Source organism: Metopolophium dirhodum, chromosome 3 (assembly GCF_019925205.1).
Source record: "Metopolophium dirhodum isolate CAU chromosome 3, ASM1992520v1, whole genome shotgun sequence".
Classification (NCBI taxonomy): Eukaryota; Metazoa; Arthropoda; class Insecta; order Hemiptera; family Aphididae; genus Metopolophium; species Metopolophium dirhodum.
Window position 1 is genome coordinate 24,225,437 of NC_083562.1, and position 72,089 is coordinate 24,297,525.

Consider the following 72,089-nt stretch of genomic DNA (forward strand, 5'->3'; position numbering starts at 1 on the left):
ATAGGTATATTTATCATGATTTCCTATAGTGTTATAAATAACATACTATTTAATAAAGTTTTAAAATTTACTTTTTTCGAGGTAGATTTGTGGAATAATTTGCGTATGAATAAAATACGTAAAATTGTGAACTTCATAAGGATTTAAAACTTCCCAAAAGTCGTTTTGGACCTAAACTGCATTTATGCCTTACATAAAACTGCTGTTATTAAAGTCTAAATCATTATTAACAAATACATTAAAATTATGAATATTATAATAGCCTTTAACTTTTGTTTTGGTGTGCATGTGTGTCTGCGTCTTAGCTTTTTTTACCAAGATATATGTTATAACCTTCAGCTTTGAAGTTTGTTTCATTGTAAAACATGAAATATAAGACTTGAAATGTTCTAATTTCTTTAGTTTTTCTTTAGTTGTAGGTACCTACTAACCTACTATGATAACATTAATTTAGTTTGTGGAAAAAAGCTTGAAAATGAAATAATAAAAATTCGTTATTTTGTTGTTGCGGTATTCAAAAAAATACTATTCGTAGGGGACTTGAATCTCTTCAAGATTTCCTATAGTATTATGTACATTGTACAATGTACTATAGGTACACAACGAAATTTTAAAAATATATAAATTAATATTAAATACTCGTGTATAATTACAATAGTATACGGTAACTTAAAATTAATAATAATAAATATTATTTAAGTACCTATATTAGGAAGGTACTACCACAAAATACAATAATGTATTACATTATAGTTTCTATAGTACTATAGCTATATACTTAAGATTTACACACATTTATATTATTATTCAATATTACTGCAAAAATTAAAATTATTGTATGCAGCAAGTCTTAGATGTTATTTTACTGCGATCGACTTTGGGACTTTGGGACTTTATATAAATCATGATAAAATGGAAAACCTTGACACGGCAGTGACAAACAAGCAAATGCCAATTTTATTAATTGGACACTCAGTCAAAATTAAAATTCTGGAAGTCGATCGAAGTAAATTCGATGCCCGCACATTACTGGCAGCTGTGGTGTATATAAGTTTTAGGTGGAGATTTTTATCGCCTGGGTACAAATGCAGGAACACTCCCTCAACTTTTCAATCGGAATCACTTCACCTTATGCGAAGAACATTTTTAGAATCGGCAATAGTTCCAAATAATGAAATTGGTATTCGTCAAGCAGTATTGCAACTGGTGGACAATAAACAAGGGTTAATGTGGTATGACTGTTTGAAAAAATGTATTACAAATCGATGTACCTAAGTATGTCGATCCAAAAATGTATCGTGCAACTCGAGATGTCACAGTTATCAAGCCTGCATATATAAATAATTTTTAAAATAAAAATGTACTTAATTGACTACCTATATTTTTGCAGTCATATTTAATAATAATATACATTTGTAGTCACAATATATTATTATAATAATAATATAAATGTATCTAATATACTATAGTAGGTACCTAATATGCTTAAACAATAATAATTATTGTAATTGTATACGATAGTAGGTAATAGGAATACAAAGCTACTAGCAAGGGAAAATATATCACACGATTGGTAAAAAATGTTTGACTTTCGTCAAAACTGGTTTTTATCCAAATCTCGTTTGTAAAAGTCCAAACAATGGATTCAAAAATCATTCATATAGCATATTCTTTTACCGTAGCATATATAACTACTTCTATTTTAAAATCAATGACATTTTTAACTTGCAAAAATAATGTTTCATAGAAGTTGTAAGTATAATTTAAAAAATAAGTCAGATGGTTAAAGTTTGTTTGCTTTATCATATTCATCGTAAAAATTAATTTCTCATCTAAAAAAAAAAACCAATTCAAAATAATTGTTTTTTTTAAATCAATTTTTATAACTTCCAATGTGAAAACTCAGTGAAGCCACTCTGATGTATATTATAATATAGCTAAGTGTCACCATTGAGTAGGTCACTGTAATATGGATGTGTTAAATTTATTATAATCTAATAAAAATATCTTTGCATAGGTACGAATAACGATTGATCGAATACGATAGACTTAATTAAAATAATAATTATTACAATATATTATGCCATATATTATTGTTAATGTTAATAACTTTTTATAAACCAATATAGGAAGGTACCTATAATTATACTCATACCTACGTACAGACGTACAGTGAGTGGTGGGAATATATAGGTTAGTAATATATATACATATAAATACATAAGCCCCTTTGATGGATAAATTTAACAATTATAATGCCGAACGGCACAAACAACCACTAAACATTTTAAAAAACCAATATCGAGCTAAATAATGGTTAATATTATTAAACATGATTTGTAGCGATCCATGGTTGGTTCATTTAATTTAAGTGAGACAATAAATTAATTCATTTCTGTGAAACTCGTCATAGCCCTATTATTGTTATTATTAACAAAATTCTAAATTTGGGAAGTATAGATCTAGGTATTTCTCTACATTACTGGTCGTACTGACCATAAACTTATTACTATATATACTACATATACTTATTACTACATATACTCGTTAACCAGTTATGCTTACGTAAGAATTAAATAATTTTCACATTATAATTATTGTATATAGCCATATAGGAGGTACATTTATAATAATATATTCTATAATAATAGTTGTTGAATTTTATGGACAAGAAGATATTCTTGGTAGATAACTGCCAATTTTTTGATTTTTAACTATATTATAATAAGTTAAAAATATGAAAAATGAATTAAGGTAACCAAATTTTAATACTTTTGCATTATAAATGTAAAAAACACATAGCTAGTAAATAGTAGGTATTGCATGTATTTATAGACTTTTTAGTATAAGAAAATATATAGTTAAAGTGGAAAATATAGTTATCAAAAAAAGTAAATTTATTAGGTATTCTAAAATAAATTCTACATCTATTTTAAGAGTCTGAATTTAAAATTATTTAGCGGTAAGGGGATATAGTCTCATTAATCTCCCTTGGTTAGTTATACCGTGTGTCCCAAAAAACAGGGGCCACTTTACCACTCATTACCATGTAAAAATTTTTCAATTCTGTTTGCGGGACATTAAACTAGACTAATGGATCGTAAATTTCTATGACTTACAATATTTTTAACTCGTGTATCTTGCACATGCGCAATAAAACTTACATTTTTTTAAATGGCAACCTGTAATTTAAATACCATATTCGGGTTTATCGATTTTTTTCAAGCCATTTTGATGTATCAACTTGTGTCCTAAACCCAAAATTGACTAAACTAGAGCTAAGTAGAATTAAAAAAATTTAAAAATTAAATTTAATTAATTTTTTTTTCTAACTGTATGTACTTATTTTTTTATTCTAAACACCATGAAACAAACAATCAAAATTATTATTATTAAACTAATTAACTATTTACTATTTATCTTATTTTATTATTACACATTATGAAAATGCATATGGTCTTAATTGGCTGAAACCAAAAGAGAAGAAGTGTATTTTTGTTTCCATCAGAATTATAATTAAGTACCCATCTATTCAAATAATAGTGAGCATTGATGTTTCCAGTTTAGTTATCTACCTATAACTATTAAAATGTCATTAGCTATTTTTATATTAGGTATTATGGAACTCATTATCAGAGTCATGTGTCAATAGTAAATAGTTAATTAGTTTAATAATAATAATTTTGATTGTTTGTTTCATGGTGTTTAGAATAAAAAAAAAAAAATAAGTACATACAGTTAGAAAAAAAAAATTAATTTAATTTAATTTTTTTCAAGAGTCACTAATGGGTGGCTGCTTAAATCACGCCTGTCACGTATCATGTACTTATATCATATAAGCTTATTGTGCAAATTGTACAGATTGTTTATTTCAAATAAAAAAGAAAAAAAAATTTAATTTTTAAATTTTTTTAATTCTACTTAGCTCTAGTTTAGTCAATTTTGGGTTTAGGACACAAGTTGATACATCAAAATGGCTTGAAAAAAATCGATAAACCCGAATATGGTATTTAAATTACAGGTTGCCATTTAAAAAAATGTAAGTTTTATTGCGCATGTGCAAGATACACGAGTTAAAAATATTGTAAGTCATAGAAATTTACGATTCATTAGTCTAGTTTAATGTCCCGCAAACAGAATTGAAAAATATTAACATGGTAATGAGTGGTAAAGTGGCCCCTGTTTTTTGGGACACACGGTATATTAACATTTTTGGCCCCTCATCTCCTCATATATATTTGAGCGTATGTTATCGACCCTATGATCTACATGGATATATCTGTTAAATTCTAAATACATTATATTTATTATTTATAAACTATATAATACATTAACTACTTAGTAAATATTGACCTTACAATTATTAATTTATCAACACTTGATAGTTGATTCACGCTAACCATCAGCAATTATGATTTTCTCGTTCAAATGTTAAGTACCTACTACCTACCTAAGCCTAGATAAAAAGTTGTTACAAAAACTAATGCAATAAAAATATAACTTTTATTTGCTGAAATACGTGTTTATGTACGGCAGAACAATAGTTAATAAGTCTATTTTTATTTTGTTTATATATATTGCATTTTAAATTCAAACTATGTTGCTATTTTTATGACCAGTATATTGTACCTATATATAACAGCGGACTTTAATATGTTTAAGTAGGTAGGTACATTTTTAAATTTCTACTGCAGTTTAATTTTAGCAACCTTTATTAGTTATATTACTATTCTTACAAGCTTACCATGGCAATACACTTAACTCCGTACTTGCAATATACTATGACAGTGGGGCACTGGAAGCAAGTGTGATTAAAAGTATTCTAAATTCTAGTTCTACAAAAATTAGAGAAAATAATTAATGAAGTGTTCCCCCAAAAAAGTGTTCTGGATACAACACTGCATTTACATGTCATACTTATATTATGATTTATAAGTTATTATAGTTTAACTTATAGTTGTAGTTATTACTTGGTGAATCATGCCATATAATATGTGAATATATGTGTGACGTGTGTATAATAGGTACCTATTTGTGTCGTATTTAAATCAGTGATTTTGCGTATGACAAAAAACATTTCAAATCTATTAAAAATGCTATGAATTTATTTGAGGTTCTTAACTTGTTAACAAAAAGTAATTTATTCAAAATGAGCTTACCTACTTACATATAACTATAAAAGTAACTTCGGTAATCTTAGCGTGATTAAGAGGAAGCTATATCCAGCATGCATTTGTTGTCTTCATTTTAAACACGTACGACCTTGCAAATTCGCATTCATGAGTTTCAATAGTGTGCTGTTAGTTATCAGAGTGATTTGACTTATTATCAAACTTTTAAGTAAGAACATTATGTGTGGCAAAGCGTCGACGATTGTTCAATATTTTAATTTTCAAGCAAGATATGGGTGAAATATTATAAATTTAAAATGCTCATATATCGTTTGAAAATTAAAATATTGAAAAATCACCGACGTTTAAGCACAGATAAATGATAATATGTTCTTACCTACCTTCAAGTTTTATAATAGGTAAATTTACTCTAATATCAAAACTAACGGTACACTATTAAAACTATATAGTGAATGGACATTTGCCATGTTGTAGGTACGAGTGTAAGACAGAGACAACAAATGCATAGCGTCCTCTTAATAATTAATACAGTGGTTTTCAAAATTTGGCACATTGTGTTCTTTGCCATGGCCCATGAATTTAACCCCCCCCCCCACCCCAAAAAAAAAAAAAAATTGAAATATTGCCATCACTGATTATTGGTAGGCTTGTGTAAAAATTCTCAAGTATAAAACTTAAAATGTAAATATTATTTTTTTGAGGTTTTCCATTAACTAATAAGCAACAAGTGTCGCAATAACCTGCAATGCATTGACAGGCGGCAGTCAGCACTGTCATAGCAGAATATAACTCTATGGCAGACGGCTGTTACACGATACACGATACATTAATAAAAACCTAGAATTAAGATATAGTTACAACCATTAATAAATAATAATATCGGGCTGTTTTCATTTGGGCGAATACGAAATAACTCAAAATTTCATGGGCGAATTTATACATATCATTTGGGCAAGCTTGTATACATGCAGAGTGTAACAGAATGATCTGAAAACAAAATTGACGCTAGTTACATAAACGTAAGACAAAAATAAAAAAAATATGAAAATTGTATGGATAGTAATTAATCTAAAAAAAGGTGGGTAAGTGGATGTAGCTCTGCTGTACAGTAGGTTACAAGTGGGTCACTGTAATGGATGGTGTTAAATTTGAATTCAATGATATAATATCATTGTATAAGAAAAACGATTCTGAGCGAAAACGGTCAGTCAGCCTATGATATTATTGTGAATAAAGTAATTTATAAATAACCTATTTACGTGGAGTCTTATTTTCAATTTTCAATCTTTAACTATAAAAGTTAAACATTTTATACATTTTTAACTACAAAATAATTATTAAATTATAAATTTGATAAATTTTGTCAAAATTTGAACTTTAAATGCTTATAAAAAAAAATTGTGCCTCTGTATTATTTTTATTTTTCAACTACTATTAGAACGATATATCAGGAGCCTTATATTAAATTTTTACGCTTTTTTACCCAACAAATAAAATTTTATTGATATTTATAGAAAAAAAATTGAAAACTGACAATGCCCGTAAACAACTCGAAAAGAGTCAAATTATTTTCAAAATTTTATCGTGTATAGAAATTGCTAATATAAACATTCAGTGAAATTGTCAAGTATCTACAGTCATACGTTTTTTAATTACAACAAAATAAGAAAATCGTTACAAGAGAAATCGAGTGAATATCAAATGTTGTAAAAATATGAATTTCAAATGATCATAAAAATTTAATTTGACTTTCTTTTAGACATTTTTTTTTTTGATGACGGTAGACAATCTTATGGATAATCTTGTATTACATTTTCAAATCTTAGATTTATAAAGAAAAATTTTTATGAATTCTCAACTCAAAATAATTTGCTATTTTTCGTGATTTTTCCGTATTTTGTCAAAATTTGAACTTTAAATGCTTATAAATATAAACTGTGACTAAGGATTTTTAATTTTTTTCATCTGCCTTTGAAACATTAACCTAGGAGCCTTCTATTAAATTTTCAAGCTTTTTTAACCAACAAATAAAATTTTATTGATATTTATAAAAAAAAAAACTAAAAAAAATGGAAACTGAAAATGTCCGTAAACAGCTCAAAATAAGTCAAAATATTCGGAAAATATTATGGTGTATAGAAAATGCTTATATAAACATTCAGTCAAGATTTCATGTACCTACGATCATTTGTTTTAAAGTTGCACCAAAAACCAAAATCGATTTTCTCGAAAACAGATTTTGCGTGAAAATTCCCGGTTTTCCTTAATTTTTCTTTTGTTTTTCACGTCACTTTTTAAAACAACTGAGAAATTTTTACTTTTGACCCCCTTAAGTACCAACTAGATTCACTTACCTATCAGAAAAAAAATTAATATTTTTCAACTGATATTAGAACGATATATCAGGAGCCTTATGTTAAATTTTCACGCTTTTTTACCCAACAAATAAATTTTTATTGATATTTATAGAAAAAAAAAACTAAAAAAATTGAAAACTGACAATGTCCGTAAACAGCTCAAAAAAAGTCAAATTATTTTCAACATTTTATCGTGTATAGAAAATGCTAATATAAACATTCAGTGAAATTTTCAAATATCTACAGTCATACGTTTTTTAATTACAACAAAATAAAAAAATCGTTACATGAGATGTCGAGTGAATATCAAATGTTATAAAAATAACCCCCCCTCCCCCTTAAGTACCAACTAGATTCACTTACCTATCAGAAAAATTACTGTTGAAGAAAATCCAAGCACTTTTACTGTCCTAAAAGGTGATGACAAACACAAAAAAAAAACAAAAAAAAAAACACACATCATTGTAAAATCGATACATTCATCGCTTCGCTCAGAATCTATAATATAATCATGCCCAGTTAGTTAAAAAAAAATAATATTTTGAATAAAGTTATTACGTTTTAAATTAATTTACTCCAAAAAAATAAAGATATTTAAAAAAATAAACTACTTGACTTAGATAAATATTTTAACCGTAATAATTTATCTTATAATCAGATTTAGAAATTGGATATTCTGAAATTTTCCAAAAAAATTTGAATTAAATTTATTTTATTATTTGCAGTTTAAAGAAATAAAAATGAATTTTTTTTTAAATATTAATTATAACAAAAGTTATTGCATTAGTCAGTTCTTTCTGTTACATCCTGTACATAATTTAGGAACAATTTATAAGGAGCCCTAATAATATGTCCAATAGATTTTAATTTCCGTTTTTAAAGATTTGCTTATTGGCACTTTAAAATGATTACCTCCTATCTTCCTAAACGATCTATGTAGTCTATATTATAAAGTTGTTATTACTATATAAGTGTACAATGCGAGTATATACTTAGGAGTTAGGTACATATTATAATTTATAATACGTATATAGTACGCTATTACGTATCTTATATATATTTGTATACTTAATTACTAAGATCAATAGACATACCTATCTACTATATCACTCTCCCAAACGAATGACGTCCACTATCGATTTTATCGCATGTGTAGGACAATCGGAAGGTGATTGAGAGTCCGTGATTATAGATTCTGAGCGGAACGATGTATGTACCTACTTATTGGTTTCACAGTTCCTATGTGTTTTTTGTATGTGTCTGCTATGACATTTGGGTGTCAGGCGCAGTAAAAATGATCCAATTTTCAACATCGAGGGCAGTTTCTGGTAGAAAATTGAAACTATAGATGGTATTCTGCGGATCAAAAGTTAAATTTCAAAATAATAAGGGAAAACAAAAAAAATTAAAGAATTTTTAGGCAAAGCAAACATAGATAATCTTATCTATAAATGTGATCATTATTCAGATCAGTGAACAGTAATAATACTGAATACTGATTAGCAGTGGCGTAGCCAGGGGGATTGTGGGTGTTTCACCTCCTCGCCCATTTCATAATTCTGGCTACGCCACTGCTGATTACTGATTGGTGATTTACCTAATGGTATTTATTTTTTAAGCATTTCACCTGTGAATTCTTCGACATGTATAAACATGCAAATTATAAGAATTGTTGTTATCTAAAAATACACTATAAATAATAATTTGCATAGGTATTGTGTTAATATACCACTCTATAGTTAATGTCTATTTATAAATATAATATCCAATATTCCAATAGGTATGCAATATGCTATGCATAATATATAATAAATTGTATTAATCATGCAAATGTATTAATCATTAATCCTACATTTCTACATTACAATATTATACATCTGTATTCTACTATAGTGATATTTAAAGTTAGTTTATACTTTTTATAATGAATTACACAATAATACACAAACACACAATGTACAGCAGTAAAGACTAATGAGTGAAGTGTATATGATGTTAAGAATAATTTATAAAATGCCTTAAAAAGTATTGAATTTTATAATAATGATTTGTTTTGCTTATATAACTATTGTCTATTACCATAAGTCATAACATTATTATAAAGTATCTTCTCACGTAAACTGTAGATTCATGTTTCTATACTGTACGGAATAGGTATTAATATACACATTAAAAAATAAAACTTAAAATAATCTTTAAGAATAAAATATGACATAAAGTATTATTGTACTTTCATAATTTGGCACGAAATTATGTGATAAAATAAAAACATATTTTTATTTAAAAATAATTTAGTTACCTACTATTTTTTAATGTAAGTTGTAACTAATGTACGTATAGGTTCCTATACTTGTATTTTAATATTTTCTATAGCTTTTGATCAATACTAGGGCGCTAGGTCTATAATTTTTAATACCTATTTAGTATTTCCTAATACGGTTAGAATTTTTAGTTGATAGGTATAGAGTATAGATGTATAGTAAAGTAGTAAAGTATTAGTACCTATAGGACATAGGTACACTTGTATTGTTGTAAAAGTGCTGTATACTCAATAATATTCACTTTTAAACCTTGTACAACTGGTATACCTATAATAACATTATATGTAATTCAAATAATCAGCATAATAATCGTAGTAGTAAAAAAAATAATTTTAGATTATAAATAATGATTGTTTTATAATAATATATAGTAATATCGTATTATATTATATATATTATATATTTTTTTTTTATTAAACATAAAGACCGCGGCAGCTCTGGCCATCGGTCATATACCATTGGTATATTATATGATTACCTATTGATTAGTACAATAGTACCTACTTAGTAATTAAAATGAATATTTTGTTTTGGTGCTGTTGTATAAGTAAAGATTAAACATACACGTACGTACAGGTAAGTCCATTGTACAAAATTACAAATCAATGTATCTTTTTTTGTAGTAAGTTTATCAGCATATCACACACAGATAACCGCTTAGCAGCCAACTGAGCCAACAGGTGAATGTCAAAAAAAGGTTGTGATTAGGCATCTGAAACATTGACATTTTTAATTAACATTATAGAAATATATAACATATAATTAGATATACATTTTACATATAAACGTATTATGTCGTAGTACTATATATTATTATAGTATAGGTAAGTACTACTACACGTCTGTATAAGGTATTAAGCATATTATAAAATTATTAAATATTACAAATATTATAGTATCTATGTATAGGTACTTACCTAAACACACTATTTATATATTATTATAATAAATAATAATACAGGATTAATCAAAATGAATCATTCGATACCTACTTTAAACCTGGCTTCCTGTAGTAGTGTAGCCTATAGGTCACCTGATCTTACGCCATGTGACTACTTGTTTTGGGGATATGTTAAAGATACTTCAGTGTATACGTACCATAAGTACCATTGTTATCATCAGGTATCAACCACAGAGGAGCTAAAAAAATAGCGGAGTCAATTACAATGGATATGCAATATGCATGTGTATAGAATGAATTTGAGTTCCGACTAGATATTGTTTGTATGACTAATGAATACAATATAATAGTACACATTTTATAGGTACGCCTGTACCATTAAATAAATTTGAAATATAATTTTTTTTAATGTATCATATAAGGTACCTATTACTATAGTCTAAACCTTAAAACTAAAAATATATAATGTATGTTTGATAATATTCGTATACTTCTATAAGAACAACTTATGTGGAATCTTGTGTCATATATTTATAATATTTTCAAGTTTTTTGTCCGAGCATAAATATTTTTATCAACACTTGAAAAAAAACTGAAAAAAATTCCGAAATGTAAAATGGTTAAATGCCTATTAATATCTTAAAATTAATCTAAATATTTTCAACATTTAATCGAGTATACAAAATGATAATTTAAGTAACAAAAGAATTTTTCAATTTTCTGCGATTAATATTTTTTGAATTACAATAAAATTACAGAACTTGGTTCTTTTGACCCCCCATAGTACCAATACTAGATGCGATTATCTACCAGAAAATTTTACTACATAAGGTGATCCAAATTCTTTAAATGACCTTGCATACTCTTGCCATAAATAAATGAAATGTTTTGAAATAAGTTTGTTCTTTCTTTGTTTATATTAAAGGACTGGGTATTCAACTTTGAAAGCTCGTTTTAACCGAAGAATCAACTAGCAAATATTTGAATAAAGTTGAAGGGTCAATTTCATGAATATGTATAATCGATGTGTTGAGTTTGAATTCAATGATAAATCGTAACATACGAAAAATAATTCTGAGCGGATACCTATATACGGGCTATACGGCCACCTATTATAATATACCATCCTCTATATTATATTCTTAAGTTTTCCTTGCTCGTGTGTTGTTCTGCTGTGAATAACCATACTAAATAGAACATACAACTATAAACATTTACTTTATATATGTTTCAATTTTGTTTTTTTGGTGTAAACAGGCAGTTTACAATTTCAAATTTGATGCTGTCGCATTAACTATGATAGGCATGTTTTGTGTCTTCTGCAGCTTATCACGTATGGTATCAATTTGACCTGGACACCTGGTTATATAGTGCCGAATCATAATATGTTATTAATGGGAGCTTTCTTGTTAATTGTTAATTATACTTTATCATATTAATGATACCTACATATTATGTTAAACTTGTTCAAGGTCCGTAATACTTATCGTTTACAGTTTTACTGTACCAAACACATCTGTATACGGAGTAAAATTGCATGTAATGTTGCAATTTTTTTAGAAAAATGTTATTACTTTTTTTACGTAGTAGGTAGGTACTATAGTTTTTGACTTGCCTTCTTTTATCTGTATACTGTAAATATTCTAATTATCATCAAACTATGAACCTATACAAAATATTTTAAGCAACATTGTTATTTACAACAACAAACGTCCTTTAGGACATAGGTATATAACTCCTTATATGACTAGGTCTAGGTATACAAACTATTGGTATATAGTATCTTTGTAGTAGGCACACAACAAATAAATATACTTATGTAGTTATGTATTATATTATGTAATAACAATATATAATGTACCTATATATAATATCTAGGCAGAGCCAAAAATGTTGATAACGTTGCATAAAAAAAATTATTGATAAAGATTTCGATTGAGTAGACTAAAAATAAATAATATACGTTTTGCGCGTTTACATTTGAACGTACCGACGCAATATTTATTATATATATATACGAACAGCGCAAGGTTCGAGTTGACAAATTAACAGCAGTCGATACGTTGGCCGGGCTACACCTACACAAAGGCACAAAAGCTCCACGAGGGCATTGCACTCCCCGACACGGATTCCTGTGGCCACCCCCGTAACTAAAATTAAAACTACTTACTTAAAATTTAAAATACTTGACGTAATTTTTAAATTTTGTATAATATAATATATTATGTCATTCGTACCTACCTATACATAGGTTGTTGTACGTATAAATGTATAATAATATGATGGTTGGCGTTTGATACGAATATCATTATTTATCATATATGTGGTTTACTGATGTACTATATGTATACCTACTCAATGTGCATGATTTCTTTATTGTTTTTACATAGTAATATGTAAATATACAACGTAGTTAAGGGTTAAAAAACTTGTGATGCTTTTCCACAAAAATGTAGTTATTGCCTATATTGAATGCCTGCCAAAAATCGAAATCCTTCAAATTCTGTACAATATGTTCACCCCAAAGACCCCTAATTTGAGTAATTAGTGTAAAAACGTAAAAATATATAATAATATACGAGATATTATAATATACCAATAATATGTTAACAAGTTTTACACTTGTACGTGTACAATAAAATATTGTAATATTAATAGTGACATTAAAAATAAATACGTCTCAACTGATGGTTTATTAGGTTGAATATGGGATGACATTTGGCTACCGCCAACTTGTCTACATTAATACTTTATAGTGGCGTATACCTAAATAATGAGTGTTGCCTACGAGATGTTATAATATATGTTATACACATATATATAAATAAATCAATTATACACATATCAACGTATTTACATATGATATATTATTATTTACTGTCTAAATCTATTACAATTTACAGTATAACCACTATAAGAAAAACATAACAACGTTGATATCTTAATGTAATTTAATAATAATATTATATTGGTTTTTAAATACAGAAAACAGATTTCGCTATGAAATATTTGTGGAAAGGAAATTGACATTTTCTATAATATAATTCATTTTCATATACAGGTTGAGGCTATGGCGTTTTCTCGCAAGCCAACTCTGAAATATATTGAACACATGCAATAAGGCTTCGGTTGTCATGGAAACCGTAATAATAATAAATTTCACTGTCGATAGAAAAAAAGATTTCGTATATATATATATGTGTCAGATGATTTGTTGGGAAAATAAGGCCGAAAAGTCAAACGAAAAAATAAAAAATTATGTTTTAAATTATTTTATGATGCGCAATCCGCTCAAAATAGGAGATACGACGGCAAGACGCAACAGACGACATAATAATGCACATAATAATAATACCCGAGTGCGGTGTTTCATTGTCTATTTGTCTCGCGAGCAATATTGTTATCTAAACGGAAATTAAATAAATAAACACGCAACGTCGTTTGATAATAACTAATAAAGTAATAATATTATATTTACATTACTAAGTTAAATACACGCAATACGCATATTATTATGGACGTATAATATAATATAATATTATTATTATTCCGAAATGGTCACTGCTCAATGCTCAATCACTATTTACTCGCTGGTCGGCATGCGCGCGCACTCTCGCTCAGGTCGATCTATACATAAACGTTTTACACACGGTTCGGTGTTACGGCCGTGTTTTTGTGTGCGAGTTTGAACGTGTGTGTGCGCGTTTGTGAGCGTGTGTGAGCGTGTTTGAACGTGTGTGTACGATGAGGCTTACTTCTGGTGCTGTTGTGTATGGTGTTGCGACGGTGATCAATACGACGCAGTTTGCGTGACGTCAGCCCCCCGACGAGCTCGGCGACCAATGGTGGGGGTCGGTCGGTTGGCCCGTAAAACCAAGAGGAGAACTCGATCAGCTGGCTTTCATCTGTCTCTCGCTCTGGTTGTCGGTCCGTTTTCATTTTTTGTTTTCGTTTTTTGTATTATTGTTTTTAAAATATATACATACATATATTTTTATTTTTATTTTAATTGTTTTTAATCGTAATAATATATTATTATATCACACTCATATATAATAATATATATACATATAGATTTATTAATTTATTTGTTTCTTGTATAAAACATTAGTCTTAATTTTTTATTGTATTAACAGTTTACGAAGATCTCTTGTAAATATAAATAATTTATATTCTACTGCTATCTGCCATAGTATAAAGGTGAGTTGTTTTTTTAGTTTTTTTTAATATATTTTATTGTCAATTGTACAATTGTATCGGCGCACAGTAATTATTTACGCGATCTGTGCAAACAATCTGAGATTAATGGGCGTTTTGCATTATACGCTATCCTTTGTTCTCGTTGATGTACGTTTCGCGTATGATAGTTTATTTTTTGAAATTAAACTTGATTGTCTTGATTAATAATAATTAATAATATACACCATACGTCAATAATCGGCATAGGTATTATTAAATATTTAAATATTCTAATATTATATAAATAGGTATTTAAATATTTAATGTAAATAGATGTGCAAATCGTGCAATGGGTAATCGTGTCATTGGCTCATGTCCTCATGGGTAATATTATATCTTCTTGAATTATTTATTATTACGTCTCTACAATTAACAATTCGGCCCATTAACCCAATTAATATTATCGCAGACAGAGGCGTATGATGGTAAACTGGTTGTCTGTGAAATTTCGGGGCTGTTGTATTATAGTGTTCGACCGTTGGATAGCGATAATTATGTAGGTAATGGATGAATAGATAATATTATTATGTAAATAGTGAAAAAAAAATCAAAAAAAAAAAACAATAATAATTTATAATAAATAACACGATCAGCTGCGATCTATTTTATCATTCGATCGCTATAAATATAATAAATGATTATTTACAACGTATCGTCGGTTGTTCAGGGTCACGTCTCTGCCGACCGATATCGTTGACGGAATCGTACCTTTTACAGCTAATTGAGAAATTGTGTATAACCACATAATACCTATTAAATCGTACAGTCGCAATAGACGACTGTCGTATATTTTTTCGAACTTAGTCGTCGTAGCTCCAAACGCGCGAATGTGATGACAACAAAGCATAATAATAATAATAATATTATAATACTGCGATCGAGGATCGTCCGGGCCCTGCGCGTCGTGATGACGAGCGAAGAGACAAAGAGTCGCGAAACACACACACTTGACGGTGTCGTCGGAAGTCAGTAGGAGATCGGAGAGCGTCGGAAGAAAGAAATAGAGAAAGAGTGTGATGAGGTGATGGTATATTATACAGAGAAAGAACTAAAGAAGGGGTTATTTAACAGCTATGTATACAATATACATCGTATTCTATATGTTTCTATATACGTATGAATGTCTTTGTTCCCGTTGGCCGCCCGAACGCCGCGCGCCACCGCCCACCCGTGCACGTTCGGTCAGCTGTTTTCCATCGCTTTTGTTCCGTAACGATTTATTTTTTATTTTTATTATTCTCCGTTTACTCTTTACTCGCTACGGGTACCCGCTATTCCGTAAAATAATAATAATATAATATATATTTTATTACTGTATAGTGTATTCTGTATACCATTATTCATTATCGTAGCATTATATTATTAATATCGACGTCGAAAATAATATAAGAACGAAATATTTTACGAAGGAAAAAATCGTTATTGCGTAGGTACGTACAACGACGCTAATATGGCTGTACGAGTGTACGACGCGGATATCGTCCTAGTGTCTTATTGTGGCCCTGACGATCGGACTAACCGCCTTCCTTAATATTAATAAAAATTATAAACACTCGCGCGCGCGTCGAATGTAGGACGGTCGGAGGTCATCCGGGAATTTTTTAACGTTAAAAAAATCTGCAAAAGTATATTTAATGTTATTTTATTTAAATTGCAAATCGCGCCTACTTTCCCAATTCGATTGAACGCATAATATAATTACTATGTATTTTTACCGTCCTACTTGTTCACGTATATTCTACCTACGAGATGACCAACGTCAGTCATTGTTTTCCGAAAATGCATCGCATTAACTATAATTATTCGGATGCAAAATACATTATTATGGCATTATTTGAGCAATGCCAATTACACTCCGTCGGACCGTATATCCCCCGGCCGATAACAAATCTAATGGTTATAATAATAATAATAATACAACTTGTAAAACCGTTGTCAGTACCTAGTATTGCCTACTCAGTTGCATACGGTACGAGAATTCGTCGCAGTGTCATTGCTACTCATTATATTCGTCTTTGTGTTGCACTAATGCACTGTTGCAATATAAGTATATAACTCGAGGAAATCTAATGTATACGTATAATAATTGCATACCACCAATTCAGTATTATGGGTTATAAGCAAGATAGACCATTGATGCACAACAAGCAATCTTGTTTTGAAAAGCGCATCGGATGACGGTTGTAAAAAATATGACAATAAATAATAATGACCTTGTTTTAATTGAGAATGCAATTTTTGTTTTTAACAAGGCTATATTTTCTCATTCTGTTTTTCTTCTAATAACATTTTTTTTTATCTTTCTTACTGCCTAATAGTAATATTGATTTTTAACGTGTTAAACTCAAACGAACACTTAAAATATTTCCCGAAGTCATTAATATTTAATCGTTAAAACATTAATCGCCTTGGGATGTAGGTGCCCTTGACGCTATTGGTGCTGGATGATCACCTTGTTGTATGTATAGGTAAATAAATAAAATTAAATAGGTACAGTTAACATTTTTATTAAAAAACTGTTTTGTAAGAAAATTGGAGAAAATCCCTATACTGAGTTATTGTGTTGAACTTTCTATGTTATCGCGTGTTAATAAACTCTGATAAATATATAGTTATTTTTTTAATACGCAATTTCGTTGACCTATGTTATGGTCTAAATTTCAATATACAAAATTATTAACTCATTGTGTTGATAAGCGATGCGTAACAATTCTTCACAAACGGTCAATACTAAATAAAATAAATAATCCCATTTTTAAATACAGTTAATGACCATATAATCTTCATCGTATATTCGTCTATAATCCAGTCAATAATATGTTTCATTTTTCGTTTAATATATAAATGAAAAAAAACATTAAGTAATCATTAGTAAAGTGCACAACCGTGTACGGGAAAACGAATATGGTTAATAAAATGTTTTTAAACTTACTCCGCCATATAAAATAAACGTATAAAACGAAAAATGTCAAAGAATTGGGTTGGGTGGTGGGAAGATGAGCGAGCGAGTGAGAGAGAGTTGGATGATCCACAAACCGGTTTGCTTTGTTGTATAAAACGCTATATAACATAATATAACTATATTCTCGAAGTATACGTTATAATAATACATATTACGACGAATTTCACAATGGGTCTAAAAATGATAATCTGAATCTAAACCGATTTTGAGAATAATTACGTGCTCAATGCTCAAAATCCTTTCTCAGATATTTGTAGTATGTCTTATACAATAAGATAAAAAGAACACTATTGTACGGTGCGATAAAACCCTTTGTAGAAATGTAGAAGTAAATCAACATATTTCTTTGTTTGTTAAAATTCTTTAGTTTAAGAAAAAGTATTTGCTTTTCGTTGGTAAAACTAGTGACAAAATAACAAAATATTAACAAATCTGAGTCCTCGGTATAAATACAAAACCACTGTTCGTGAAGTTGGCCAGGAAACTCACTCGAAACACGACACTGAATATAATTTGCACTGATATAAATTATTAATGTATTGATAATGATAGGTACTGCAATTTTAATTTCCGCTTTAAATAACGCTGATGGCCACAGAATCCTTGGAAAAGCTGTATAATGTATTGGGATCACACTAGTTGTATAATTAATATACAAACAAGAATAATATATTATATAAATCATTACTACTGTATTTTAAATTTGTTATATTTATTAAACTGTCTTTATGGACTTTACAAAAGCGCCGTAATTAGTTTTTTGATTTAGGTATCCAACTAACTAGACAACTGCGTTGTAATTTTATATATTATTATTATTATTATTATTATAGTAATATAGTCAGTTAGTTACTTGTTAGAGGTATCTGCTGAATCAGATGAAACATTATGTACAGACCTACCTATTGAATTTATTATTAAAAGAAATTGCGTTTGTTTTTAGTCGTTGCATATAAGTTATGAGTTTTGACTTAATAAAAATGTAATTATTAACGTCGTATGTTCTAAAAGTTTCGCAGTTTTTCCTGGTCACTGTTTGGCAAATTATAATAGATTAATATTTTGCTTTGTGTTGGCAAAATGTATTGGCAAAGCTCGGCTCGTTGCCCTTGGCTCGAAAATGTTTCGTGTATATGTATATTTGTTTTTGTGCGTTAAAGTCCACTTGTTTATTAATTTTCGTTCGCTTTCACTTGCCAAAACATTTTTTCGACATTTTAATTATAGACAATTTTCACTATTTCACTTGCGCAATTTATGATTTTCCTATAAAAATAAAACCTCCAAAATTTATAGTTTTTATTTTATTTTTGTTACAGTTCCTGACTGACCCACAACTATTCGTGCCACAATTCTACAGAGATAAAATAAAGGTATGTGTACTCGGGTGCTCCTAATTTTTATAATATTATTAAATGCGACGGTTCCTCATAGAACGAGTACATTTTAGTGTTTTACTAAGAATATGTGTAAAGTACAAAACACTGCTATATGATTTTAGATATTTTGACTTGAGTACATCACGCATGTACTCAATGACATAACAATTCATTTTATGCCACTTGTGGGCACTATTCAGTTTACCAGGGTCGTTAAACTCTATGTGGCCTATATTTTCGATACTTCAAAGTTATTGAATATTGTTCAAACATAACCACAGTCCTATAGTTCGCAACATTTAAAGTATCTTTTACAATAGATTGTTGCTATGATATACAGCTGGCAATAGTTAAAGAAATGATGCTTTGTTAAAAAATATTTCTTGTTTACATAATTTTTATAAATATTGAAGACATACAATTACACACAAATAATAAGTATAATGGAATAAATAACAAAAAAAGAATAACAATTTTAGTCATTTACAATAAAACATAATATTAAATCTGTATTCGAGAAGATTAAACAAAAATTATACATTGTTTACTTTGTTAATTGTTTGTAGTTATTATTCATTATGTAATATATATTATGTTTTAGTAAAAAAGTAATTCTACTTTATAACAGATACCCGTTTCAAACATAATATAATCCAGATTTATTACGTTCAAGGTCACCACTCGGCACTCGCCACTTTCGAATATCAACAGTGTAACAATATTATTATTATTTATAATAACAAATACGCATAACATAAATAATGAAATATGTATTAAAACGAAACTAGTTTTACTGAACTTGACATTGTATATTTACTGTATGAAACTATATTATTATACCGACGACACGTGCAATCAAGTTGTATAATAATTAGTTAATCAAATTAGTTTGCATTGTATTAAAATTGTTTTTCTTAATTCGGTTTACATAAGTCTAATACTCTAATGGTTCAATAAAACTGAAAATAAACCAGCTTTTATTCGTTGTTAGCTATAAGTCTATAACTATCATATTTTATCAAGTATTCGCTATTCACTTTTATATCAACACATAAAAAAAAACCGAAATGATAAACTATTTTTAAGAGTACATACAGCTAATAAAACTGATATCTTGAAACCATTACTACCTATATAATAGTACCTACTCTGTTTCAACTTTGTCTTCTACACGTTATACTTAGGTTTAAAAGTGTTTGGTATTCTTATTTCTTTTCAGTTTTTTTATAACTTGAGATTTGTTTACAGCGAGCCAAAATGTTTTCGAACTTATCCAGCTGGTTCTACGGAAGTAACGCTACCGAAAAAAGTGACGAAGTCGTCGTCACTGATCCATGCCCAGACTCTTTAATCGAAGTTGACGAAAACTTCGAACCCATCGAAATTGACGAATCTGACGACTGGGTTATCCTTGGAAAAGGTAAATTAAATACATTTTTTTGTTATGTTATCTATTAGATACTTATTTTAATTTTAATTAGGTGAATCTGAGTCGGATTCTAAAAAGACTGATGATGAAGGGTGTGGAGCTGTAGTTGATCGCCACAGTCGATCATCTTCTTCCTGTCAAAATGAAGAGGGCTGGTTTGTTACTCCTCCTCCTTGCTTCACGTCTATTGGTCCAGCAGACATGGAGACGACACCTTTGGAGAATCTTCTCATTGAACATCCAAGCATGTCTGTATATCACAGCCCCACTGTGAGTTCAATAATGCCCGAGAGAAGAACTCTATCCTCAATTGCGAGTAACAGCGAGTCGTTTGATGACGATACACCAATTGTCTTTGAAGCCGTGAAATGCAAAGAAAAATTACCTAAACATCCCAAGAAAAAGACGCTGAAAAAATCTGTGCCCCTTGATGAATTCAAAATTGCACCTGAAACTATTTTGGGCAATGTACCAAGTGTTTTGTCATCTCCTGTTGTTGAGATTAAAAAAGTAGAACGTTCTCAAACGGAAATGTTTCCAGTATTGGCTCCAATTTCTAAGGCCAAAGTATGCTCTCCACCAGCTATTCGTAGCTATAAAGAAGTAGCTGCATCATTAAAACGAAGACAACCAAAAAATGACATGTCTGAAATAAAACACGTTAAAATCGAATCCAAAGTCGAAGTTGTTGAGCCACCTCAAACTGTTTTGCCTATGGAAGAAGAAACACAGACAGTTGTGAAAGTCTTTACTCCTAAAAAAGTCATGAAAAAAGGTCGCAAACCACCATGCCCATTGCCTCATTTAATGAAAAATGAGTCGCAAAAGATGCCAAAAGAAATAATTGTTCCTAAAATCCGTGCCCAAGAACGGTTGGTCAGGTTGAGTTCCTTTAGCATCATACAATCTGATGTGCCAAAAAGCTGTAAAACACCAAAAAAAAATGCTATAAAACCAGTTGTTGAAAAGCAACAAAAGTCTAACAGTAATTCAACAATTTGTGTTGAAGCACAAAAACCTGTGTCTGTTTTAGATACTGAAGAAAAAAAGAAAAAGAAGGTACAACAAAAATCTATTGTTAAAGAAGTAAAACATGAGATGATAGAGTCTCACCCAGTTACCCAAACAGCAGTGGTAAGACCAAAATGTGATGTAATTGAAAAGAGGGACCAAAAGTCTCCTGTAAAAAAAGAGAACATCATCATACCATTGACGACTTCCATTGCCCTTAATTCTTTAGTGTCTAGACCTGAAGAAAATGCTTACAAGCACGAGTTGCTTAAAAGAGAGCTGGCAATGATTGCTGGCACCAATAAGGCACAGAAGGTAAGATCAGCTATGATATTTTGACCATTTAACTTGACATTTTAAATCAATGCTGAATAATTAAGAAATTATTCTATGGCATTATACAAAAATTATTAACAGCATATTTTTTTTTCTAATAATATATTGTATTAATTGACTTAAAAATTTTATTTGCAGCTGCAAGCACACAGGGAAACTCGTATTTTAAGTCGCAACCAGCTGACTCATATCAATCGTGTAAATTTGATGTTGAGTGCAAGTAACAAAAGACTGAGGAGGGCCGACAAAAACATGCGACCGTCGGGTGCTAACAACAATCGTAAATGCTGTTAACTCTAAATAGTAATAAAAAAATCAATTATACTGGCTTCTAATTTAATCAGTTAGTAAAATTATAATAGGTTGAAATAATATTATTTTAGCTTACATTGGGTCAAGGGAAAAAATAACAAAAGATACAAAAAAAGTAAAAAATGTTAACAAAATAGAAAAGTATAAAAAATGAAAACTAAAAAAAAAAAATGCGTGTCTATTAATTATATAATTACTATATCCAGTTTATAAAAATTAGTACACAGCATTATTTATAATTTTTAGTAACTGATTAATTAGGGGATTACCAATTTTAAACAATTTATTTCTTCTTCAATATAAGTGCTAATAACTTTTAGCTAACATTTGGCTATTATATTGCTACTGTATTTAAATTAAATTAAAAATATATTAAATAATAAAAAATTATTTTGATTTAAATATTTCATAATCATAAACCAGATAGTAATATTTTAAAATATAGTGTTTATAATTGAAGAGAAATAAGAAATAAATTATTTAGAATAAAGTAAGACAATGCTAAGTTTTATTAATTTTACCTAATGTCATATGTATGTTGTTTAAGTTAAACATTCATTGCTGTTTAAGTTACCAAGCAATAAAAACTGTAATATTTGGCCAGTATACAGATATTTTATCAAAAGTATTTCCTCCATATATAAAAACCAAAATAAATTATTATTTGTACCTGATAAAAATGACCAGCTTTTTGAGCAGTTCTATATTGTATGTACACCTTTTAAAATATAAGTTGTATTTTAGGTTCTTTTTAATTTATTTAAATTAACAATAATATTTAAAATGTATGTAGTTTTATTTTTAAATGTAAGGTGTAACACCATTACATTTTTACTCTAATCAATACTGGTAAATGCAATGGCTAGGCCTTACATTTGTGTGTATGATAATTTTATTTATTAATTTCTATAAATTACCATATTATCATTAATTCAATATAATATTATCTAACGCTGTAATATTATTATTAAAATGAAAAAAAAAAATGTATAATATACATAAATATTAAATAGCTGTACATTATATATTATAGAAAAAAAAATCATTATACTAGAAGATAACATTATTTTACATGATGATAATACGTCAAAATATGTAATACATAGTTTCTAAATATTATAATTACTAATTAGGTGCATATTATAAGTATTTTGTTTTACTTCTTAAATTTCTTTACTATATATTATATTACGAGCACAGATATTGGATTTGTAAACAATTTATTTTAGTAATTCGATTACACTACATTATTTTCTGAATTTTTTCAGAGTTGTCTGAGTTAATTGTTGAATATTTGATAACGTTTAAAATTATATATATATTAGATAAAGTATAGATAGTATTGGACAGTTGTTCATCAATCACTACTAAAAATCAGCAATAATTTGAGTTCATAATATTGTTCACTGATTAGAAATATAATATATTATTGAGATCATTTTATTTGTCATTATATAATATATAAGTATGATCATTAAATTGATGTTTCAAACAATATAATAGCGATACCTAAGAAATCCAATTTTAAAAAGGCTTTCACTTACATGAATTTTATTCAATTTATGAAAGTATCATAGTTATGTTAACTATTCATTTTTAATGTGTTAATGAAAACATTTTTTCAAAGAGCACTGTGTTTGGATTGATGTTTAATTATAAATGGTATTGGTATTAATAATACTCATAAATTATTTGTTAAATATTACCTTTTTTTAATGTGTAAACTAATATATTATTTATAATATTTATATTTATTTTAAACATATAATTTACATCAACGTTGTTATAAATTGTTGATAGCTTTTTTTTTTATTTGAATGAATATTTAACCGTGTACACAATTAATAAAAGTAATGTGTATACAAGACCATGAGATTGTAAAATATGCTTTATTATAATTATTACTATTACTATTATATTTTATCATTTTTCTGATTTGGTTTGTAATATTAAAAATAAAAGTATGTCAAAACCTGTGATCTAAAATAAAACTTCTATGAAGCAATAAGATAAAAATTATGTAAAAATTAGAATGACATTCTTAAAATGTATTAAAATCAATTGTTCGATTTATATAATATTGTAAAAAAAAGTCTATAAGTATATCAACTATATTTTGTAGAGACAAATCTTGTTAAAAATTGCTGATTGCACATGTCAACTATGTATTAAGTGACGAACATGTATTGCAAAGTGAAGCTATATAACGACTATATTAATATGTAATATGCTGTAATTATTGTACTTAAAAAAATATTATGTCCACCATTATTTTATTATTTGATTCATAAATTTCCAATTTTATTTATCGATTTAGTGACACAAGATTCATATTTACATTATATTATATTATATTATAATAACTCTTAGGGTACAAGTTTGTGTTCAAAAGAAAAAGAAAAAAGATTGATAAAATAAAAAAAAAGTATTAAATTATCTGAACATAATTTTTTTGTGTTTTTATTTACTTAATTAGCTATGTTATTTCTATACTTAATGTTAATCCTGTTACCTGTGTTTCATATGCTAATTTTCAATACTAAATAGTAACTATTATTTTAGACTATTATTAGTTACAAATTTCCATAAGATATTTCATTTTTAATTTGACTACTGATGACTGTAGATTATGATAATTATTATTGATTACTAGTAGTTTATATTATACAGTTTATAAGCTTTTAGTAATGCGTTATATAAATTATTTATTCCGTTTTCCTTTACAAATAGTTTATTCAATGCGCCTCTTTGAACAATGCGTCATGCAATGAAAATCTCAAAATTTTATACTGAACATCACCCCTTAATAGTATGTTATCATTTGTCTTGTTCAATTAATATGTTAAGGTATAGTTTATTGTATAAACCTTTTGTTGGTTTTGGTCACTAGCCTGTTAAAATTAAAACATTAGTTCTATTTTTATGTTTGGGGAGAATAGAAATACAATGGGTTTACCCTGACTTAGCACCTACCCAATTATAAGATAAGCCCTTTTAAATACGCATATATATTAAATATAATTGTTTCAAATTGAAGTAAGTGAGTAGTAAGTTTCAAATTTAAAGAAAAAATTATTTGATTGAAAGTTTTATACTTTTATGATTAAACAAAATTGACGATATAAGTATTGTAAAGCCATACATTTTAATAATAAAAAAATAAAATTGACAGGATTTTCAAGATAAATAATTTTATGTGGCTTGGCGTGGCGCGTTGGCTGCTACCAGTCGCGGAATGCAACTGGGAGTAAGTAACGGCCACAGCTACTAGCTCTCGGATGGGTGACCACCCGGGTTCATAGTAGTTAAAAACCTTGCCACACATACACGTGTTTGCTACCTACCGTAACAATCGTAAAACCTATTATACCAACCTTACCCCTACAACAGCTAATGGCCATAATCGCCGGGCTTAAGTTTAATAAAAAAAAAAAAAATTAATTTTATTACAATATTTATCTAAAAAAAATTCTCAATTATTACAAATTTAGATTATTAATAAAATAGGCAAATCAACACACAATATAAAGCAGATATTTTTTAATAATTGAATATTAAATACAATTAATTACAAATAATTTAAATTTTTTGTAAACAAAATATTATGCAGAAATAATAATAAATAACAATGAATAAAATGGTTATACATTACCCTCTAATGGTATGCATTCATAACAATTAACCACATGAACACATGAAAAAGAATAATGTTGAAGTCAATAAGAGTTTATTAATAAAAAAAATATTCTCATTTAAAAATAATAAATTTGAATTGCACACGTTTCTGACTTCTGAGATATGTTGAGCTGTAACAGTTTTATTGGATGATTTGATTCACTAAGTTGAGCAATTTAAATTGGCCATTTGCATGGCAGAACACAATTTTTGTTTAGCGTTTGTTAATATTCTTATTATTTCATCCATAATATGTTCAGCTTCAATATGATTTACTATTAATAACCATGATACATTGCCATTAAAGTGTAAGCCAAGTGTCTCTTCATTTTTATCCTGTAAAAAAAAATTCAATATGAGTTAATTTCACATTTTTGTTTAATAAATGTGTAATTTTAAATTTGCATAACTCACAATGCGATTGAATGTACTCATTTGTTGAACATGAGCTAATGTTGGGAAATGTTCATCGTAAGGTATCAGCCATGCACATTCACCACCTAATACTACCAGTTCATATTCGGTAATCACTATACCGGGTAAGTCAATAATTTCTACAAGTCCTAAAATAAATATTATTTATTACATCCATTATATATCTACGATAACATATACATGTAATTTTAGCTTAGGCTAATAAGTGTTAATAACCATATATTAATTACCATTATCTGTGATGATTGTCACACACTCACAGAATACCACGTGAATAATTGGTAAGTGCAATTCATTTTTGTAAAGAATATTGTTGACATATAGATAAGAATTAGTGTTTGGGGATGAAACTAATACATCTCGTCGTTCAAATGGTTTTATTCCTGAAACAGTGGTGAACAGTGGAATAGAATATTGATAGTCAACATTTTAATAATCACATACTTTCTAAAAATGCAATTAATCGTATAGTGATATGTGGCACATAGAGAACAAATGTATATTTGATGTCTTGTTCTGGTTGACTGACACATATGGCTAGACCAACATTCCACGGAAGAGTAGCTATAGATTTGACAAGACTCAACCGATGTCTAGACACTTTTTGTAAGCTGTACGAGATTATAATTTAATGATGCATAAGAATAACATATAAATTAATGTTTCAACTACTTACAGTTCGTCTGGTTGGCCAACAAATTTAAATACATATAATGATTTGTTGGATATGATCACACATCCATCAAGTCTGTGATCAGGGCTTGTCATTATACAATTACACTGTTGAGTAAAAAAAAATTGTATTTCATTTTAATAAAATATTTAAAACCAAACTTAATCATACAACATACTCGAAAAACAAGTACAAATTCTTCTTTATCCCCGAAAAATTTATGTTGAACATATGATTTTAACCTTAGGTCAATTGATACAAAATCATCATAAGAGAACTTAATAGGCATATCCACTACCGATGGAATCCTAGAATCGATGTTACTTCCTGTTTTTATTATGCAAATAATATACATATTTGTAATGTATTCATTAGACAAGTATATCATATTTAGTTCTAATAGAGTACCTTTTATTGTTGATGAACTGTTGTTGTGCTGCTTTCGACTTTCATAAGCGGTACACACACTGTCTGTCATCGATCCTAATATTAATTTTAATATTAATTCAATTAAAATGCAACAAAAACCACAATAAATGAAAATGTAAAAGATACATTTTTGAGCCGTTAAAAAGGAATTGGTTAATGTCAGTTATTTTATTAAGATTTGTACTTATTTATTATAAAATAACTTAACTATTAGAAATATATAATTATTAATTAACTTGAATTAAATTTAATATTTTATAGATATCCAAACAAAATATTTGTAAAATATACATATAATAAATGAAGGAAGTTTAAAATTATATTTAAAACTAACTACAAGGCATAAGTAACAAAACAAGATCAACTTTGACATACTAAAATTATTTATTATGTAGTGAGAAATGTATAAATTTAATTTAACTAAACAAAAAAATTTATACAATTGTTCAATGTTTATTGATGACAATACTCACCAATTCACCATGCCAAATGTATACTATATTTGAAAAAGGACTGACCAAAATTGACACATAAGTGCACTGTACACTACATTTATTATATTTGCATTATGGACAAAATCGAGCAACTCAATCAGTAGCGTATCATAGGATTTTTCACAGGGGGGAGGGGGATATAAAGATTTTAATACAGTGTTTTAGTATACACGTCTATTCATATTATTATATTATACATGTTGTATTGTTTACAAAATTTTGTTTCTGGGGGGGACACCACCATATCACCCCGTAGATACGTCACTGAACTCCATACTACTTATAACACATAATTTATATTATTATTACACATTACGGAAAGAATAAAATAAAGGAAAGAAATAAGGAGAATAAAATCACTGACTCAGCACATGAGCTGGATACAACATGCAGTAATGATCTATAATATAATATTACACTTTGTTTAAAATAAGAAACGCATATGGCAGCGGCATATAGGTAACACAAGTTTGTCACCAATCTATATACTTGCAGTGTAGTAAGGCCATGCCCCTCCTTAAAAGTTAACCGCCGTATCCATTTCTTATTTTAAACAGAGTACAGTTCTAATCAATGGAAGTAATGGTTTTCGTCATTATTTTATTCTCAACAGAGTAAAAATATTAATGTTCTAATTTCTAAGATGATTGAAAAACTAACCTGAAGAGCTACTTTCAGTTAATGCAGTACGAACATCAATAGTCAACTGAGATTTTTCTGATTTGTTTTCTGTACTATAATACAAATACAATTTTAATTTTAAAAAAACACAAGTAAAACAATTATTAAATATGCGTATTCTGGGATGGCGGGATCATTACTAAGTCTAAACTAGATATTGAACAGTTTATCTCATAACAGTAAAAAAATTTACTTAATTAAAGTAATGAATAAAAAAAAAAAGGTGGATAAGTGGGTGTCGCTCTGCTGTACAGTAGGTTACAAGGGGGTCACTGTAATGGATGGTGTTAAATTTGAATTCAATGATGTAATATCATTGTATAAGAAAAACGAATCTGAGCGAAAACGGTCAGTCAGCCTATGATATTACCAAGTATATTTGATGATATTATTGTGAATAAAGTAATTTATATATAACCTATTTACGTGGAGCCTTGTTTTAAATTTTTAATCCTTAGCCATAAAAGTAAACATTTTATACATTTTTAACTAGGTACAAAATAATTAATAAATTATAAATTTGATAAATGTTGTCAAAATTTGAACTTTAAATGCTTATAAAAAAAAATTGTGCCTATGTATTTTTAATATTTTTCAACTGCTATTAGAACGATATACCAGGAGCCTTATATTACATTTTCACGCTTTTTTTCCCCACAAATAAAAATTTATTGATATTTATAGAAAAAAAAACTAAAAAAATTGAAAACTGACAATGTCCGTAAACAGCTCAAAGAGAGTCAAAATATTTTCAACATTTTATGGTGTATAGAAAATGCTAATATAAACATTCAGTGAAATTTTCAAGTATCTACAGTCATTTGTTTTTTAATTACAATAAAATAAGAAAATTGTTACGTGAGAAATCGAGTAAATATCAAATGTTGTAAAAATATAAATTTCAGACGCTCATAAAAATTTAATTTAAGTTTCTTCTAGACATTTTTTTTTTTGATAGAGGTAGACAAACTTATGAGTAATCTTATATTACATTTTCAAATCTTAGATTTAAAAAGAAAAATTTTTATGAATTCTCAACTCAAAATAATTTGCTATTTTTCGTGATTTTTCCGTATTTCGTCAAAATTTGAACTTTAAATGCTTATAAATAAAAACTGTGACTAAGGATTTTTAATTTTTTTCATCTGCCTTTGAAACAATAACCTAGGAGCCTTCTACTACAACATTTTATATTGTAAACAAAAAAAAGTTAAGCAGAAACTAATATTAATTTTTACGAGCATTTGAATTTAAAATGTTTACAATATTTGATATTTAGCGGTAAATTAACGAAATATTCGTCTATTGATTTTTTATATCTTCTTTAATTCAAAAATCACCCTGGACACTTGAAATTTTTACCAAATTTAAAAAATAATTTTCCATACAGGGTAAAATCTTCAAACAATTTTGACTTTTTTTGAGCCATGAAAATTTTTTTAAATGTAAATTATTTTTCAGTTAGAAATTCATATTAGTTTTTCTTTTTATAGCTAAGATTAAAAATGTTAATAGAAGATTTCACATAGGTTTTTCTACTTATAACAAACAAAAAAAAGTTTGCTGAAAAGGAACATTCATTTTTTAGGAGCGTTTGAACTTATAATTTTTACGATATTTGATATTCAGCGGTTATTAGGAATTATCGAATTACAATTAATCAATTTTTAATATTTTGTTGTAATTCAAAAACGAATAACCCCAGATACCTGGTAATCGAAATGTTCACCAAATATGTATATAATAGTATTTTCCAGACTTGGTAACATTTTGAAACTATTTTGACTTTTTTTGAGTTATTTATAGCCATGATAATTTTTTCTTTTCATAGATAGCATAAGCAAGTTTAATAAAAGTTTTTCTACCTTTATCAAAAAGAAAAAGTTCACAATAAAGTTACACTATTTATAGCCATGAGATATTTTTTTTTGAAATATTGAATTGTTGTGAAGATTTTATTTATTTGATCTCTATTCCTAACTGTTTAAGGTTAAAAAACATAAATATAGGACAGGCATACCTCGATATTACTTCTAGAATTTCCACAGATTTCTCACTAGGATTACTTATGACTTCTATATCACTATCATTACTAGAAAATATTCTTTGTTCCGGTTCTTCTGAGCCTTTAAATGTTTAAAATTTGATATTGTTATTAAATACATATTATATATAACTATAAATAACTATATTTTTTATCTTACTAGATCTTGAATTAATAGGAGTTGAATTATTGGAGTTGTCTTCTTCAACAAAATGTTGCTCATCTATTTCTGAGGGTTGCATTAGGTTATTAGAAGTAGATGGAAGAAATTCTTCTTCTATTTGCACAATGATATAACTGTCACAACTAGGACAACAGTTTTTTCTTTTTTCTTCTGGAAAACATTTTTTATTTAATTATTAAGATAAATATTTATAGGAGTACAACTTACATATTACCTTAAATACTTTATTTTTATAATATTATAATCAGTTTTTTTTTATATATACAGTGAAACTTCTATATAACAAACTTCCATTTAACAAAATTTTCTGTTTAACGATATATTTTTAAGAACTATGACCTTCATTGTTAATTACACGTAAATTTATCTCCAAATAACGAATCTGATGTTTCTATATAACAAAATAATTATTCGATAAAAACCAGTTTTTGTAAATGTTGTCACTATCAAATTGATAGTTTATGTCATAGTTCAAAAAATTGTACATGAACAATGTACCCGATAAAGATAAGACACCGAAACTTGACGATATAGAAACTTTTTATGAAAGGACAATTTTCAAAAATAATAAGCAAACAAAACTTACTGGTTATTTCTTTTAAATTATATTTAAGGTTAAAAATTAAATTAAACTGTAATATGATGTAAAACTTGACGATATAGAAACTTTTTACGAAAGAAGGACAATTTTCAAAATTAATAAGCAAACAAAACTTACTGGTTATTTCTTTTAAATTATATTTAAGGTTAAAAATTAAATTAAACTGTAATATGATGTTTGATGTTGTTTTTACATACATACAATATACATAATAAAAAAATAATAAAAAAAAAGTTGAAAAAAATACGTAATTCTATTTAACGAATTCCTCTATATAACGAATTTTTTTTGCTGCTTATTCGACTTCGTTATATGGAAGTTTCACTGTATTTATAAAAATATTTACAATTTAAAACTATAGGATTTAGTCAATTTTACAACAAACAGTAATAAATAATACTATCACACTATTATACTAACTAATATTGAATGGGGTGGGTCCATTTTTCTCCAAAAATGAGAAACTATTTTCCTTCAAATATTAAATATTTAGCCGATATTTTAGCTATTTATTTTATTTGTATAAAACATTATATGTCAGAATGATAATATAATTAGAATAATTGTTAATAATTCAAAGGTAAATTTTTTTTTGTGTATATTATATGATTTAAAAACATGTTTACTATTTTCTTAATTGTTTGTTGGTAGAACTGTAGAAGGTGGTCAAGATTTTTTTTTGAAGGATATTGGTATCTAATTTTTGGGAGAAAATAGCTATGGGAAATCAATGTAATAACTATGTTTCATTCAACTGTATTTTCAGAATTAAATATATAGATTATACTTTATGGTAAGTTAAGTTCTAATGTACCCTTCTTTAATTTCTAGGAACCATTTACGGCTTTATTTTTAAATTTTGGCCTTTTTTTTCTATAAATATCAATAAAATTGTATTTGTTGGACCAAAAGTGTGAACATTTAATACAAGACTCCTGATTTATTGTTATAATAGCAGGTTAAAAATATTAAAAATACATATGCACAATTATTTTTAATGAGCATTTAAATTTCGATTTTTGACAAAATTTATCAAATTTATATATCAAATATTGTAGTTAAAAATATATAGAATGTTCAACTTTTATTACTAAGGATTGAAAATTTAAAACAAGGTTCCATGTAAATAGATTATTGAAAAATTACTTTATTCACTATTATATCATCAAATATACTTAGTGATATTATAGGCTGGTCTGACCATCTTCGCTCAGAATCGTTTTTCTTATACATATACAATGATATTATTATATCATTGAATTCAAATTTAACACCATCCATTACAGTGACCCATTTATAACCTACTGTACAGAAGAGCGACACCCACTTGCTCACCTTTTTTTCTTTCTTTAAATTGGTTGTACTTACTAAGAACATTTCTATTACTTTCTTGACAAAATATTGTTGCACATTTTATACATTTAAATACTAATTGGTTCATTTCACTTAATGTTCTTGATTCTAACTGCATACTAATAATGTTTAAAAATTCCTGAAAATATAAATACATAAATAAATAGATCACAAAATATAAAATGTATTACATGATATTATGATTTAACTTTAACAAGAACCTATCTCAAGAAAATCATGATTTTGAGTAATGGATTGTAGATATAAATTTTAATACATACATATCAAAATTAATTATATACTCTAGTGCAAAAGTTTTAATAAGGTTTTTAAGAAAAAGCTTATTTTACTTTTAAATAAAAGGAGGTAGACGAACTCAACCAATGTCACTTCTCACATTAATTTATTACCAGTGTTAACAAAACCAACAATTTTTCCCAGCAGAATCAAATAATTTACTCAAGCCCAAAACATCATTCCCAATTCATAATTTGGCTTGGATCCAAACATTCAATCTTGTCATTAGGCAAGGTAACACATTCTCTCCTTATTTCAAAATTCAAACAGGAGTCCCCTAAGGAAGCGATCTATCTCCAGACCTTTACAATATATTCACCTCAGACATACCGAATGTGAAATAAAATTCTAATCGCCTCATAGTATACGCATATAACACAGCAATATTAATTGAACATAGTGATAACATTATTGCATCCTCTAACCATCAACCATAGAAATAGAAAAAAGGGCATCCAATTGGAAAATTAAAATTACAGACGAGAAATCTCACTTGTCCTTCACTTTGGGGAACAGAAATTCCAGTTGAAACCCAATTTAAATATTTGGGCCTAATTTTAGAAAAACGTCTCACTTAAAATCCACAAGAAAAAAACTTAACAGTAGACTACACTTCTTCCACCCTATCCTTAAATCAAATCTTTCCCTCCATAATATAATAACTATTTACAAATCAATGTGAAGGCCCATTTGGGCTTATGGTACCGATATGAGGTTGTGCCGAACTATCACAAACAAAAACAATTCAGGAATTTTAATCCATAATCTTCTGTTTACTAACCTCTGCCCCTTGGTATGTTTCCAACAACTCACTCAGCACTCTACAACAACCTTAACATTGAAACCATCAACACAGCTGAATTTAACCACTAAAACTCCCCTCCCATCAGTTAAAAATACACTGGTGCAGGGATTTATTAAATCCCTAACTATAATGCCATTTCTTGAGAGTTCTGTCACTAGATAGCCTGCCTCCTCATACTACAGGTAAATTACTTTTCTTATATTATATTTGCTTATTGTAAATATATTATAGATTTGTAAAATTAATAAAAATAAGTAAAACGAGTATAAAACAAAAAATACAAGACCTATTATTATACTATCTACATCACAAAAACTAAAAACTAGTAAATATAAAGAACCATTATAAAATACACATAATTTGAAAGTCTACTATTGAAAATTGTTTAATACTTTTGCTTACTTTTGCATCATCATCACTCATTGTATATATTCTTTGATTTAGGTTTTTTCGAATAGTCATAAAGTTTAATTGTAATTTAATGGGATCAAAGCCAATTTTGACACAACTTTCAATGGAATCTCGGCTCCAGGTAGCAATCAAATTACCATCAACAGAATTTCTTTCTTTTAATTCTCTATAGATACCAAATTAATAAGTTATTGTTAACAATATATTTTTTTTTTTTTTTAGTTTTATAACATTAATATATTATTCTCTACATAATAGATTGTAAATATAAAGAAATAAAAATAAAATTATTACCTAACTAAATATGAGTGTAGTATGCAGTCTGCCAATATTATAGCTATCCCCATAGGTATCATTATGGTTATCAATTATCATATTATATTATTTATTATTTTAAACAACTTAATACATTTTCTCTTTATATCTCTTAGTTAATATTATAAAAATCAATGTTAGGGTTTAGTCTAAGGTGCCGTTGAAATGAGTTGAGCACAGATTAACATTGTTTTTTCCGCTTTTAGAAAATGATGGATTTTCAATTAATCATCACATTATATAATTCTACAAAATTATGTTTTTTATCGGTATCATTTTGAGCCATTTATATAATTATATATTTATACAGCCATACACGTTTTATTTTAGGTCTATAGGTGGAGTATATGAAGACAAATAAAAAAAAAAATAAATAGGTGGAAGAGGGGGACAAGGTAAAGTTGGGTACATAAATCAACTAAAAATAGAGGGCTAAGATACATCACCATGTATCTTATGTCATTGTACGCGGGATTTTTTAACGATGATGGATCAACGACTTAGAATTTCATTAAAACGAAAAAAAACATGTTTCTTTATTTTTAACAGGCAATTTTTTTATAACAATTTTTAAATTTTTAAACACACAGTAGCACCAATAGCAAAATTAACTTTATTTTTTCTAATGGTAACTACTATATTTTTTAATAGATTCTGGTAAAGCTTTTTTTTCTGAAAGTTTTAATAGTTAAATCATCAATTTTGGTTTGCTAGTTTATTAACTATGGTCCTCTAAAGTTTAGTAAAATATGCATTAATACTTTATTTGAAATAATTGGTATAGGTTTAATTTACAGGAGCAAAATAATTTTTTCTTATAACTACCTTTTTATACACTTAAGTAGTTTAGTTAGTAATCTAATGATTTTCTCAAAAGAAAAAAAACATAAACAAAATTGTTGGCAAACATAGTTCATTATTTTTATTTTAACATACAATCATCAAAATCAGTATTATTATTTTAATTTGTTATTTTAGGTAATCGTAATTAATTACTTCACAGTTACTTTTCTTACAATATCATAAATTTGGATTCTTTATTAGGTGGCTAAAGTAATAATGGTAAATGGTATTTGAATGTTGACATTAATGTCTTAGGTATGAATGGGTGTTAAAAAAAATTGTGTAAAGAAAAAAGTGCAATGTTTTGTGGTGCTCTTCTCGTAGTGGGATAAACTTGAAATCTGAACCATATAGGTAACGTATATTTTTAATTGAAGAATCCTTAATTAAATTACACAGATATTAATAATAATAAAATCTCGATATCTCACTTAAGGGATAAAAAAAATAGGTGATTCAACATAATATCAAAACATACTAAAATAAATTAACAAGTCAATCCAATGCTTAATGATCGGGACTGAAAACAATTTTGATTTATAGCAAGTTCAAGATAGCCAGGTTCTATTGTAAATGTTTTAATTTGTTAAATCTATAAAATTGTTGGAAATAGTTGCTTTATATTTTTATTTTATTTTGATTATAGCGACATCTACTTACCCGCTTTTTTATAATTATAATTATTTATTTTTTTTTTTTTGAACTTAAGCTTGGCGACTAAGGCCATTAGTTATTATGGGGGTTATGAACTGTGGTTGGTAAGGTTAGTACGGTAAGGTGTTGTTACAGTTGTTACGGTAGGAGGTAAGCAGACTATAATTATTTGTTTTATGTAAAATGACTGAATTTATTATAATATATATTGTAGTTCAGTAGCCCACATACTAAACTTATATTATTATTATGGTAGACCGCATAAGCCAATTATATAAATTATTTTTTAATATTAAGTAATAACATTGATTATAAATACTATAGATCACTTTCAGGCCTATATTTACACGGTGCGAAGATTGACGAAAAAAGGATGTGGTCGTTATAAAGCACTGTTGTTGACGATAGTGCTTCATAACGATGTGAGCAATCTATAATATTTATAATCAATGGTAATAATAATTATGTTTTTATACATTATACTATAGGTATATTGTTTTATATGCTTATGGCAACCAAGTTAGTTGTTAATATTATAATAATATGATAAATAATAAAAAAATGTTATAACTGACCTTTCAGTTAAACATAGTAAAATATTGGAATATTTGCTTGTTTTTATATCAATATTTTGAGCTCGCCAATAATTTTCTAAAAAAAAACAAAATATATATTTAATACTTACAAACTGAACATAAAGACATCAGTTACATAAAAAATCAGAAACTTAAATTATCAGTAAAAATGTATATAATTACATATCATGTATAAGAAATATCAGTTTAAAAAATGAAAACTTTTAACATAAACATGTTTTTGAACAAGATACATTTTTTTTTTTTGAAATGGTTCAGTGGCATATTATTTATGCTGCCCTAAGGGCGGGTATGCTAAGTTACTTTTATATTAGAACAACAATTATACAAATTGAACTACTAATGTATAATAATATAATAATTAACATGTTACTTAGTTTAACCAATTTCAAAACTAGCTTACCTGATAATTTTAAAGGTTCGTCGTTTTTGTTTAAGGTGTAACATTCTAGATTTGAGTCAACATTTAATGTTTGGTCAACTATTTCAGGCTCTATATCCATTTCCAATTGAGATTCATTACATAATATAGTACCCTCCTTTTGATCAGTAAGATCATTAGATTTTGAATTACTGTCTTCAATAATTTGTTCTACCTATAATAAAATAAAGAAATAACTTAATTGTATTATTTATATAATATAAAACATTTAAAAATAAAATTTGTACAGGAACTTCTTTGGAAAAGGATTCATTTTCTGACTGCTGTTTGATACCCAAAATATCTTGAACATAACTTCCAGCATGACTATGTAACCAGTTATCTTCTCCAAACATTTCCCGTACATTTTCAATTTTTTTTTTGGTAGACAAATGTTCTGACTTCAGAATTTCTAAAAATATAAAACAAATAAATTAGACTATATACAGAATATATTTTAACATTTAAGGAACCTTTGTTTAATGTGGTTGGTAGCACAGGAGTTTGAATAATGCAACTTTTTTCCCATTCATGGTCTTCAATAACGGGGGACCTTATTTTTTTGGCTTTAACACCTGCTATAAAATTTGCAAATGAATGATGTTATAATAAAGTTAGAATTAAATTTATTAACTCATAATGTTTTTTTTATAAATTAATAATTTACCAGGAGGCTGTTGATAATGTAAAAATGATAGGTCTAATGATCTAGAAGACTGTCCAACAAATTGTTTTTCTGATTTTGAAAGTAGCCGATTGTCAAGTTCAAACTGTAACAGCGGGTAGTTAAAAAATATAAACAGACATTTTAATTTATAATCATATTTTTTAATTACTTACAAGTTCAACAGCTGCATTTTCATGAAGATATCCGCAAGTTATTTCTCTATGGTTCCTTATATAAGTTACAGGATTATAATTTAAATTTAAATATTTTAAAAAAGCCATATCACCCACTGCTGATATAGATTCATGATGCACAATCATGTTATTTGATAAATCTAATACTTTTAAATTTGTCAATTTTGATAAACCTAAGAATGAATAAAAGTAAATTTAATGATAAGAAATACAAATTTCTATTTGTTTTAAATACATAAAAAAAAGTATTAAGGGTGTTGGTACCAGTTATTCCAATTTTACGAAATTGTATAAAATTTGAAAATTATATTTTATATTTTAGTTACTACCTTAATTATAATACTTTTCCATTAATCTACAGCTGGATACCTATTTAGGGGGGGGGGGGAGTCGATACGGTGTAGTGTATCAACGAAAATGACTTCACAGGATAAACACTGACTTCCTAGAATAGTCAGATTTCATTAATTTTTTTTTATTTAAAAGAAGAGAACATTGTTCAGGTGGGATCAAAGGGTGAATTTTCATTTTACTTTTAGTGGTAGAAAAATATGTTTGAGAAAGAACAAATATTGTGCATTATTCAAATATGCATATTTTAGCTTCTATAATTATGATTTTGAAAATCGGGCTCTGATCTGACCAGCAAAATGTTTTCTTCTTTTAAATAAAATAAAAATTAACAAAATCCGACTATTCTACAGGGCGTAATTTTTTTTCTGAAAAGACATGTTTTTGTACTAAAAAACACACAGACTCAGATGCCTTTAAGATAAACAAAAATGAATAAAAGAAATAAAATTCAGTTTCATAAAACAATTTATCAATGTGCCAAATAATAGTTTATTAAGTTTGGAATAGGTACAAGATGTAATCTACCGTTGATCCCAGCGAACTAGATTATTAACAATGTTATGTGATACATTAATTAGTAGGACAAATTTAATTATTTTGGTAATTTAGTTTTAGTATGAAAACTAGTATTATATAATAGCCAGCAAATGGATAAACATAATAAGAGTCTGTGTATTAAAAGTCTGGGTTGCATATAATATAAAATCTGGTGAAATACAATACAGAAAATATTATATGTTAAGATAAGCTTAAAATAAGTTCTTATTGTTGATTTGCATTTCTATGGCAATAAATAAGTGTTACACAAAATCTGTTAGAAAAAAATCATAGCACGCTTTCGATATTTTTTCCTCTACAAGGAAAATCTATGAATCATATTGTATATAATTTTGTTAATAAGTAACCATGACAACAAAAACTTCGGTTAGAAAAAACCAGAAATAAAAATAAAATACCCAGCCCAAAAACATATTTATGTAAAAAAAAGTTGTATCCAGCCCAAAAACATATCTACGTTAAAATATAATACATAATTGCACAGCGCCAATACCAAACAATAAAATTATATATAATAATACAAAAATCAATAGCTGATACAGGAAGTACAGAAACAATTTTTTTACATTCTTTAAATGCATCATAAATAGGTACAATACACTAAGAGACCATGATCATAATATCAGATGTTAGACAGAAAATATAAAATAAAATCACTATAAAACTGGTAGATGAGTAGATCACACCTTGTACCAATACTATTATAATTAAAACTCACAAATTAAAAGATTATATCATACTCAAATTATGGGGTTTGTATAATCTTAACATTTCAAAACTTTATTCAAATACATTATAATATTATAAAAGTATAAGTATAAAGAATTACAAGTATACAGAAAAAAAATAAAATAAAACTATATAAAGTATGTGAGTAAAACTTTGATCCACATTTTGTGTTTTTTTTTTTTTTGCAAAATCTGCGTTCAACTAATTATTTATAAATAGTAAAAATAAAAAATTTAAATTTAAATTTATATATAGTTACCTGTTAAATTATTTATGCAATTATAACTCAATATTAACACAGTTAAATTTCTAGCTCCATAATCACTTAATATCGGTACTTGAGTCAGTCTGTTAATGCTTAAATTTAAAATGTCTAAACATTCTAGTTTTTCGATATTTTCAACTTGAGTTAGTAAGTTTCTAGGCGCTTCTAAGTATGTAAGATACGGTGCTAGTAATATTGACCTATCTAAGGCTTCAAGATGGCTGCCCCTAAGTGCTAAATATTTTAGTTTAGCCCATTTTCTATTTAACAACACGGCTAAGGATTTTAATGGGCCATGTATAATAAGAACTTCAATTTTTTCATAATTCAAACCTATCAAACATTCTATATCTATATCATATAGTTCTAAATAAACTAGACTATGAAAAGGTGATAATTTAATAGAATGATTGAGATCAAAGTTTGATGATTTGAGTAATTTTAACTTAGAGACTTTTTTTAGAATTTCAGATAAATAATGATGATTTAAAATATGATCATTGTGCAGTGATGATAATACTCTTGTGTTAATAGTTTGGAGAATTTCTGTGTTAAGTGTTAATTTTTCATGACCAGTAACAAAATATTCTCCTCTGTGTTTTAACTGTTGAATCAGTTTATTAACGGCTTCCATCACTGAAAATAAAAGTATTCAAAAATATTTATATTCATAAATTATTCGATACTTCAAAATTAAAAAAAAAAAAATGTTAAAAAACCGTTATTTTAAATGAAAATTGTTAAAATATTACCAAAGGCATAATACTGACAATGCATATAATATTAACTATAAAATACCATTCTATTTCATTTATGTATTTTGTAAGCAATTAATGTATTATGGTGTAAGTACATAGGTGAGCGCACAGGGGGTGCCAGCAGTGCCTAGACACCCCCAGATATTTTGTAACTGGTGCCCTAAAATGTACAAGTTCCAGAGCATAAATGAGCTGTATTTTATTCGATGTTACTAGGATAAAATTTAATTTTTTCTAAAATATGTGGTAAAAAATAAATCATGTTTCATGATAAAAAAATAATAAAACATAAAATATTTTAGATTTGCGTGGAATATTTTATTATGATTATAACAGCTATAGATGTTATGAACTACAAAAGTACAAATAATAAATAAATATTGCAACTATCTTAGAAATAGATATCAGATCTAACTAGTAATTAGTATAATTGTTTTTGTGATGAACGCAATAAAATGTTTGTTTTTTTATAAGATTGACTAAACAATGTAACAAAATCACACAGTTATTTTTAATTATAATAATTTAACTTAGGTACATATCGGTATATGTAATAAATATATTACATGTACCTTTAACTATAGGTACTAACAAGAAATAATTATTTATATTAATTCAATGTTTACTGTTGTTTGGACAAACGGTCATTCATCTGTAACTATGTGTTTGATACAACATTTCATATTGGATTTAAATTAATCAGACTAAGTGTATTAAATCTGATATTATTTTATTATTTAACTAATGTTTAGAAGAAACTATTAATGGATCTACATCTGATACCTAATAAGTATATTTGCTGAAATTTAAAATAATACTATAGTAACCAAAACAACTATAAAATATGATACATAATATATTATTATACTCTTTTAAGTTTTAAATATAGGTAATAGGTACCAATATTAGTAAATTTTTATCGGTATTTAATAACAGTTATTTTTAACTATTTTCTATAAAATGTAATATTACAACAGACATCAAAAAACCTACTTAAAAATGTCCACATATTTCTTTACCCAGGTAAGAATCGTTTAAAAACAATAGTTAATAAATCTGAGTACTTATAAATTATAATTATAGCATTATTAGATACACTTGGAACATTATAGATAGTAGATACTAACTTCATTAAAAGATTATGATATACATTAAATAATCTAATAATAAACCTCACATAAGAAAACAATATGAAAATTAAATGAACAATAACAAAACAGACAAAACATGGTACATACTCACAAACTGATCCCGATTATTAACAACAAAGAGCTTTAGTTTTTGAGAGCTTAGCTGGTCACTAGGTCTTTATAATATGATTAATTGTACAAAAATCAATTTACATGTAATTCAAAATGTACTATCATGTTAAAGAAGAGTTAATTAATAACTCATAATTGTTTAACAAACACCTAACTGTAATAAACATAAAAGAAACATAATTTCTAATAATTGCCATAAATGTAATAGTTTGTAAAGGTATGTGTTAATGTATATTATACTAAACAGCAACACAACAAAAGTGATTTGATTAACAATTGTAATAAAAATAAAAAGTTCAAAGCCTCAAAGGTTGAAAACTGATAAGATTAAAAAAAACACATAGAAATGATAAGAAACAGGTGTTGTATCATGGCGGCGCATACCAAGGTTCTTATTTTTTAGCACGATGAATAATAGAAATATAGAATCTATTATGTCTATGATAGGTATATACAATATACGTCTATATGATGTAGATATTATTATAGAACAATAACAATGATGATAAACCTTGTATATATATCTGCATATACATTATAAGTCTATGGATATCATAGACCTGATAATAAATAATATAAAAAATTATCAAGTCTATATCTGTGACCATTTGACGTCTCCTTTCACTATTTTGAATTTTCACTTGATAATGACAAGACGGCTATCTAGTATCAAGTATCTAGTATATTAGACAGTAATTAATCACTTATTAATTATAAGTTAATAGTTATTAGTTATGTAAATTAGATATATTATCTGTGAACAGGTACTCCTCTGAGGTTTTTCTTAATCTATGAAATAAAAAATAGGTATCTATCTTAAAATAAATTATTCATGATGTTCATATTTTACTATACCTAAGTCATTAGTGGAAATTTAAAATTGTATTTTTACAATTCTAATTAACTGTAACAATAATTGCACATTATTTAAGGTAATATTAAGTATCTTAACATTCTAAATCATGTGCAAAATCACCATACCTTGGATTCCTATAACATTCACAATAACACCTATGATAGGTGGTTTCATTGGAGGCATTTTTGTTCGCAAAAACATCAAAGGATGGTACGAGGTAATCATAAATTGCATTTTTAATGTTTTAATTAATACAGAAGATTAAGGATAATATATATTTATATAGATTTATATATCTGTTTTAGACATTGAATCGACCATCCTGGAGGCCTCCAAATTATATGTTTGGTCCAGTTTGGACTACTTTGTATTTAGGAATGGGATATGCCTCATACATGGTATACCGTAGTGGAGGTGGATTTTTTGGTAAGATTATGCCTATTGCCTAGTGATAATATAAAAGCTTAAGTTGTGTCATTGACAATTTTTAAATTAAAGGTGCAGCAAAAATTCCTTTGGCATTGTACGCATCACAATTGGTTTTGAATTGGGCATGGTCACCTTTGTTCTTTGAGTTTCATCAGTTAAAATGGGTATACTAATTAAATATAATTGCCAACTGTTGTATAATTTTAAACTACTCTAACAAATTATTGTTTTTTTTTTTTTCCAGAGTTTAGTGGAAATTTGTGTATTGTGGACTAATGTAGCTGGTTGCATTGTAACATTTTATCAAATAAACAAAGTGGCTAGTTATTTTATGATTCCGTACTTAGGTTGGTTGTCGTTAGCAACAGCATTGACATATAACATTTATAAAAATAACCCCGAAATATCAGATAAAGTTAATGATGAATAATTGTATTTGAATTACAATGAGTTTGTATAATCTTATTTTTATTATTAAAATTTAAATTGTCATCATATGGTAAATGGTTATATAAATATATTATGTTAAAATCTGTTATTTATTTTTATACTGTAATATAATTATTAAAAAGTCACAGCACGTTCAATACCAAAACTGCCTATGTGAATAAAAATTGTTGTATTTAGGTTAGTATTAGAGGTAATTTAGAGCTAAATATCTGTTAACAAAGTTTAAGAGAACATTTTCAAGATAATGTGATTGATAATATAAATTATATTTATGACAGCAGAAGCATCGAAGCATGATTTGTCTTTTGGGGTCTCTAGTTAAAGTATTAATGCGTGAGATCATTTAAAATTTAGCACTTTACACTTACTTTATATTTATATCTATTTATTTCAACTCAACAAAGTTAATAAAATATAATAATTTAACTTAGAGTATATATAAGAGGCATTAGCAGTCTTGTCCGTATAAGATATAATTTTACCTGCTAGGTCTAGCTCAAATAAATTTTTAATATAAACTTGAGAGCCAATTCAATTGCCCCGGGCTATAAATAGCTCAAAATGGGTCAAAATATGTTCTTGTATAGAAAATTGTCGTATAAACACTTGGTAAAAATTTAAAGTATCTACGGTTATTAGTTTTTGAGTGACCAAAACTCTCCTAGTTCAATATTACCCATGTTTACCTGAAAGAAATGTGTGAGCTCATCCGGATAAAAATTATGTTTACCTGAAGGAAATGTGTAAACTCTCCCGATTTGTTTTAAATGTTATTGCTAGTTGCTACACTATGAATTAATTTTGGGCTTCAGCATCATCATCAACCTCAAAAACAACAAACACTTGTAAAGATACTTAAACTGAAGTGTAAAAATTTAATCTTAAAAATTACAATAAACAAAATAAAATAAGTTAAAAATATTATACCAACAATAAAGAAAAAATAATGGACTATAAAGAACAAATAGATAGAGGTATATTAAATTTTTTAAATCTGTATGTTCGTATTATCATAATAATTAAATTTAAATGCTAAGTATTTTTACTATAATATTATAGCTCAGTAGCTCACAACAGCTAAAGGCATTCATTTTTATAATTATATAATTTACTTTTTTAAAATTAATTTTAGTACCTATTACTGAAGTAGACCCGGGATAGTACATTATGAGATAAAAGCAAGAATACATGCAGGCAATTTAGATGCTTTTTTGGATTGAACAATAGCGGTTTAAGTCAAGAATGCTGTCTAAGAGCCTAAAGGTACAATTGTATAGAACACTTACTCGGCCAGTGGTGATGTATGGATGCGAAAATTGGACGCTTCATGAGATACAGCAGAATAACCTCTAAGTATTTGAACGAAAAGATTTGAGGTCGAATTTTGGCCCTTGCATAGATAGGAATACAGTAGAGTGGAGAATCAGACATAATGTGGAGATCAGGGAGCTATTTCAGAAACCAAATATATTCGACGATATAAGAAAAAGGGCTTTTGGGCTGGCCACGCATGGCGAAAAGAAAGCGCCCTTATATAAGCACGGCACTATGTGGCTCTCCAGAAGGCGTAAGACCACTTGGTGGATGGATTCAACATGTTATTGACATTCAACCTATACAATTTACGTTTTGAAAAATCACGTGAATTCCGTCGAAATGCGTTTTATATATTTTTAAAATAATTATTAGTGAAGTAGGTAGGTACTATAAATACACTCTAGTTTTTTTATTAAAAAAATAATGGGCCCCACTGACTGGATTTAAAAAAAACTTTACAAATCTTGAAACTATGGGCAGGTGGGCAGCCTTTAACTGTTTGAATTATGTTTAGTTTGTTTTAAGACAGTAAATATATTTTTTACAACATTCATTGATTATAATACAGTGTAAAATTGTCGTATATATTGACCGTAGCCTACATCAGATTATTATTATGTCCAATATCACAGCAGTGAATAATTCCTCCGAAGCCAAGATACAGTCCGCCACCGAAATAATGATAGGTACATGTGTTTGACGATATCCGGCAAAATCGCCCTAAAAGATTTCAAGACAATGATCTCACCAGCTTAAAACACTGCATCGACGATATAAATCGTTACCCAACATGCCAAAGCAGTTAATTTCCGAAGGCGAGGCGACCGTTCAGATCGATTTGCAGCCCTCGGCCGCTTTGATGATACAAGATTTCAGCGATTTACGTGAAAATCGTCAGATAACGGTCGACATTAGTGATATCAAGAGTTCAAAGACTATGTAAGTCGATGCCCAATATGGCATTCCTAATAAATGCCGGAGTCGATGCACTTCTGATGCGATGCCGTCCACGGAAATTACCGTTTTGCCAGATTCACTGCGTGCGGAAACAACTAACAGTGCAGTAATGACACACGTCGACACAGAACTTATCGACGTCGGCACGATGTCGTCCGTCTCGCCAACTTTACCACTGGTTAAGCCGGTCGAATCCGTACGCGCAACAGTTTAGTCCAATACAGAACATGACACCACAGTCAATTGGGGATGCCGAGTCGAAAAATGGTTTGACATAACCTTTGGGCCCGGAGACCGCCAGTTTACAGGAAATGGTATCTGTTTGCGGCCGTGGAGATGCTGCAGAAATGGAAACTACAGTAACCCGCCACCAGACCTAAACGTCGCTCACTGTGGAGCCGGGTGAAGAGATTCGCTCGGCGAATGGGGTTTGCTGCGGTGCTAACCGCGACATAGACTATTATAAGTATATAGTTTTGTAAGGAGTGTTTGGGCACCGGTTTGAAAGTTAGTTTAGTTTGCCCCCACACTTATCGCCTTTATCGGGCCTGTGTAGTACGTATCGCCACCGTGCACGATTATCCCGAGTTCGCTCCGCGCATTTGTGTCCGGTTGGACGCCATTCTGTTCGCCGGACAATAGTTCAAATCCGTGCTTTCAATTGTTTGCGTTCGCCCGTTCGTTTTCCCCTCGTTTTCATCCGTTGGGACAGGCTTTTCCGCACGTGTTTCGTGCACCGTGCCTGCCGACGGATATTCGCCTTGTTTTGTGCCACGTCGCGATCGTGTTTTTTCGCTCATATATTACATCCGTTAGTCAATGATCAGCGCAGTATCTGTTACAGCTGCGCTGCGATACCTCCTTTAATCGCCTAAGATTAGCCATAGTTACTGTGGTCAGAATTGTAGCCCTGTACCTACCAAAACAAATGTCTATGTAAAAAATGATTACTATAAAATATAAATATTTCTATAAAACCGTAGTCGTATATTAACACTAATAAACGTTAATGCTTTGTAATTTATTTGGTTTTTATTAGATAGTATTGTTAAGCGCATAGATAATATAAGAATGGATAGGACATGCCTATACCAGTTCCATATGGGGCCGTGTGCTTTTTTGGGGAAGAGAGAACGTAAAGAGAGAAAGACGATATGGGGCTTTTTATGTGCAAAACTATTTTATTAAATAATAATGATAACATGATAGTCAGTTATATTTAGATATTTGTCAGTTTGTATTTTGATTGTTGTACCACTTGTGCCTGGAAAATTACTCTAAACTTTGTTAAATATTTAAAATATTTATTATTATTTATCAATTATCATATCAATATTTTCCCCATATAACCTTAAAAATAGTATCACTAAAGTTTCATGTGATAAGTTCTTATGTTCTATCCATTCTTATATTATCTATGGTTAAGCGTCGACACGCTGGTGTAAAATTAATTTATGTGACTGCGGTGGAAATCGTGTGTATATTGTACTGGTAGAATTTGGGTTTGTTGTAATCGGTGTATAAATCTCACGAGGAACCTTGTATTGAATGCTTCGACTTTTTGACTGATGAACAAAACATTTCATCAACAATAAACATCGAAAAAAGCAAAAATACTGCGATTTTATGAGAAGAACAATGTTAAAAGTAAAGTTTTCCAAGGATTTAGATTTTTCCAAATTTCTTAGTAATTTTATATTTTTTCCTAGGGTGTTCTATTTTAGAATGTGGTTCTGTAATTTAGAATCGCCGTCAATATTGCTTAGTAGCACTCATTAAGCTTTTAATGTTAATAATATAATGTACATTCTACAATAAAATTAGCTAATAAATATATTATTAAATGCTGTGTGTATTCAGTACTGGCATCATAATCTACTATAGGTTGTAATATAATATTAATATTTTTAACGGATTCAATACGAGTATACACTATACTTGACGTATATTAATATGACAATTGTGTATTAAATATTAATTTTAACTTAAGACAGTTTAAACGTTTTTGCACGGTCCATTTTTATAACTTTTCAGGAGGGTCAAAAAACGAAATCATAACTCTTCTGTAGTAAACTGAAAGTTCCAAACACAATATTAAGCGTTTGGATGGTCGGATTTGACTCCTTTCTGCAGTAAACTATGTATTTACGCATGCCTAATAAAAAATGATAACAAAATCGAAATTAATAAAAATTGACTTGTCCCCTTTCTGCAGTTAGAGATTCAAATGTTTTTACATCATTTAAAATCATTAAAGACAAAACAAATTTAAACATCAAAATATGTAGGTATAAGGTTAAGAAACTAGGTAATAAACAACTTGTCCAAAATTGAATTTTAGATTCTGAGCGGAGCGATGAATGTATTGATTTTACAATGATGTGTGTTTTTTTTTTATTTTTGTGTCTGAGGACACCTTTTAGAGCAGTAAAAATGCTTCGATTTTCTTCAACAGTACCTTTTCTGATAGGAAAGTGAATCTAGTTGGTACTTTGGGGGGTCAAAAGTAAAGCGACAAGATAAACAAAAGAAAAATTAAGGAAAAACGGGAATTTTTACATAAAATTGAATTTGGTTTTTGGTGTAACTTTAAAACAAATGACCGTACTTGAAATTTTCACTGGTTGTTTATATTTGCATTTTCTATACACTATAACATTTTCAAAATATTTTGATTTATTTTGAACTGTTTAGGGACATTTTCATTTTCCATTTTTTTTTAGTTTTTTTTCTAAAGATATCAATAAAATTTTATTTGTTGGCTAAAAAAGCTTGAAAAATTAATAGAAGGCTCCTAGTATATTGTTTCAAAGGCAGATGAAAAATATTAAAAATCCTTAGTCACAGTTTTTTTTTTTTAAGTATTCAAAGTTCATAAATTGACAAAATATGGAAAAATCATGAAAATTAGCAAATTATTTTGAGTTAAAAATTCGTAAAAATTTTTCTTTTTAAATCTAAGATTTTAAAATGTAATACAAGAATATCCATAAGTTTGTCTACCTTTATCAAAAAAAAAAATGTCTGTAAGAAAGTCAAATTAAATTTTTATGAGCGTTTGAAATTCAAATTTTTATAACATTGGATATTCACTCGATTTCTCATGTAGCGATTTCCTTATTTTGTTGTAATTCAAAAACGAACGAATTTAGATACTTGAAAATTTCACTGAATGTTTATATTAGCATTTTCTATACATCATGCAATTTTGAAAATATTTTGAATCATTTTGAGCTGTTTACGGACATTTTTAGTTTTCAATTTTTTTAGTTTTTTTTTCAATAAATATCGATAAAGTTTTATCTGTTGGGCCAAAAAATGTAAAAATTTAATACAAGGCTCCTGATATATTTATACAATATCAGTTGAAAAATATTAAAAATACATAGGTACAATTTTTTTTTATAAGCATTTAAAGATCAAATTTTGACAACATTTATCAAATTTATAATTTAATAATTATTTTGTAGTTAAATATTTATAAAATGTTCAACTTTTATAGCTAAAGATTGTAAATTGAACACAAGGCTCTTAGGCTCCACGTAAATAGGTTATATATAAATTGCTTTATTCACAATAATATCATCAAATATACTTGGTAATATCATAGGCTGACTGACTGTTTTCGCTCAGAATCGTTTTTTTCATACAATTATATTATATCATTGAATTCAAATTTAACACCATCCATTACAGTGACCCCCTTGTAACCTACTGTACAGCAGAGCGACATCCACTTACCTACCTTTTTATAGATTGAAATACTCAGAATAATTCAATAATATCCTGCTACAGAAGATGAAAAGAAAAATTGAAAAATGAATTTTATAATTTATTTAAAAGAGTATACAACTTAAAAACTGATAACGATAAAAATAAAGATTTTTTTTCAAAAATTATTTATATCTTAATCAATTTAATTTATTTAATAACATCCAGTGGCAATATTAATTTAATACAGAAGTAGGCTTGAATCTTTCCGCGGCTATGATTAATATAAAATAATACATTTTAAACAGAAATAACATTGTAAAATATATTATTATACCAATTTGAATCTATCAGTTATGTGCAACTATGGATAATAAAATGTTTTATTTTATTAGGTTAGGTTACCTTTTTTTTTCAGTTAGTAACCGACTAAAAAGTAAATGAAAACAAACTTACGCGTAAACATCGACTCTTCCGGTAAAACCTAGCTAGAGTGACGCCGTCGCCGAAGAAACAGCTATCTTCATCTTGCTCCGAACTGCAACTTGAAAGTATCGAAATATTTTATGAAAATAACTAGATAATAACGAAATGTGCGAGTTTGTGTTACAACTTACATTATTATATATAGGTAACATACAATATACGGCTATAATATATAATATACAGCTTAACGAACTATCTATCAATATAGGCTTATTATTTTTTTGTTCACTGAAGTTATTAGAATTGTCAATCGTCGCCGACGAATGTCGATAATTGACGATTTCCATAGATGATATAAAATATATTATTTAATATGGTAAATCCATAGAACTTATATATTATACTCAGTACCTAAGTATACGGTCCATAGATAAATCATAATAAATTATGTTTTTTTACAGGAATCTTTGTGATCTAGTCATCACAGTCCACAAATGTATAGACATTTATAAAAGGCATTCTCCTGCCGGTTCCCTTAGACACAGTGTTGCCGTGTTGGGGAATTTAAATTCGTTTGGTAATTAAATTACAATACGAATTTTAAGTTATATATAGGTACTAGTCTAAAACTCGATTACCGGGATTTAAAATTTAAATACAAAAAAGGTGGATAAGTGGATGTCGCTCTGCTGTACGGTAGGTTACAAGTGGGTCGCTGTAATGGATGGTGTTAAATTTGAATTCAATGATATAATATCATTGTATAAGAAAAACGATTCTGAGCGAAAACGGTCAGTCAGCCTATGATTTTACCAAGTATATTTGATGATATTATTGTGAATAAAGTAATTTAAATATAACCTATTTACGTGGAGCCTTGTTTTAAATTTTCAATCCTTAGCCATAAAAGTTAAAAATTTATAAATTTTTAACTACAAAATAATTAATAAATTATAAATTTGATAAATGTTGTCAAAATTTGAACTTTAAATGCTTATAAAAAAAAATTGTGCCTATGTATTTTTAATATTTTTCAACTGCTATTAGAACGATATATCAGGAGCCTTATATTAAATTTTCACGCTTTTTTACCCAACAAATAAAAATTTATTGATATTTATAGAAAAAAAACTAAAAAAATTGAAAACTGACAATGTCCGTATACAGCTCAAAAAGAGTCAAAATATTTTCAACATTTTATGGTGTATAGAAAATGCTAATATAAACATTCAGTGAAATTTTCAAGTATCTACAGTCATTCGATTTTTAATTACAATAAAATAAGAAAATTGTTACATGAAAAATCGGGTGAATATCAAATGTTGTAAAAATATAAATTTCAGACGCTCATAAAAATTGAATTTAAGTTTCTTGTACACATTTTTTTTTTGATAAAAGTAGACAAACTTATGAGTAATCTTATATTACATTTAAAAATCTTAGATTTAAAAAGAAAAATTTTTATGAATTCTCAACTCAAAATAATTTGCTAATTTTCGTGATTTTTCCGTATTTAGTCAAAATTTGAACTTTAAATTCTTATAAACAAAAACTGTGACTAAGGATTTTTAATTTTTTTCACTTGCCTTTGAAACAATAACCTAGGAGTCTTCTATTACATTTTCAAGCTTTTTTACTTAACAGATAACATTTTATTGATATTTATAGAAAATAAAACTAAAAGAATTGAAAACAGACAATGTCCGTAAACAGCTCAAAATGAGTCAAAATATTTGGAAAATATTATGGTGTATAGAAAATGCTAATATAAACATTCAGTCAAAATTTCATGTTCCTACGGTCATTTGTTTTAGAGTTACACCAAAAACCAAAATCGATTTTCTCAAAAACAAATTTTGCGTAAAAATTCCCGTTTTTCCTTAATTTTTCTTTTGTTTTTCACGTCGCTTTTGAAAACTATTTTTACGTAATTAATTTTATAAACTAGTTGATAAATTAACTAATTTTTACTTTTGAGCCCCCAAAGTACCAACTAGATTCACTTTCCTATCAGAAAATTTACTGTTGAAGAAAATCCAAGCACTTTTACTGTCCTAAAAGGTGATGACAGACACAAAAATAATAAAATAAAAAAAAAAGGTGGATAAGTGGATGTCGCTCTGCTGTACGGTAGGTTACAAGTGGGTCGCTGTAATGGATGGTGTTAAATTTGAATTCAATGATATAATATCATTGTATAAGAAAAACGATTCTGAGCGAAAACGGTCAGTCAGCCTATGATTTTACCAAGTATATTTGATGATATTATTGTGAATAAAGTAATTTAAATATAACCTATTTACGTGGAGCCTTGTTTTAAATTTTCAATCCTTAGCCATAAAAGTTAAAAATTTATAAATTTTTAACTACAAAATAATTAATAAATTATAAATTTGATAAATGTTGTCAAAATTTGAACTTTAAATGCTTATAAAAAAAAATTGTGCCTATGTATTTTTAATATTTTTCAACTGCTATTAGAACGATATATCAGGAGCCTTATATTAAATTTTCACGCTTTTTTACCCAACAAATAAAAATTTATTGATATTTATAGAAAAAAAACTAAAAAAATTGAAAACTGACAATGTCCGTAAACAGCTCAAAAAGAGTCAAAATATTTTCAACATTTTATGGTGTATAGAAAATGCTAATATAAACATTCAGTGAAATTTTCAAGTATCTACAGTCATTCGTTTTTTAATTACAATAAAATAAGAAAATTGTTACATGAGAAATCGAGTAAATATCAAATGTTGTAAAAATATAAATTTCAGACGCTCATAAAAATTTAATTTAAGTTTCTTCTAGACATTTTTTTTTTTTTGATAAAGGTAGACAAACTTATGAGTAATCTTATATTACATTTTCAAATCTTAGATTTGAAAAGAAAAATTTTTATGAATTCTCATCAAAATAATTTGCTATTTTTCGTGATTTTTCCGTATTTTGTCAAAATTTGAACTTTAAATGCTTATAATTAAAAACTGTGACGAAGGCTTTTTAATTTTTTTCATCTGCCTTTGAAACAATAACCTAGGAGCCTTCTATTAAATTTTCAAGCTTTTTTACTCAACAGATAAAATTTTATTGATATTTATAGAAAAAAAAACTAAGAAAATTGAAAACTGACAATGGCCGTAAACAGCTCAAAAAGAGTCAAAATATTTTGTAAATTTTATGGTGTATAGAAAATGCAAATATAAACAACCAGTGAAAATTTCATGCATCTACGGTCATTTGTTTTAGAGTTACACCAATAACCAAAATCGATTTTGCGTAAAAATTCCCGTTTTTCCTTAATTTTTCTTTTGTTTTTCACATCGCTTTTGAAAACTACTGGGAATTTAAAATTTTGACCTCCCCAATGCACCAACGATATTCACTTTCCCATCGAACAAGATACTGAAGTCGAAAATCGAAGCATTATTTCGACTACTTATCGTGTACACAGACACAAAAATAAAAAAATAAAAAAAAAATAAAAAAAAAAAAAAAAACACACATCATTGTAAAATCAATACATTCATCGTTTCACTCAGAATCTAAAAAACACACATCATTGTAAAATCAATACATTCATCGCTTCACTCAGAATCTAAAATGTGATATATGTAACCTATATTGATTTATTCTAAATTATAAGTTTAACTACCAGTCATATGTTTATATAAAATAATTAAATGTGAAAATTTGAAGAAAATTCCGAAAAATGTCTCTTAAGAGGATGTCACGCCCACGTGTGTTGTCTCCGTCTTACAAATGTACAAAATAGCAAAAACTGTTTTGCGTGGGACATTTATTATCTTTCTGTGTGTGTAGTAGTGGCTCCAAAATTTCTGAACATATAGGGTGGAAAATTATCCAAGCAACAGCGTGCCCATATTTTAGATAACATAAATACAATACAAGTTATTTGCTTCTAAACATTTGTTTTTTTCATTTGCTTATAAAAAATGAGTGGATAGTGCTATTAGCAAAAAAAGCACGCTGTTGCACTGATAAAGTTCTTCTTTTCGTGTTGTGAAAATTTAGTAGTTCTACAGCAAATATGGTGCGAGAAAAGTTGTCCCGTGCAAAACAGTTTTTGCTATGTTGTACATTTGTAAGACGGATACAACACATGCGGGTGTGACATCCTTTTAAAACTCAAATGTTTAACATTATTTGATTATGCTTAAAATTATTTAAGTGGTATCTATCCGCTATGTACCTACAAATCTTATTAAATAACATTAACCATTCTGTATTTTCTTATTTTATTAGGTATCTCTTTTATAGATAGGTAATAGGTATTACCTAATTATTGGTTAAAAATTTAAAAATTATTCTACTACAACAATAAACGTATAGCCGTATAGGTATAGTAGTATAATTGAAGGTAGGTATTTTAAGTATTTTGCATAATATTATCACAATTTTTGTACACCTAAAATAACTGGATTTTTAAAAATTACTCTACGTCTGGTGGGTACTAGCTTGCCAGACAATAAATATACCTATATTTTAAGTCTACTACCTATAGGTACGTCAAAGGAGATGAAGGTAAAAACTTGCGTAAATATTTATTCCTCCTGCGAAACACGTACCCTATAAGAGTGTATAATATTATCTATAGTACTATAGAGAGCGGCGCATCTCCGCCAGGGTTTCGCCAGGGAAATGCAGCGCGTGTCTTCATCTCCGATCCAAAATTTAAATCTGGAAGTATTGAGACATGATAATAATATGACTGTGATGTATTGAGACATGATAATATGACCGTCATGTTTTGAGATAAATTACATTTGTGAAAATAGCTTTATAACCAGAATGGTATGAAATATGCGAGTACATATACCTATTGGCTTCGGTGTTCGTCCCAAACGATTGTCATTTGCCATAGATTATTATAATTATAACCTAACCGATGGATAATTTCGAATTATTTTTAAAAACTAGGAGCATTTATTTTATTCTACTTGACGCAAATGCGGGAATTTGATTGTTATAATGTATACACGTCATTATAATAGGTAACGATTTGTTACTTGGTATACCAAGGAAACCATTTATTTATTACTTAGTTTATTAACAAAAATTAATTAATAAAAAAGAATAATTTTATAAAAATAGTTCTATTGATCACAATCTTAAAAAAAAAAATGTTTAAAAAAATTTAAAAAATTAAAAAATACTTATTAATATAATATAACTAAATAACAATTGTACCTATTTATTCAAGCGTTAAACAACCAATAGATAACACTGGAGTTTGGACTCACTACTCACATAATATGATAATACTGATTAAAATAAATATTTTAAGTCGATAAAATAATAAAAGAACTAAAATATGCAATTACACAACCAGTGCTGCAACATGCACCCGAGCATCCGGGACAATGCCCCTGGAAAACGCTTCTCAGTTCTCATACAATTTATGTGGCCCCTATTTGTAATAGGAAATTTATACTGATTATCTCATGACAAAATATAAGTACACAACGTGATTCTTTTATCATTGAACACTCATTATTTCAAGAAATGTAAATATTTTTGAAAATATTATTTTACATAGGTTAGGTACCTAGTTTCGAGTCGTTTACAAAACAACGTTTTTATTAAAAATTATATTTTCAAATATTTTTTTTCTTTATAATTTTTTACTTTTTTGAATGATAACAGAGTTTTAATTTCATATTCCAAAGCAGAATATTTGTCTTAGTATTTCGAAACATAAAAATCGAATTTTGGGCTAATAGTTTATGAGTTAAAAGTATTTAAAGTTTAAATGAGCGGAGTAGTGGATAAACATTTAGCAGGGTATGTGGGTAACCCCGTACTACAACATTCCGCTCTTCAAAAATTTAAATACTTATGTAGTTATGTATAACTGTATAAGTTATAACTCATAAACTACTCGCCCTAAATTTTTATATTACGACCTATCTAGTTAATCTTACCTATTAATCCTAATCTTTATTACAAAGTTGAAATAAAATAAAATAATAATTTATACATATTTCTATCATATTTCAAATTACTGCTTTAACAAATATAAAATTATTCTTAATACAATTATAGTCAATAAACTAAAACTATATTCACTACTAAAATGTTTCTACTCTTAGTCCGAAACCCTGTAGCCCCCCCCCCCCATCCCTCCATTTACGGTCTTGAAGTTAATCCCAATAATAGTAAAATATTATCTAAGTTTGGGGGAAAAAAATGCTTAACTCAACAATTATATTAGAATACTGAATAATAGATAGTTGTTACTTATTTATTCTATAGAGTAATTGCTTCTGTCTAAATTAATACATTCTGTAATGGTGGAAAGTATATGAATAACATTTGTTCAACAATAGAAAGTGTAACAGCAACAAGAGACATTTTGTTAGAAAATAAGCCAATAAGCCAATAGTAAATATTGACTTAGTCCGTAAATATGTTAGCGATTGAATGACAATATAGATAAAAGAACCAATTCTAAAAATTTTTAAAAAATTTTAAATATAAATATATTTATATGTAGTAGGTACAGTTAAACTGTTTAACTATAATATATTATTATTTATTGGGTAGGAAGTCTTGTGGGCAACAAAATTAATTCGTAAACTAGAATTAAACTAATTTGGTTCTCATCTCTAAAAGACTGACAACTCCAACAGTGCTGTAGACTGTATTGGTAGCCTGTACATTTCGTATGAACAAGTAAAACTGATAAATATTAATACTGATTTAATAGTAAAATTATTTAGCGTAGTCTACACCTAGTAAATAACACTGTAAATACTTAATTTTATCAAATTCCATTATATCTCGTCATTGGTGTAATGAAAATAATATTATTGATATATTACGTATGAAAAAAAATAAATAATCTAACAATATTGTAATAATGCACTCATGTCACTTATTGACGTATGTTATGTGTAAAGGTTGCCGCGGACCACCAACATGAGCATCGTGAACCACAGGTTAAGAACCGCTGATTTAATGTTTATGCAAAATATAATATCTAGACATCTAAATAATCAATTTCAAGTAACTACTTTTTAAGAAAATGTACAGATATATTGTAAATATTGTAATATTGTCTTTTTTTAATAACTTGATTTTTCAATTATTAGACTTAATATATTGTGCAATATTTAAAAAATTAATCACATGTCAAAAATTACAAGAACTTATTAATTAAATAATAAAAATATATAAATTTTTAGTGTGCAAGATTTAATATAAGGGAAAGTATACCAGTATAATTTTTTCTTTGTTAAAACTTCCCGTTTTTCACTCAATATCCATTGACCATACTTCACTAGTTAAAATTAAGTTATTTATAACAAGATTATAAGGAATAACATTATACGTTAGAAACTTAGTTAAAATTTTTTTTTTTCAAGTTATTTAATATAAATAACCAAGTAATTAAGTACAATAATAAGCAACTTTCTTAAAATCAAAATATTTAAAATAACATCTCAAACACAAATATTATTATCAAGAGTGAAATGTGGAGGTTTAAATTTACTAAATTCAATGTGTGCAAGACAGAGAAAAAATTGGTACCGAATCAGCCAACTAATGGTTTCTCAATTTTCACTCAAATATTAATTGCAGTACACTAATTGTAGCAGGAAGGATATTATTCAAACATAAATAAAGACTAATCTTGACTCAAGATATTATGTCATTCACACATGTATCACTTTTGGACTTAAAGCGAATAAGGATGCAGGTAATTGATTTAAGACGACAATTTAGAAAACCAATAGACAAAATGACATGTATAATAAATTACAAACATTTATTTTTCAAATATTTTTAGAGAGAATTTAATAAAATTATAATCCTAATATTTTTGCCTATAAGACAACTTTGGATATTTAGGAATGTCTAAAAAAAATTCCATATAAGTAAATAATTATCAAATAAATACATTTAATTATATTCTCTTTTCATTCAGTCAGTATAAAAAAATTATAAATCAAAAGCAGACATGCTATGATCAAGGAATGCTTTGAGCTGTAAATAACTTACTGGAATGTAGGCCTAATGCATCGGATTTTTTTTTATAATTTTGATTCTTATTTAAATAAAAAATACAGGAAAATTCAAATAAAAAATACAGTTTTTTAGGAAAATAAATATTAAAGTATTTAGAAGCACTTTCTGTGCACGATGGATGGGCCTGATTCGTCGTACTCCTGTTTGGAGATCCACATCTGTTGGAAGGTGGACAGAGAAGCCAAGATGGATCCTCCAATCCATACTGAGTATTTTCGCTCAGGTGGAGCAATTATCTTGATTTTCATCGTAGATGGAGCCAAAGCAGTAATTTCTTTCTGCATTCTGTCGGCAATACCAGGGTACATGGTGGTACCTCCAGACAATACAGTGTTGGCGTACAAGTCCTTACGGATATCTACATCACACTTCATGATGGAGTTGTATGTAGTTTCGTGGATACCACATGCCTCCATTCCCAAGAAGGAAGGTTGGAATAGAGCTTCTGGGCAACGGAATCTATAAATAAAATATAACTATTAGAAATCATTTGAAAATAAAGAATGTAAAACAAATATATTTGGTATAAAAATTACCTTTCATTTCCGATAGTGATAACTTGACCATCGGGCAATTCATAGGATTTCTCCAATGAGCTGGAAGAAGCAGCAGTAGCCATTTCTTGTTCAAAGTCCAAAGCAACATAGCACAATTTCTCCTTGATATCACGAACAATTTCTCGTTCAGCAGTGGTGGTGAAACTATAACCACGTTCGGTTAAGATTTTCATTAGGTAGTCTGTGAGATCACGGCCAGCAAGATCAAGACGAAGGATAGCATGAGGTAAAGCGTAACCTTCATAGATTGGGACAGTGTGAGATACACCATCACCAGAATCCAAGACGATACCAGTGGTACGACCGGAAGCATACAATGAAAGTACAGCTTGAATAGCAACATACATAGCAGGGGTGTTGAAGGTCTCAAACATGATCTGTAGACAAAACAAGTGGTTAGCAAACTATAAAGTATTGTGTTTGACAATTATTTATTTTAAAATTAAGATAAATATTTACTTGTGTCATCTTTTCACGATTAGCCTTGGGGTTCAATGGAGCTTCTGTTAATAATACTGGGTGTTCTTCTGGAGCTACACGCAATTCATTGTAGAATGTGTGATGCCAAATTTTTTCCATATCGTCCCAGTTGGTAACGATACCGTGTTCAATGGGGTATTTCAAGGTAAGGATACCTCTTTTAGATTGGGCTTCATCTCCTACATAGCTGTCTTTTTGTCCCATACCAACCATGACTCCCTAATAATAAAAATAAGAAGTTAAATATTTGAATGGCATAAACTTAAAAATTATAATATTTACCTGATGACGGGGACGTCCAACAATAGATGGGAACACAGCACGAGGTGCGTCATCTCCGGCAAAACCGGCTTTGCACATACCGGATCCATTGTCTACAACCAATGCGGCTACTTCTTCGTCACACATATTGAATTAGATTTTTAATTTGTTTAAACTGTAACAAAAAAATAAATAAATGTAGAACTTTCATAAGTTTCCAACCAAGTATAAACAAATGGAAATATTTACTAATCAATTATAAATATTGTAGACAATAAATTAACTATTAATTAACCTAATAAATTGATAAGACTATGATCTATATAGTTAAACTACTAAGAGTATAAAAAAAAGCACAAATATGAATATTTACAATTATAAGAATTAGATACTACTAAGTTACCAATTAAATTCTAATATCAAGATGACTGTGGGTACTATTGCAAAAATATTTTAGTTAACTATAGTTGTAGGTATCATAAAATTATGTTAATTTAATACTGTTGTACAACTATAATGTAATAATACTGTTAATCATTTGCCATATATTATAATGAAAAAATGAAAATTTGAAATGGTTTATCATGAATTCAATGACACTTAAAAAAAAAATATTAAATTTAATTGGTGTCTGTTAATACATCCCAATTGCTTTAATCTACAAACTCATAAATAACAAATTTAAGGAGATTATAAAAAAAGTAATAAAATAATACACTTTTAATTTAATATACGATAAGACAGTTAATGGAAAATTATAACATATTTGTATTTATCAATTTGAAAAAATATAATAAACCGTTAGAATTACGTAAAATTCCACACAAAAATAGTTTATAATCACCACCACAATGTCGGGTTTGAAAAATCAAAACAAGAGAATGCAAAAGCCGTATGAAAATAAAATGTAAAAAAACCCAACTATAACACGCGATAATAATAGGTTAAGCCAATCGGACGAAGATAATAATGGTACATAAACATGGCACGTACCAGAAATAAAAGTAGAAATTCCAAGAGTTTGGAACACGGAGTAACTAGTTCGAACGCCGAAAAATGTGAAAACGTCAAGTTTAAATTCGATTTAAAACTTTTAAAAGTGAAAAAAAATTAAAGCCGCACGTCGATAGCGAACGAGTCGATCACCGAACAAAACTGGTCTTGTGAGAGTACCAACACCGGTATAAGTAGCCTTCCTCTCACTCTGTGGTACGGTTGACGTGATACTCCTTCCCATGGACCCCGCCCTTCACTACCGGCAACTACCACGTCGTCATCATCGTCGTCGTCGTCGTCATCATCAACCCCACTTCCTTCCCACCTCACTCCATCCATCCCACCCATACACCGCACCACCGCTACCGAACGCAAAAGGGCTGTTAAACGCAGCACCGGGTGTGTACACGAGAATATATTATATAAATAAATGGTAACCGGAATATAATATTTGTAGTTTGAAAACCGTGAGAAAAGACGAGTGGACGTGTAAAAAACTGTTACTGTTACACTCGCCGCAACAACACCCCACCCCTTAGAATTTGGCATAAATTAATATCGTTATAATAAATTACTGAACCTACATTTAAATATGTATAGCAATATTATCCATGTTGGTATCTTAAACAATTGGAAATTCTTCATAATCTCTCATAACACTCGTAGTGGACAAAAACAAACGTCGATACTGGGTCCTATTGACGGTGGATTTTAATCTCTATATTATGATAATAATATCGTTATTCGTTACCAATGTTATACGATTATACGAAATTCGTACGTAGAAAAACCTCGGTGGAACTACTGGGGGCATTAAGCGAGGGCGTCGACCGGCGAAGGATTAGAAGGATTTTCCAACCGTTTTGGTGATTGGTTATCCCCCAAAACACGGTAAAAAAAATAACCTCGTAGACCCAATACGGGGAAAGTACGTTTGGAAAAATAATAAATAACAATAAATAATCAATTATATTTACCTTTGAAAAAGAAATTGACGACCGTTTTGGCTGGCGGAGCTGTTGAAAACGAATTCGCGTTTCAGCGGCTGAGCGGTTACGGAAGTTTTTCGTAAAGTGGCCGAACGGTCCGGGGCCGGTGTGCATCCTGCCGGACAAATCCATTGCCGTCGATTCGGTGGAGTCGGTAACGGTGCGCGCCGATGGGACGGGGACGGGTGGTGCACAGTGCACGCCGACCGTGGTACGCTGCCCCAGCTACGGCGCCGCCGTCTGATGGACTCGCCCGGTGCACCGCCATTTTCCGCCCGTCCCGTGGCATTACCTTATATGGGCATAAAACGAACAGCACCGCGCGATTGGTCGAGACCCGGCACAAGCCGGCGACCGCGGCCGAACGCATTCCAAACCGCGAACGGTATCAGCACCCGCCGCCGCCGCCGTAGAGACGTTTTACCCCCCTTCGCCCCCCGCTCGATCACGAACACTCGCAAGTCGCAAACGTCGTCGGGGCGGTGCGTAGTGGCGGTGCAATGACGTGTCGTCTAGACTCTAGACGCGATAGTGGTGCGCGTGTAGCGTGTTCGATTCATTTCAAACACCCTGTAGACCGTACAGCGGACACGCGAGCACGGATGATAATGCGATTGGCGACGCCCGCCCGCCGCCCTCCACGTCATCCACCGAAGATCCACAGAATTACGATACTTTTAATCAAACACATCCGTGCCAATATATCGAATTTTTATCGCCCGACGATGACTAATCCCGCCCGGCGCAGGTACGCGTCATTTGGGAGATTTCGTTCAATTTAAACTTTCCTACTTCCCGTATGCGTAATATTTGCACGATGCACTAGCACACTGCAATAAGGTTTTTATCGGATACGGTTTCAAGATTTACATATTTTTCTCTCCATCGACTAAAACGTCGATTAGGTATATTGTGTAGCCATGTTGTTCTAGCTTACACTCCACATACGTTTGTAACCAAATTCTTATGGTACGTACTCTCTTCATCCCTATTTGCTCTATAATTTATTAACCGTATAACGGACATATTAAGTCTTATTTACATTACAAATTACATTTTAATGATAACAATATTATATAATATAACATTATAACAAAAAAATATATATAATAATAAATTATTGTACATTTGTACATTCAATATTATTAATAAGAATGCAAAACAAAAAACGTTAAATAAGCTATCTATAGCTACCAAACAAATAATCGTTACAAAATGTGTTGCCGGCCGATTACATTAAACTTTAATAAAAATGTATGTTAAATGATGTTAAGAAAATTGTGGGACATAGAAAAAGTCTTTACGTAGCAAATTGTAAGGATTTATTTTAAAGCTAATTAGACTAAAAAGGAAAGATGGTCATTATTCGATCTCATATAGGTTGTAATAGTTTTTCAAAAAACGTGGCTTAATAATTAAGAATAATCTCTTATATTTTAATGTTTTTAAATTTAATATTTGGTGAATATCCTCATAACCAGACCGAGCTTGTCACTCATAATACGTACAATTTGAGTGCCTGTGGAAATTATAATATGATCAACAGATACGACGTGAATTGATGATATTTTGTTGACATTAAATTGTATGAAAATTTAAAACTGTAATAATTATTAGTAGGTATATTATGTATATGTGTTGAATATTATTCTTTTCCGTGTTGCTTATAACTTATAAATGTATAATACGCATACTTGTAGAACCAGTTTTGCGCCTCAATAATGATGACTAAATGGACACGTTTCGAATTTTTATACTTGCACTAGTTGCACTTTACGAAACGAATTTATTTAATTTTTTATTATCCTATTGGCTATTTGTGAGTACATTATTATTTAATGTGTAAAATAAAATAACAATTTCATTTATATTTGTAAATGATAATAATATATAATATAAATTTCACATTTTTGCACAATAGTATTATATTGGTATACTGATGTTTTAGGCATTCGACACATTATTTTCGTACAAAATAGCTATCTATTAATGAGATTTTAATAAATATTTCTAGTTGATTTTTGTTAAAATCTTCGAGCAGTTACATTAAACAATAATATTGAGATTGATTGTTCTACACAGTACACACTTCAAAATATGGATAGAAGCCAAAAAAATGTATTTCTTGTTCACCGTCTGTTTTTATGTGGTTATAACTTGTACTATATACTGAAATTCTATTGCATCAGTTATTTAAAAATTAGCGAAATTATCGACTCGCTTTTAATTGACTTTATAACTGTATGCCTGTTCAGATATATGCATGCTAAATGTATAAACATTTCACATCTTTAATACATTTTAAAATTGTGTGTGTAATATAAACTACCTACTTTCGAAATTAATTTATCAAATTCCTATAAGACCAATATAGGTATATAGTAATATAGGTACCTACCTACCCAATACTTTTAAGCTGTTTAAAATTGATTGATACGTCAACATTATTTTGATAATATGAATTACCTTTTCTGCAAATTTTATTATATATTATATTTTTAAATGTTTCACATTTACATTTTAATAGTAGGTACTGTTAAATATTAATATTGGAATAAAGCTAGTTTGCTCAATTTAGGAGCGCCTCCTACATAAATATAATTATAATTATGAATGCTAAAATAAATTAATTTCGCTTATTATACAATATATCTTGATCTTAACGCCCATAGTTTAATTAGCTAAAGTAAAATCCAATTATTGTACAAATAAATTAGTATTATGTATATATACAGTATATTAGCCACTAGATGGTATATATGAAAATGTATTTGACTCAAACTTAATAAAAAATTTAAAGAATTTAAAATGCAAATCGGTTAATTTTCATGAGTAGTGTTTCCGTGTAATGAAAATATAGTAGGTACTTTTACATATATATTATATAATATACAGGGAAATATAAAAGACAGTCAGACGACGGCCAGTCTATAGAAGATAATATTGTACCTTATTAAAAATTAAAATTAAAATACGAATATATTTAGATGCAATTATACGTGACTCATTATGGTTTATTTTATAATTTATCATTTTATTCCTATGATACAACAAAACATTGTAACTTTGCAGTAAAACAAGATTGTTTATACAATTATTACAATTATACAGGAAGAAGCAAGTTGTAACATATTGACTAAATCATGTTTTATAAGAAAACATTACTAAGTATTATATATTATTATCCTCTGTTTCCATGGTTACCATGTATAATCTCTGTATTCATATTTCATATATTCATATATAGTTATTTATATTATATATATATATATTATTTGAGTTTGTCTTCAGAATGATTTCAAACCACGTCATATTGAACGATTAAAACCCATCTCCGTGTGTATATAATGTAGTATAATACCTCTATTACCTACACTCTATAGGTAGATAGAAATTCAAATATGTATATAATTATTATCAGTTACATTAGCTGACATTTTTACTTTGGTATCAAACATCCAAAAGAATTTTAAGTACGTACCTATTATCTTTACTGGTGTACGAAATAAAACAAAATAAAATTTTATATTTATTATTTATACATAATATAATGCCGACATACATGATCCATCGACGGATTTAGGCAAAATGACTCGGATCTATGGAAGGAATATATAGGTAGGTATCGTACGTTAATTTACTGTAAAAATGTAAAATATCGGTTAGAAGGAAATATTTATTAGTATAGCCAGTAAAGGTTTATACTTTTTTCGTTATATTTTAGTTTTTATAATACATTTTCTAAAAAAAGTAAGTTTTGTATATACCTATTATGTTGATTATTTTTAATAATCAGGATTATCAGGTAAGTAAGTTCCTAGTTTTAGTTTAACTGTTTAAGGTAGTTGATAATTTGTAATAATATAATAATAGTGTCTATAGTAGTAAAATTAAGCGACTATATTTTATAGTTCATTGTGAACGCATTTAAAGGGGGAGGAGGGTGTAATCAGTACATTTTTTTATTGAAGCTTATATATTTCAATAAGCGAACAAATTCGTGGGAGGCACAGCCCTTACAACACATGTTGTGAAAATATTGAATTATCTATGATGCCAGATGTTTGTTGTTTATGGTATAAGGTACCTACTATATTATAATATATTATAATGTTTAATAACAAATTAAAATGCATAATGTATTTATATTTTATTACAATATGTATTATAATAAATGTAAAGATTGATTTATATTATAAAGTTTAAACTAAAAATCAAGAAACACACATCGCTGTTTAGGTTTGGATAGCTTAGGTTAGGTTAGGGTGTACCTTGTCGTTGAGTAGGTCACTGTAATTGAATTTATGCGCAATGATAAATCATTGCAAAATAATATACGAAAAACAATTCGGAAGGGTCTGTTAGCCTGTATACCTAATTAGGCAATAGGTTAAAATTAATATAAATATTTTGAAAATGTCATTGTTTACATAGAGGTAGGTATAGTAAAATTAGGTACGCAGGTATATGTATAGGATGTCCCGAGAGGATTTACCCATTGTGATATCTACTGAGATAATAAATATATCATAAATCGGTTTTTTTTATTAGACTCACAAAGATAAAGACTACACATATTTTATTTTTTAATTTAATTAATTTTTTTGGTAAAAAAGTAAAAAAATTATTTTTATTTTATTATTTTTGAAACAGTTGATGATAGCCATTTTATAGAGTTTATTTTTGAAAAGATTTTGACTTTTCAACATTTTATTTTCACATTAATTATACAATTTTTAATAATTTCTTAGTTTATAGTAAAACAGCAAAAAAACCGGTTTTTGTCCGGGCGGCGAGTCCCCCTCTACGGATAATGGGTATCCTCACAGGACACTCTGTAATATGTGGCTTTGTGCTAAACTTTTTTTATTATTTTCACTAACAATTGTTGAGAAAATTAGGTGTTGAAATTCACAGTTTAATTAATTTTACATTCAAAATAATTTGAAAAATTGTAATTTAATATTATACCATTATACCAATGTATACCAATGTTTGAGGAACCTTTCATTAAATTTCAAACTATTTTATACCTAAAAACAAAAATGTTATCAATGTAAAGTCTATAATATTTTAAATATTTATAAAATATGATAAAAATAGTCAATATATATTTTGAAAATTATACCATGTCTACACTAAATGCTAATATGAATATTTATAATTGAAATGTCTAAAATTAGTTGATTTCCTAAAACTCTTCAAGTCCAAACTAGATCCAATTTGCTACCATAGAAACCAAGAAACCACCGCATCAAAGTTGAAGATTAAAACATCTGGACTGCTTCTAAAATTGATAACAAACAAAAAAAGGAAAACATAATTTTAAATCCTCCAATGCATAATTTATTGCTCCGCTCATATTCTAAAATATACGGTACCTACGGTTTGGGTACACTGTTGCACATGAATTTACTAGACGGATTTGATTTAACTGATGCTAAAAAATGGATTTTGAAATGTTCACACATATTATTATTTGTAAGATAATAAGCATATTATGATGGATATCTTTTAAATGTGTAAACATTAATAGTTAGTAATTATCGAAGCTGTAGATTCTGAATTTGATTGGCCATTGGTTCGAATTCAAATAGATAAAAGTATATTAATTTTATCGGTATGATTCCTTACACGTTGGTACCATCATTAGACATTGGTTAGTCATGTATGATGCCTCCGGCATTTAAATATGCCTTGGGTAGGTATTTAACACATTACCTTTTTACATATAGGATAAATACAAATAAAAAATTATTTCGATAGAAAAAATCTTAAAAATGTAAACAATATTAATATGCTTAGGCAATAGGTACTAATTAATAGTTGAAAGTAGTATATAAAATGTGTATATATAGATAGTACAGTAGTGGCGTAACATAGGACCTATTTTTGGAGGTTAATATGAATATTTGTCTATAACACCAAAAATAACACATTCTTATTCAATATATTTTAATATATTATCTAACTATAAAATGCCTAATTAACCATTTATAAAAAAATGTCAAGTTTCCTAGGTTTTTTGGCTAGTTCGTCATAATTGCATCATCGACTATCGACATGCAACGGAATTACGGAATATGTCCATTTATAGACATAGCAGCTAATCCATTAAGTCTAGGCATTTATAGCCTGAAATAAAACAAAAATGAATTACTTTCTTGTAAACAATGATATTGACTTAAAAATTAAAACCCGTGGATTACATTGGTATTATTGACATACTATTACATAAGTATAAGTTTTAATCAGTTTTAAACTCGAAAATGTACGTTCTGAAAATACATTTCAAAATATGTATATTAATTTGATATTTTGATATAATGGTTCATGAAATATGTTAGTCTTTTTAATCTAAAATTTATATAGCCCAAATTTTGCTTACAAGAATTAGCGTAAAAAACTAAAAATATAACTTAAATTATAAGGTCAGCTTCTTAAAAAGTGATACATGGGGTCCAAGATTTGACTAAGTATATAGTTAAGCCACTGATGTGAGCCCAATATATAGGTATACAGAGCCACAGAGGTATAATATTGTAAATACATACCAGTATTTTAACAATTAAGTATAATGATGATGAAATATAAAAAGTTTAACATTGAGTATTAACTGAAAATGAAAATGAAAATTTTTTAATTATTGTCATTTTGCATTACTTTAAGTAAAGCTTTTGAGATAATTGAGCGATCTAAATATTATATAATGCTCCGTTATATCCCGGCAACACTGATTATCACCACTGATATACCAATTATCATATAGATAGTGAAGAAAACGTATTTGTGGACGTATTACAGCGGAAGGAGTATAAATGAAAACCCTTAAAAAGGTCACCGAGCTGATCAATTTGACACTTTATCTTGCCATCTTGGTACATTAGTACCTATATATATTAACGAAATTATCACCCTGTATATAGGCTAATATGTGAGATTTACATTAGCTTGTAAACATAATAAGCGTGCGCACAGGGGGGGGCGGGTGGGCCGTGCCCCACCCTGCGAGACCTACCAAAATTTGTATACATGATCTAAACATCACGATTTTTGATTTTTTTAAACATAAAACATTAAATAGGTAGGTGAAAAATAACATTGATATTTGATAATCAATGATAATAAATAATAATAAATTAAATGTCTTTAAAAATAAAATTGATAACATATTACCATATGTTACCTAACCAGATTGCTAAATTGTATTTATTTAAAATTTAAAACTGCGTTGACAATTAAAATATTTCTTATTTAATTTTTAAAAAATATGTATCTATTTTTTATCATATGAATGATTTATGTCTTAAATAGTGAGTGATTATGAGTAGGTAAATAAAAGTATGTAACATTTTAAATGTTTCTTCCATCGGAGTTTAGGTTTCTTAATCTTTATTGACTTAGCCCACCCTGCCACAAATGTCTGCGCACGCCTATGCTTGTAAATTGTTATTTACGTAATCTATACAGTATAATACATAAACATACATATTGCTATATTATTTATACATATAAATAATAATATTAAGACTTATTATACCTTAATATATATATTTTAGATACTGAGCGGAGCGAGGAAGCTAGCGGTTTTACAATGGTGTTTTTTTTTTATATCCTGTATACAAAATTTTTACTAATGGAGTGCTTTGATTTCAACATATAGTATCTTATCTTTTAGTAAATTGGATCAAGATGGTACTTTAGAGAGGTCATTTTTCGATTTTCTCAATAGTTATTTAATGCCACGGGAAAAACTACTGACAAATTACGAAAAACCGCTTAAAATGGGATTTTAATTTCAAACGATTTGTCTATCATCGTAGCAACGAATAAAAAATTATAATATTATAATATTAATTCTACTTAAAGGCTATAATAAATAAAAACAATTAAAAAAATCCTTACTGATTAACCGTCTCCGCTCAGAATCGTTTTTCTTATACAATGATATTACATCATTGAATTCAAGTTTAATACAATCCATTATACATTGTCCCACTAGTAACCTACTGTACAGCAGAGCGACATCCGCTTACCCGCTTTTTTAATTGTACATTTGTACTGCGAACATGTCCTTGTCGATTTATCGCGTAGAACGTTCGACAACAGACGTATAGGGAATACGTAAGTATAGACAATTATAATGTTAACCTAATGGTATATATTAGTGCAATAGTGCCTTAAAATAATGTACCTTTATAATACGACAATATGACAGTTTTTTATGTTTAAAACGACGTGAATAAATTGACATATTGGAGGTACACCGCCCGCCCTATTTGTCACATGCGGCGTTTATAAAACTAGTATCTATTACCTACTTCCGACCTACCTCCTATTTTTACTTTACTTTACACTGAGTAAACCTTGACAGCGACAATATGACTTTTAGAGTCCGCAGATTTTATATCCGAATATGGAAACATCGGATGTATATCTCAAGTCGTAGGTATAATGCGTGTGTGCACACACACACACTCACGCACGCGTACAGCATTAGTATATAGCTATACAAACAGTAGCCTCATGTCAAATGGACTTCTACTGGCTGTACCACAGGTAATAATTCTGTATTCTGTATACACACACGTATATAATATACATATGTATAAGTTTATAGTGTATTGTACAATTGGCGGAGAATTAACATGGCCGAGGACAAGCGTTTGTTCTACATGGAGTTACTTTTGGAACGAAGAAAACCTTCATGGTATGATTGCGTTAGGTACTATATACCTATAAGATCGCCTGTACTGCAGACCGTCGGGGCAGCACAATGAACTCTGTAACTATATTATATTATAATAATATTATATGTGTGCAATGAAACGATTTTGTTTGATTGGATTTTTGTTACCTATATAATATAATTTATTTATTTATACATGTTTGGACTCGGGGGGGTTGCTCAAATCGGTTTTCGTACAACAAAATATAACAATGCAGACTGCTCAGTTTATTGGTATGTGATAGTGAGTGTGCGTGTATAAGTGTGTGTGTATGCACATTTACTATATACCTACATACTTTTGTCCTCTTCGTTCCAACATGGATATACGAGAAAGACGAATTCAGTGTACTGCAAATACTGAAACGCCATATAAGTATAGTGATGTATTGTGCACGTATTATTATTATGTACGATATTGGTAAGTACGGAACGCCACCTTTGTGTGTTGCACACAATGCTCGTCGTTATTTGTGAAAACATTTTTACATTTTAATTTTAACATTAACACGTTTAATCTAAACTATAGTCTCGTGTTCTAAGTACTTGCAGACTTTGTCATATTAAAATTCAAATATGTAATAATATTAATATATTGAACAAAATGTCAGTATCATATAAAAGTGATAAATTAAATAACGATGTGTCAATTTATTGTGAATCATGATCGATATTATAAATATTAAACTATTATAATACAGTAACTAAAGTAGTCCCTGTATGACATAATGTATGTTCCAATTCTATCAATCGATTTTTTAAAACGAATTCAATAATAATACATTACGCAATAGATTATAATTGATACATAAATATTCAAATATATGTTTAGATTTAGATCTAGGTTTATTTATCGCGGTATAATATAAACAAATTACTTAACTGTTTATATTTACATTATCCCAGTGAAATATACATACAAGTATAAAACGTAAGTAAAATACTAAAATCAATATTAAACGTCTATGATATTTATTAAACAGCCTACCTCCCCTAATGCTTGCAACATATAACTGAAATTTATAAGACATGTATCTTAAAAAATCCAAGTGAAGAACTCTGCCGATAGACGGTAGTTGGAATAATGGAATATACAAACAATGGTTTTGCAACTATCTATATACCTATTATAGCCCATAGGCGTGCGTATGGGAGGGTAGAGTGGGCAGCTAACCTAACCTATGGCCAAATTTTTTTTCTTCAACTAATAAAATATAGTATATAAATTGGAAATATTAGGCAATCTTATGTCTTAAATTATGACTGATATTAATAAATTATCTTTAAAAATACAAAAACAATTTACCACGGATTATGTTAACAAAATGTCTCCCTCCTGTTAACAATGTCAGCACACGTCTATGACCTACACTATGCTTACTAAGTAATTAACTAAAAAAGTCACATATAAAAATAAGCTAAGAAATCTAAAAACCAGGAAAGTCACTCGGATGCATAGTGAGTTTTGAGTGTACTTACCTTGTTATTGAGTAGGTCACTGTAATGATTAATAGATGAGTTAATAAATCATTCCATACGGAAAATAATTTTCACCGGAGTCTACTTATATTTCTTAGAATATTTTATTATATATTTATATTTTTAATAGTAATTCATTTTTAACCAAAAAAAAGTTTCATACTTGATTTCTATAAATATTATATTATAATTGTTATACATTTATAAATTTATGGTATTACCTTTTTTATTACCTATTAATATCATGTTACACTGCTATAATAAACATCAACTTATATCAACTCAATAGTCAATACTGACGATAAACTACTATACACCATACAC

At 28.3% G+C, this 72,089-nt stretch overlaps 4 protein-coding genes and 1 pseudogene across 9 annotated transcripts; 3 read left to right on the forward strand and 2 right to left on the reverse strand.

Annotated features, from left to right (window-relative positions):
* Positions 1-14,597: 14,597 nt before the first annotated feature.
* On the forward strand, positions 14,598-24,826 carry LOC132941814 (uncharacterized). The gene is made up of 5 exons (XM_061010000.1): positions 14,598-14,911; positions 19,232-19,285; positions 20,540-20,711; positions 20,773-22,046; positions 22,206-24,826. The coding sequence occupies exons 3-5, from the start codon at positions 20,549-20,551 to the stop codon at positions 22,359-22,361; spliced, it is 1,593 nt and encodes a 530-aa protein (XP_060865983.1). The 5' UTR covers positions 14,598-14,911; positions 19,232-19,285; positions 20,540-20,548; the 3' UTR covers positions 22,362-24,826.
* Positions 24,827-25,904: 1,078 nt separating this feature from the next.
* Positions 25,905-42,387, reverse strand: LOC132941813 (uncharacterized). Of its 4 annotated transcripts, none has more exons than XM_061009998.1 (20): positions 42,054-42,387; positions 40,052-40,693; positions 38,131-38,324; positions 37,958-38,060; positions 37,764-37,865; positions 37,539-37,702; positions 37,273-37,465; positions 36,849-36,924; positions 34,453-34,627; positions 32,964-33,087; positions 30,971-31,144; positions 30,787-30,892; positions 28,746-28,819; positions 27,571-27,645; positions 27,341-27,489; positions 27,166-27,269; positions 26,934-27,100; positions 26,720-26,872; positions 26,469-26,617; positions 25,905-26,390 (listed from the first exon to the last, which is right to left on the reverse strand). In XM_061009998.1, coding segments are annotated over exons 1-20 (3,099 nt in total). In that variant the 5' UTR covers positions 42,055-42,387; the 3' UTR covers positions 25,905-26,216. The 4 variants fall into 4 exon arrangements, with proteins under 4 accessions (XP_060865981.1, XP_060865982.1, XP_060865980.1 ...); XM_061009999.1 differs by having other exon boundaries at positions 30,971-31,141; positions 37,764-37,868; XM_061009997.1 differs by having other exon boundaries at positions 37,764-37,868; positions 42,058-42,386.
* Positions 42,388-42,564: 177 nt separating this feature from the next.
* LOC132941815 (translocator protein) lies at positions 42,565-43,900 on the forward strand. 2 transcript variants are annotated; one of them, XM_061010002.1, is made up of 5 exons: positions 42,565-42,884; positions 43,010-43,150; positions 43,239-43,359; positions 43,432-43,526; positions 43,607-43,900. In XM_061010002.1, exons 2-5 carry the CDS (start codon positions 43,040-43,042, stop codon positions 43,790-43,792), a joined length of 513 nt encoding a protein of 170 aa, XP_060865985.1. In that variant the 5' UTR covers positions 42,565-42,884; positions 43,010-43,039; the 3' UTR covers positions 43,793-43,900. The 2 variants fall into 2 exon arrangements, with proteins under 2 accessions (XP_060865985.1, XP_060865984.1); XM_061010001.1 differs by having other exon boundaries at positions 42,569-43,150.
* Positions 43,901-45,745: 1,845 nt separating this feature from the next.
* Positions 45,746-47,003, forward strand: LOC132941816 (uncharacterized; annotated as a pseudogene).
* A 10,993-nt stretch (positions 47,004-57,996) lies between these two features.
* On the reverse strand, positions 57,997-61,700 carry LOC132941074 (actin-5C). Of its 2 annotated transcripts, none has more exons than XM_061008933.1 (5): positions 61,547-61,700; positions 59,595-59,748; positions 59,292-59,531; positions 58,812-59,209; positions 57,997-58,734 (listed from the first exon to the last, which is right to left on the reverse strand). In XM_061008933.1, the coding sequence occupies exons 2-5, from the start codon at positions 59,718-59,720 to the stop codon at positions 58,368-58,370; spliced, it is 1,131 nt and encodes a 376-aa protein (XP_060864916.1). In that variant the 5' UTR covers positions 59,721-59,748; positions 61,547-61,700; the 3' UTR covers positions 57,997-58,367. The 2 variants fall into 2 exon arrangements, with proteins under 2 accessions (XP_060864916.1, XP_060864917.1); XM_061008934.1 differs by lacking the exon at positions 61,547-61,700 and adding an exon at positions 60,567-60,732.
* Between the last annotated feature and the right edge of the window lie 10,389 nt (positions 61,701-72,089).

Excerpts from the sequence above, each read along its gene's own strand:
- LOC132941074 (XM_061008933.1), bottom strand. The coding sequence starts at position 59,720 with ATGTGTGACGAAGAAGTAGCCGCATTGGTTGTAGACAATGGATCCGGT. Across the intron at positions 59,532-59,594 it reads TTGGACGTCCCCGTCATCAG|GGAGTCATGGTTGGTATGGG; the intron begins GTAAATATTATA and ends TTTTATTATTAG. Across the intron at positions 59,210-59,291 it reads ATCGTGAAAAGATGACACAA|ATCATGTTTGAGACCTTCAA; the intron begins GTAAATATTTAT and ends TTTTGTCTACAG.
- LOC132941814 (XM_061010000.1), top strand. The coding sequence starts at position 20,549 with ATGTTTTCGAACTTATCCAGCTGGTTCTACGGAAGTAACGCTACCGAA. Across the intron at positions 20,712-20,772 it reads CTGGGTTATCCTTGGAAAAG|GTGAATCTGAGTCGGATTCT; the intron begins GTAAATTAAATA and ends AATTTTAATTAG. Across the intron at positions 22,047-22,205 it reads GCACCAATAAGGCACAGAAG|CTGCAAGCACACAGGGAAAC; the intron begins GTAAGATCAGCT and ends TTTTATTTGCAG.
- LOC132941813 (XM_061009996.1), bottom strand. Across the intron at positions 36,925-37,272 it reads CGAACCTTTAAAATTATCAG|AAAATTATTGGCGAGCTCAA; the intron begins GTAAGCTAGTTT and ends GTTTTTTTTTAG. Across the intron at positions 27,101-27,165 it reads GTTGGCCAACCAGACGAACT|CTTACAAAAAGTGTCTAGAC; the intron begins GTAAGTAGTTGA and ends AATCTCGTACAG.
- LOC132941815 (XM_061010002.1), top strand. The coding sequence starts at position 43,040 with ATGTGCAAAATCACCATACCTTGGATTCCTATAACATTCACAATAACA. Across the intron at positions 43,360-43,431 it reads TAGTGGAGGTGGATTTTTTG|GTGCAGCAAAAATTCCTTTG; the intron begins GTAAGATTATGC and ends TTTAAATTAAAG. Across the intron at positions 43,527-43,606 it reads AGTTTCATCAGTTAAAATGG|AGTTTAGTGGAAATTTGTGT; the intron begins GTATACTAATTA and ends TTTTTTTTCCAG.